This window comes from Strongylocentrotus purpuratus, unplaced genomic scaffold (assembly GCF_000002235.5).
Source record: "Strongylocentrotus purpuratus isolate Spur 01 unplaced genomic scaffold, Spur_5.0 spur5_scaffold_15, whole genome shotgun sequence".
Classification (NCBI taxonomy): domain Eukaryota; kingdom Metazoa; phylum Echinodermata; class Echinoidea; order Camarodonta; family Strongylocentrotidae; genus Strongylocentrotus; species Strongylocentrotus purpuratus.
In genome coordinates, this window is record NW_022145600.1 from 7,153,236 (window position 1) to 7,214,705 (window position 61,470).

At 37.1% G+C, this 61,470-nt stretch overlaps 2 protein-coding genes and 1 non-coding gene across 3 annotated transcripts; 1 reads left to right on the forward strand and 2 right to left on the reverse strand.

Annotated features, from left to right (window-relative positions):
* Positions 1 to 2,957: 2,957 nt before the first annotated feature.
* On the reverse strand, positions 2,958 to 45,232 carry LOC583110 (ATP-dependent RNA helicase A). Its single transcript, XM_030986441.1, has 31 exons — positions 45,133 to 45,232; positions 40,261 to 40,390; positions 39,528 to 39,674; positions 38,823 to 38,985; positions 38,452 to 38,528; positions 37,201 to 37,340; positions 30,847 to 30,893; positions 30,068 to 30,204; positions 28,181 to 28,282; positions 27,212 to 27,364; positions 26,201 to 26,275; positions 23,288 to 23,479; positions 22,355 to 22,496; positions 21,089 to 21,171; positions 20,506 to 20,662; positions 19,410 to 19,516; positions 17,784 to 17,882; positions 16,055 to 16,169; positions 15,300 to 15,394; positions 13,743 to 13,816; positions 13,226 to 13,378; positions 12,052 to 12,212; positions 11,317 to 11,428; positions 10,109 to 10,270; positions 9,716 to 9,800; positions 8,976 to 9,018; positions 7,932 to 8,155; positions 5,792 to 5,907; positions 4,544 to 4,750; positions 3,375 to 3,935; positions 2,958 to 2,961 (listed from the first exon to the last, which is right to left on the reverse strand). Exons 2-31 carry the CDS (start codon positions 40,369 to 40,371, stop codon positions 2,958 to 2,960), a joined length of 4,044 nt encoding a protein of 1,347 aa, XP_030842301.1. The 5' UTR covers positions 40,372 to 40,390; positions 45,133 to 45,232.
* On the reverse strand, positions 28,847 to 28,918 carry TRNAH-GUG. Its single transcript has one exon. It is a non-coding gene; the product is annotated as a tRNA-His (tRNA).
* Positions 45,233 to 46,791: 1,559 nt separating the features above from the next.
* Positions 46,792 to 57,154, forward strand: LOC762695 (polycomb group RING finger protein 6). Its single transcript, XM_030985468.1, has 10 exons — positions 46,792 to 46,923; positions 50,588 to 50,687; positions 51,638 to 51,734; positions 52,273 to 52,328; positions 52,768 to 52,827; positions 53,330 to 53,405; positions 54,294 to 54,321; positions 54,898 to 54,996; positions 56,092 to 56,172; positions 56,627 to 57,154. The coding sequence occupies exons 1-10, from the start codon at positions 46,888 to 46,890 to the stop codon at positions 56,687 to 56,689; spliced, it is 696 nt and encodes a 231-aa protein (XP_030841328.1). The 5' UTR covers positions 46,792 to 46,887; the 3' UTR covers positions 56,690 to 57,154.
* The last annotated feature ends 4,316 nt before the right edge of the window (positions 57,155 to 61,470 follow it).

The following is a 61,470-nucleotide window of genomic DNA, read 5'->3' on the forward strand; positions in this document are numbered from 1 at the left end:
TTTCTTCGTCTCGCCCCTTCTCTCCATCTCCGACCCTCTCTGTCTGTCTCCCTCTCTCTTCCTTCCTTCCCTCCCTCCCTCCATTCCTCCTTCTCTCTGTCTCTATCCCCCTTTCTTTATTACCCCGTCATCATCCCAAACGTTTCATATGTACCAAATTTCTCGAAGGTAGCAACACGCCCTTTTAACATTTTCTCATGAGGGTTACCATCATCTCAAAAGCAGAACTTGTCACCTTTCCAAAACACATACGCCGTCTATTTTTGCTCCCTTGTCTTACTAATTATATTTCTTATTGAAAATAAAGATATGATTCATCGGGGGTTGACTGGGCATTTGACCCAATTAAACGCGTTGTTTGTCGTCGACGCGGCGACATGCCACACATTAAAGTCGGCGCTTGAAGAGCGAAGTCAACAAAACTGCGATAGTGAATGATCAACACGAGCAGTCATCATAATTCTGTCAAAAAATGATTGGGGCTGAGAAATAGGGTTCGCGAGGAGTTGGACATTATTGATTTTGAGTCGAGGTTGGGGGGAGGGGGTAGGGGTTGGGGGCAGGGGAAGAGAGAGAGATAGAGCGTCGGAAAGAGAGCGAGAGATGGAATGAAAGAGAAAAATGAAGACAGTATCATAGCTACCAACGACAGGCAAGGGGCAGGTGCCCCCCCCCCCCCCCAAAAAAAAAAAATAAAAAAAAATCGATACTCAAACAAACTTTTTAAAACGAGGAGGAAAGAAAGTGAGAGGGACAAATATAAAAATTCTGTGATAGGACTCGGGCTATGATCCACGATGTCCATCCTATGCCATTGTATTTTGGACAGCCCGACTAAACTTTGAGAAAATCTCTGGCCACATCAGATCAGCAATGAACTTTGATTCAACAAGACTATTTTTATATCACACAGGCTTTCTGGATAAAAGTCCTTGAAATACCCCCTAAGCTGGTTCCAGGTTTGTATCTGAATTTAAATTCATTAGGTTATCTTTACAAAAATATATCTACCAACTTTAAACGGACATCTATATATAACACCCACCTACATGGTACATTAACCGGATATCATAAAAACTGGTATATTAACCCTAATCCTAACGCTAAATTCAAAACAATATAACTAATTAAACTAACGATTAAACCTTTTGTTTCTTGGAAGGCCTTAAAGTTTCCTCTGCCAAGAAAAGTATGTAGAGGGCAGTACTTCTTTTGTGCAATGGTTAACAGGAAACAAAATTGTCCTGCTAATGACCATGTCTACTTAATGCCTCGTTTTTTCACTCAACATGTCCGTCTAATGACGCCTTAAGTAAAATAAAAGTGTATATGTTTATATATCTATAAATCTAATGAGCATTCCAGCAAATTACAAACATTTTTGTGTTACGTGATGTGATGGTTTGTCACAATTTTACTACATTATGAATGGTATAATACTGTGCTGTACTCAATGAAAAAGGGTTAGAAAAAACATATTTGCGTGTATATTAAGGTTTTAATTCACACAATAAACATCATACTTGAAGCAATAACATGAACATGAACGTACATGTACAGCAGACATTTCACTGGAACAATAACACTGTACAGGGGAATCATGCCACTGGTTGCTCTCACCATTATGATCTTTAGAGAGCATTTTTTCCTTCAATAATGAACTACCAACAAATGTACATTCTGTAGATTTGTGACCATGATTTGTACGTCCCTTGAGAGACCAATGCCAGTAAATGGTGAGAGAAAACCGTGGCATGAACAGCCTGCCATAGTCCAACTTAAAGTTGATCTTAGTCATTGTGAAACACTCTCCAGGTTAAAAAAAATTAAAAGAAATGCCGGTTAAACATCTGCAACATTACTAGGTGTATCCAAATGATAGGTTCTATTTTAGGTAGGTTGCTAGTGCAGTTAAATCTCAGTAATTGAATAATTGAACTCCCAGAAAGAGTACAAAAACACAATTGAACATTGAAACTTCCATATTTTAACAAATTTACATAAAAGCGGGTTATTCAAACATCGACAGTAACATTTAAAACTGCACCTGAAGTTTTGACTAAAAAGAGTACAATATGCTCTCTTGCCGTGATTATTTCTTACTGATAATTTTACCCTACTTTTAATGATGTATCTCAGTAAAAAGAACGGAACATGGAACCGACAGTGAGATGGGAGCATGGATGGGGGAAAATCTGAGCAGATTACCAGAAAAACACAGAGTAATTTTACATCCTAGTTTATACTGACAGTACATGTACGTCTTATCTGCAGCCTACATTATACACATAATAGAATTCTTGACATTACAATTTAAGCCAGTTTCTTTTAAAGGCTGTCTGTACTAGTTTGGCTAGGAGGGATTAGATCACCCAGGGTGGTCACTGTGAGGTGGCTATCTCATCAACTCTACTCTCAATTAACATAAGAAAAAGAGGATCATGGGCTATGGGGGACCAATGGTCACCGATTAGGCAGTGTTTTATATATAGAAGGAGCAAGTAGCTACAAGTAGTACAGTGGGGCTTTAAAACAAAACATCCATTTATTAACAATAACAGCTAATGTCATATAACAAAGAAAATGAGGTGGTTTCTACCAAATTAATAATGTAGCTTGAATTGATGAAAGTCCTTGCAAAGCACAGAATGGTTTAAAATATAATAAATATATACGACCTGTTGAACTTCATATAAGACATTACATTGACACAACACTTGACTTGGAAAATGATTGCTAAATTAATTTATATTGCATTCTATTTATCATCAACGGTAAATCAAGACATGATTTACCTTGTATGATCAGCAGCAGTCTCTACTATGGTTTTAAAAAGGTGCAGTTTATCATCTTCTTAACTTCTTGAACTATGACAAATTTAATTGAAATTTAATTCAAGCTAAATGATGCTACAATCAGATGGAATGAAAACCCACAGATTAACAAGTGTAACCCCTCTAACTGAAAGAGGTCTCATGAATGAAATAAATACAAAATTATTAAATACAAATCAGTGTTTGAATTTAAAATCAGTATCATAAATGAGTATTTCATCACATATTGCCCCGCAAGGTGCTTTACGATTAATCACAGAAAGAAAAGCAATGAGAAAGTGAAATGACTTAGTTACCTGTACCATGTAAGGCTATATGAGGTCTGTATAATTGTCTCTACTTACAGGTACTTTCACATTATTATCATCTTACTCCTGCTTTTTATGTTGGTCTATATCTTTTGATGGAAGCTTCACAGCTTAGGAGGCACTACCCCACCCTCCTTGACCAGCCCCATACCCTCCTCCTCCACCACCATCTGAGCCAGCTCCCCCTCCTGCTCCTCCTCCCTGTCCCCCTCCACCACCACCACGCCCAAACCCTCCTCCTCCTCCTCCACCACCGCTTCCAAACCCACCGCCATTCCCTCCCGAGTCACCTCCCTGGCCCCCTTGACCAAATCCCTTGTTACCACCACCACCACTACCAAAGTCATTACCCCCATCTCTGTCTCTAAAACCCCCACCACCTCCAAAGCCACCTCTTCCTCCTCCAAAGCCTCTTCCTCCTCCAAAGCCTCCTCCTCCTCCTCCTCTTCCGAACCCTCCTCCCCCTCCTCCAAATCCTCCTCCCCCTCCTCCATATCCTCGTCCTCCCCGGAAGCCACCACCTCGTCCCTCCCGGTTCCACCCTCGTCTCCCGCCCCCTCCTCCGCCCTGGTACCCTTGTCCTCCGCCGAATCCTCTTCCTCCTCTGAAGCCCCCACCACCGCCGCCGCCATAGCCACCACGACCACCACCACCACCACCGCCGCCACCACCACCGTAGCCACCACGACCACCACCACCACCGTAGCCTCCGCCGCCACCACCACCTCTGAATCCTCCTTGTCCTCCGGGGGGTTGCGAAAAGGAGAAGCGTCCTCTCTTGGCTCCAGTAGATCTATGAAGATAGAGTTTTAAAGAGGTTTACAGCAAATATGGTTTCGAATCCATTTAAAATATTGATATTACATTTCATTTTTTTCATTTCATTTATTCCACTTCTCATAAAAAAAAAAAAATTTACATAAAATATCTGATTAACACAACATAACAAAACAAGAAAATAGCATCACAATATTAAATGAATTTAAAAAGAATTTTAAGCACCTAGAACTAATACTTGAGACTGTGGTGGAGCCAACAGAGGCCATTGACCTGTCATGATCCAACCATTCTTTTGTACAGTAATCGGAGTGGTCAGATTTTTGTTGATATAGTTTAATAGAATACTAACTGGTCTGCAGTATACCTAAGGATTTGTGAGGAATCTTATTTTTATAGATATCTCTTGATTCCTATAAACCCTGCCTTACATGTTTTCTCTACTTGATTGTATACGCATACCAGTAGGTGATTTTATCCTACTCTAATAATAACAAGTGCTAAGAGAAGAACACAGATTTTCTAAACAACACAGTATTTATACATCTTTCCATTTCCAAAAGATCATAATCATTTTGAGACAGTACAGTGCCCAGAGGAATCCAATGTAAAATTAATTCTTACGCCATGTTGTCGCCAGAGTCGAAGTTGCCGAAGATGCCAGCGCTGGGTTTGGATAGCGCTCGGATGATGTTGATGAGCATCTCATCCTGTGGGGAGGGCGTGGTCACGGAGTCTGGGTTGGACGTCATGTTGAAGATGAGAGACTCGACGGCAGGGTGAAGGGCCACTACCTTGGCTGCGGCCTCATGGGACATTCTCAGTTGGACCCTAGGTTAAAGAAGAAAGAACAATGCTTGATTTTATAATTTATAGCACCATAGTCTTAATCCACATTCACCACTCTCCACCCAGGTGTTAAATGAGTACCCAGTAGGATTTGAAATGTGGTTAGATTAGCAAGTGTGTGCTTGTAAAAATGAGGCCTGGCTGGAATGCTCCCGATGGAGAGGAGAATGTGCATACATTGTGTGTGTCCGCGCTCTCATCTTCCTGCTAAGGGACCAATGGTGGGGTGAAAGGTCAGCATCTTGTCTCCTGTCATACTCGATTGGTTCCTTTGGACCCTCACTCACAAATAAATGACATCCGAAGACACTCTCTTTTATAATTCAAAATCATGAGTCTAGGTTTACACTTTTATCTTTTATCATACAAATTACAAGTAGCATTCTTTCAAATTACACTGATTTCTGCCCACATAGTTTTTTTTTCCACAAGGAAAACACTATTGCTGCTAATTTGATGAAGAAAACATGATCAAGTCATCTAACTGGTAGGTTGAGAGATTTTAACTTAAAAGATTTTCTGTCCTGATACATTATTCTCCATAATGAAAGTGTACGGACACAAGAAAATATTAAAGTTGCCAACTTAAAACTAGATAGAACTTCAACTGCGCGCAGTCGAAAATTATCTAATCAGTTCATTGGCTCAGCAAGATACATACATATCCTGCGTTTGATGGTAATCTGTCCATCGATTCTAATGTGATCACCAGCTATTTATGCATACATGAGCCCTGTGACCTTTGACCTCGTGACAAATCTGATCAATTCATTGGCTCTGCAAGATACATACATGACCTAAGTTTGGCAGAAATCTATCAATTGGTTCTTGGGATAACGCGATCACAAGCTACTTTTTTAATATTTCACTAATGAAGGAAAAAGTGTTATCTAAAGATCATAATTGAGAGACCAATGGTGAGAGCGACCAGTTGCCTGAATGGCCTGCAAGAGTTAAGTCCTTAACTTAGAGTCAATCTTAGTCTTTGTGAAACACTCCCCAGGGATGCTTTACATCACTTACCAGTCATCCAACTTAATGATTCCTCCACAGGACTCCACCTTACGAGCTCCTAAGAGCAGGAGATGGAGAGGGGACACCATGGTCATCCCCTTGGCCGATACGGCTCGGGTTCGGATCTGGAGAAAGGAAGACAGACAAGAATCTAACTATGAGGGGGAGGTGTCGTGGTCGAGTGGATACGTCTCCGGACTATCGATCACAAGGTCCATGGTTCGAGTCTCGCCGCGACACTAGTGTCCTTTGGCAAGACATTGATCTACATTTGCCACACTCCACCCAGGTGAAGTAAATGGGGACCTGGTAGGAATTTATTCCTTGAAACGCAGAGCATGTGACGGCTGCTCTGCTAAAGCCAGGGTAATTATGCTGCATTATTGTAGAGCGCTTAGAGACTTCTGATAAAGTAAGTGTTAGGCGCTATTATAAGGAAATATAATGATTATTATTAACCGTATCAGACATCTGAGCAGGGCAATTTTTTAATGTTATTGCCCTCAAGGTTTTGATGGATAAGTCAACAAAATTACAAGAAGTTAGTCCGCTCAGAAAAGACAATGGGATTTTGTGTGTGATTTGGCGGGCAATATAGGTTATACAGTAAACCAATGAACAAATATTTTAGCCCGCTCAGAACATTCAATGGGATTTGTGTGTAATTTGGCGGGCAATATAGGTTATACAGTAAACCAATGGACAAATATTTTAGCCCGCTCAGAAAAGTCAATGGCAAAATGCGTGTTAAACTAGTGAGCAATAATGTAGATCCAGTTGTAATTTACATCGCGCATCAGCTACTGTAATTTACATCGCGCATCGCGTATAAGAAAATGCGCACTTTGCGCGAACTCCATTGTGACGTAACAATCACACCCTAGGCAAACTGTTTGCAGTGTATCGAAAATCTGTCAAACACTGGATGAACAGTGCTGATTTGACAATGTTTTTGCAACTTCTAATGCTAGGAAACCCTGTGTAGCCTACATAATTTAAGAGTATAAGATAGTAAGAGTTTCTTGTTTGCTCGATCTAGATGTCTGATGTGGTTAATAATAGTAATATTGACTGCCTAATTCAGGGCAATACGACTTGTCATATATCACCCTCACCTACGGTTCGGGCGATATATGTCGTATTGCCCAGAAGGCAGTCAATATTACTTAATTATCATGAGCGGAGTGATAGATTGTTGAGCTTTTATATCCTGAAGCGTTTTTATATTCCAAAGTAACGTCCCTTAAAGGCACTGTTTAACAATGTTAAATCTGAGATGCATGACCCTACGTGTTATCAGTGTCTGTGATATGGTGTAATATTGAAGCCCTAAAAAAATAATGGGCTTCAAAATAAACATGCAGTGCCTCAAAAAAGTAAAAATCTTTGAGTGACCGGTTTTACCATACTCATTTTTCCCAGTAGACTGTAGTGTTATAAAAACAGTTAGGAAAATAAAAAAATTAAATTTCGATTTTCAATCATAAATATCTTGATAATCAGACAGGCGATTGGCTAGTAAAAGTCATGGGATTCCTGACTGACCTAAAGGTTTATAATTGTGATTGCAGCACGAGCTAAATCCAGGATTTTGTTTCATAATCTGAGCCGGCAATGTTACCAAGTCACTTTAATCTTGGAATTACCTCCCTTTATGACGGCAATGTTACCATATCATGATTGCATCATCAAATGCAAGAATAGGAACATACATACACCATAGAGGACTTCACAACAAGCTTGAGCTAAAGACCAGACATCAGTTAATTATTTTGTGTCCATTTCCATAGTAACATATGTTCTTTTTTCATTTATATGTCATAAACATCTATCAAAAGGGCAGAGTATTATTGTCAAACAATATCACCATGATATTTCCACGACTATGATTTTCTCACAACCACAAGGCAACATATTTTGTACACATAAAATTAAGATTATCTATTCTCTCTTTTTTTTAGAGAGAGAGAGTGAGGGAGAGGGAGGGAGGGAGGAAGGTAAGAAAGAAAGAGAGAGACAGAGACAGAGAAAGAGAGACAGAGACAGAGAAAGAGAGACAGAGAGACAGAGAAAGAGAGAAAGAGAGAGAGAGAGAGAGAGAGAGAGAGAAAAAAAAAAAGAAAACAGAGAAACATCAACAAGGACCCACCTTCTCTCCAAAGACAAAGTATGGAGAAGGGAACTGCTGATCAAACTTGGAGTAGTTGACCGATGACTTGTGGATGAGGGCTGCTTTGTTCTCAGTGGTCAGCAGCTTTCTCTTCTCCTTGTGGAAGCAGACGTTTGGCCAGAGTCCTGTGGTCAGCAAGGATACCACAATGTCCAGCTTGGGGTCAGGTGCGTGGAAGTTAAAGATCTGAGGGGCTAGGCACTCTGTAATGCATGGAAATTAAAAAAATGCACATTAGATAAACAAACTATCATAGAACTTTGTATTGAGATTCTTGAATCATCCTTTCGTCTGCAAACTGGCACCTTGACAACTTTTTTTAAAGGAATTACTTGCAGCTGATTTGCCTACTCTACTTGGACTTAAAGGTAATACAAAGTTTTGGGAAATTTTGAAAATTGGCTAGATAGTGATTCTTTACAATTTTGATATATTTGGATGCCCCTATGGATGGACAATAAGCAATTAAAAAATTAGCTCCTAAAACACTTCTGCTTTGAGAAAAATTGAATATAAAAATTTACCGGTGCTCCCGGTAAATTTGGATAAATTTCAAATAGCGCCTACGGCCATACAATGGTGGCTGCGACCCTGAAAATCTCAGAATATGTAGTTGTGATATATAACTTCCAAACGGAAATAGCGAATTGGTCGATTTTAGTCAAGAAACATTGTTTTATAGTTAAATTAATACATTGACCTTGAGAGGGAGCTATACAACATACAAGCTTATTATTTACAATTTCATAACTTTAGACTCGATTTCAACCGCGACAACGATCACTGAATATTGTAGGATCGCATATGCTTCCAATATGTTCATTTGAACCAAATTCATGACCCCATACCAAAACTTTGTATTACCTTTAAGAACATACAATGTAATCATCATGTATTTACTTCCTTTGATCAGGTGTTCGTATAATAAACTTTCACAAATTTAATTTTACTCCATATTTTCACATTTCCTATTTCACTTTAATATTTCAGTAATGTAAAAAATGTCTACATAATGATACGTACCTTCTGGGAAACCTTCCATCACAAGGATGTCTTTTAGTTGATTCTGTTTGATATAGAAGAAAAAACATATAACAATTAGAAGGCCAGAGTAACATGATTCATACACTGTTAAATAGTTTTTAAAAGATATCATCATCATCATCACCATCATCATCATCATCGCCATCATCATCATCATCGCCATCATCATCATCATCATCACCACCACTGGCACCACCGTCAACACCAACACCACCACCATCATCATCATCATCAACATCACCACCATCATCACCATCACCACCACCACCACCACCACCATCATCACCATCACCACCACCACCACCACCACCACCATCATCATCACCATCATCACCATCACCACCACCATCGCCACCATCATATCATCACCAAAATCACCATCACCATCACCCTCACCATCACCACCATCACCATCATCACCATCACCATCACCATCACCAGGAACCCCCACCCCTTAACCACCCCCCCCCCCCCCCCCCCCCCCTGAGTAAAAAAACAGAAGAGGATTCGGGGGAAAAAATGGCATCTTAGAGTAAGAAAATTGGGGGAAAAAGGGAAAATAGGGAAAAATAGGGAAAAATAGAGAAAATAAGGGATAAAATCAGGGGAAAAAAAATAGGGAAGGAAAAAAAAAATAAAATAAAAATAATTGGAAAACCAATTTAAATCGGGCAATTATCAGGTCTGTCATCATCAAGCACCCTAGTGAAGGGACTTACCCTTGCTTCATAGATCATCCTGAGAGTCATCATCTGTAGTCCCTTGTGATCACAATAGTTCATGGCAGTATCCTCTCCGGATTGCCTGCAACCATGACAATAGGATAATGCTTGCATCAATAGCTACCAAGTTATTTCACATAATTGATAGAAAAGACAGTTCTTGCGGTATATGTACAAACGTGTTGAAGAGAAATATAAATTCCTGGATAAGGTTGAAGCATTTAAAGTTCTAATAAAGCCTGATTTTCATCATCTCTAGAAGGATTAACTTTTCTACAAAGTCTGATAAATGAAATGGTCAAAAAGGTTACTATTTGGTTGATGCCAGCACAGGTATTGAAAACTATTGGCAACGGTAAAGAACAATCTCTACCGAGGAAAGTAACTTACAACTGCTCCTCCCACTCCTGGAATGCAGCGAGTGTTGCTATGTGGTCGCTATGTCTCATGCGGCAGTAGTTACGATGGACGTTGCTGACCTTCCCGGCGAACGTGATGAAGATCTCCGGGAAGCACATGCTGCTGGCTATGATTGCCAGAGCGTCACCCACACTGTAGGGCAATAACAATATGTTCTTGTTGAATGCACTTTCTATTTGAAAAAATGTATTACAGTCAAATCTGCTTTAGTGACCACCTGTCTACAAAGAACACATTTTTGTTTCCCTAGAAAATGGTTTCTCATTGAAACATGTACCGAAGGAACCTGTCTAAAAAGACCATTTTTTTGTAATTCCCTTAGGCAGTCGCTATAGACAGGTTTGACTGTACTTACAATGTCAAAGTTCATGCAAAGTTTCCTCCTTCTCTTTTTTTTCTTTATCTTCGCTTTTTGTTGTTGCTATCTTGATTTCAGTTAAATATATGTTGCGAAGTTTTTGTTATTTTGTATATTTTGTTAGGATCATTTCTAATGAGCCATTTATGTGCTCTTCATGGTCCTCCAACTTCTGATATCTCTTTATATATGTTTGTATTGAAGATTGTATAATTTTGACTTTATCTTGACATGGAAATAAATAAATGAAATGAAAATAATTTGATGACAGCACTGGGTCAATAAAGTACCATTGTGTATTATATTCAAGTCCACACAGCTTGGTATGCATATAATTATTTAATTGATCTCAAAGTTCTTCATTCTGAGATGTAGAGGAATATTGATAACACTTTCCTTTGGCATAAGGCATGTATTCAAAGTTGTTACTTTTTTATATTTAATTTAAAGTATATTTACAGCTTTTTTTAATGATAACATGATTTACAATGCCTAGGTAAACATGTTGAAAATATAGATCTTATCAGCATAAAACAACACGGAAATCAAACAAAATATTTTGCAACAAACAAGCAATGCAACATTTCCAAAAGTTTGCTTAATGACCATGCAAAAATCTTAGCAATTGGACTATTAATGATTGGGATGAAGAGTAACTGCTCCCCTGTCCCTGTCCCTCCCTCTTCTGGAAAATGTATTTTTGACAAAAACTAACCTGAATAGAAATAAGGGAATTTTTTCTTCTTCGATATACTGCATTATAATGTATACTCAAAGCCCCTTCAGCTTGAATTAAATGAGAAGGTCAAAGTTTACTCACAAGAGTACACATCCAAGGATGATCATCTTGCCTAGACGAGGCTCAATCGGCATCTTGGCCAGGATACGTCCTACTGGTGTGAGCTCCTCTTGGTGGTCCAGGGCATGCATCTCTGTGGAAATCAATTCAAACATACAATCTTTAACATGTCCGGTGAATTCAGGGTGGGTGGCTATGATATGTGAGATAATACGCACATTGAAGGGAAATGAATACCAGCACATACCTGCCAACATTTGAAAATAAGAATTAGGAATTTCTAGCACGGTATGCCTTCAAAAATAAGAAATCTGTACCCTTAACAGGCGGTCGCACATGCAGCGGCAGTGTAACTGGCAATACGCGCGAATCTGAACAAAATGCAAGTTCGCTGCTTGATCATGCAGTCATTCAAGGCACGCAATACATGAACTCTCAAATCACGGCACATGATAAAACAAGCCTAATTTAGCATTAGCAACAAAAACAAAACAAAACAAAAAAAAAAACACAAAAAGAAAATCTGAAAATTCTGAATTTTTAGGTCCTAAAAATCGGTATGCAAGCATGATAGGATCGAAAAAGTGAATATATCACATCCAAGAGCCTATGATGGCAAATTTGCACAGGCAATGGTATCAGCTTTAAGAGACATAATCTACAACAACACTGACATATATTTAAAGTTCCCGTCACAAACCCTCCCTCTCCCTAATCTCTAAAAGGACATGTCCCCTGCACAACTGGCATACGTACCCTTCAGAGCTGCTACGGCCTCTACCACCGAGTCTAGCGGGGGTGGTTCAATGGCTTTACCCAAGAACTCTGCAATGGTTCCAAGTCTGAGGAGTTTGATGGTGAGGGCCAGTTCATGCAGAGGGGTACGGAAGATCTCAGGAACGGTGTGTTGCTCCAACCTAGTGGAAATAATACAAATTTTTTTTTATTTCTTTATTTTTTATATTTTTTAAAGACTGCACTACTTGTAACTACTTGCGCCCTCTATATAACAAACAATGCCTAAGCGGTACCTGTAGGTCCCCCATGATCCCCGTTTTCTTATGTTAATTGAGAGCTGATTTGATGAGATTTGATGAGATAACAACCTGTCAGTGACCATGCTTGGAGGTCTAATCCCTCCTGGTCAAACTAGTGCAGACAGGTTTTAAATGATCTTTTTAGTTTGAGGTGATGGACCTGACATGCAGAGGCTTTCTGTTTCCAACATTACAGAAAATTAACAAGCGTAGGGGCCTGCCTTGGTTAATTTGAATAAAACATGACTTCCTTGTCAATCAAAAATCAATGTACAATCCCTAGGATGAAGGATTGGTAAAATATTTTGGCCATTCACAACTCTTTACAATTTGTTTATTTCTATTTTGTCTACCTTTCATTTTGATGGTCCTTTTCTGATTATAAACACAACGATATAGTTTCTCATATGTATATTACATATTTTTACAATGTGTGACCAAAACAAATTTCCATTTGAATATAGATGAATAAAAGAATTGAATTGAATTATATTGAAGACTTGGCCTAGATCTGCCAATTTGCCCATCCTAAGTGGCAGCACTTAGAAAACATGGATGGAAATATAAATAAAAACATAAATGTAAAATAGCCAATTTATCATATTTTTACCATGATAGGAAATCTTACAAGGCAATACCAAAACAAAAGCCCATGGCCCAATATCATTAAACTGCGTAAGCTGCAATTGTGGGTGGTATTATATTCATGTGCCCCTGTGCTAAGAAAACATGCTATTTCTGACAATTGATTGTTGTAGGTCTTATTTCAATACTAAAATTAAAATAATAGTTAAATACCAAAATACTGAATTCAACAGATTCAGTCTGCAATATCCAAGATCCCTAATAACCGAAGTTTCCGAAAATGATTGAAAACTTTCCGAGCTCCTTACTTGTCAAATCTTGGTCGACTGATGAGATGGAAGCAGAAGCCGGGCCTGACCCTGCCAGCTCGACCTCTACGCTGCTCAAGGTTGGTCTTGGATGCCCACACGATGGCGTAGTTTGTCATGTTGTTGTGAGAGGTGAATAACTTCATCTTAGCTCTTCACAGGAGAAGAAGAAGAAAGAGAGAATGGTTTCACGTTAATCAAGGAGCACTGTATATCATCTAGACTTGGTATTTGCTGTGTTTTGTTTCCTTTTATTCTTATCAACTTGTTTTCTGTTCTTGAATTTCTTTTAATTCTTTATGTTTCATATTTAATGTGTTGATTTCAAATGGCTTCCATTTGAAATGTGTTGATTTCATAATATAGATATAACCAGGATAGTTTGAACCACATAGAAATTCTTCACAATCTTCAACAGTAACATGCATTTATATCATATCATCATTTATAAATTTTTCTTGATGCTTCCAAGTTTCATTTGTCCGATAATCTTCGAAGAATCTACCAACACACTTACTTGCAGATGTCCACCACGTACACTACATCGTTGATGGTGATGCTGGTTTCAGCAATGTTGGTTGAGAGGATGATCTGAGAAGCAAATCATAAAAGGGAAAAAATAGATCAATACTGGTAACATACACAGTATTATACATACTGTACATGTACATGTACATCCTTATTGCAGGTGAATATCACAGAGTGTTATCAAGTTTGTACACTCTCAATCAAGAAACAGGGGAAACAAAATATCTGGGCCCCGTTTCATAAAACTTGTTGTCAATAACAAGCTTCAAACTTCTATTACAAATTTGCTCTCAGCCAATCAAATGCGACAATTTCAGTAGCTTATAACAGTCATTGCAACTTGTTATTGATAACTAGTTTTATGCAACAGGGCCCTGAACTCACTATGGCCAACTGACAGTGCTTACATAACAAAGGTATCTACAGATTTTATTTCATGAACAGATAAAGGTAACTTGAGACAAATTTGAGTAATCCACAAAAATGAAAAATGAAAGTTAAGTAATCATTAAAGTTTATGCTGAGAGAGAGAGATCTGAATGTATTATGAGGATTCTTTTTTCTTACAAAATGAAAAGAGATAACCCCACAGCTCATCCATCTTTATGAGCAGTTATTCTAAAATGCAGTTTGGGACTTTTTTCCATTAAAGAAATATGTGTTTTTTTATTTGTGATGCACCAAAACATAACCTTACCACATATTTGGGACAAGCACAACCATCGGAGTGTTTCACAAAGACTAAGATTGACTTTAAGTTGGACTTGAACTATGGCAGGTCATTCATGCCACTGGTTGCTCTCACTATTGGTCTCTCAAGGGATGTCACAAATCTACAGAATTTACCTTTTGATAGTTCATTGTTGAAGAAAAAAAAGTTACTTTCACTGAAAACTAAAGTTATATTTAAGACTTTGACATATATTATGGTATGCGATTTATGCCCTTTATAAAGTCATAAACCAGATGTGAAAATCACAATAAGAGGGAAAAAAACTTAGGCTTTAGAAATTATGATCTTTAGATAGTATTTTTTCCTTCAATAATGAGCTATCAAAAAATGTATATTCTGTAGATTTGTGACCCTGATTTGTACGTCCCTTGAGAGAACAATGCCAGGAATGGTGAGAGCAACCAGTGGCAAGTCCAACTTATAAAAGGGACTGGGTATCTTTGTCTCAGATTCTAAACAAAATCCTGGATTTAGCTCATGCTGCAATCATAATTATAAAACATTTAGGTCAGTCAGGAATCCCATGAGGTTTACAAGCCGATCGTCCGTCTGATTATCAAGATATTTATGATTGGAATTCAAAATTTCAAAAACGTTTTTTATAACAACACAGTCTAATGGGGAAAATGAGTATGGTAAAGATTTTAAAACTTTTTTGAGGCACTTCATTTTTCCACCATATCACAGATGCTGATAACACGTAGGGCCATGCATCTGAGATTTGGCATTGTTAAACAATGCCTTAAGTCGATCTTAGTCTTTGTGAAACGTTCGCCTGAGCTTCGCCAAACACTAGCTATCATATATCATCACCTTGGTGACTCCTTCTGGCATGGTATCAAACACCCTATGCTGTTCCTCCTTGGGGATCTGGGAATGGAGTGGAAGGATGCAGAAATCACGCCCACCTGAAAACAGTAAGAGAAAGATAAGATGTCTGGTATCTATCAATCTATGTGTATGTCCCAAAGCTAAGAAGCTTTCAGAGCAACAGAGGGACAGAGCTTGAGATATATTGTCATGTGATATTAAAGGTAATGCAAGTTTGGGAAATTTTGAAAATTGGATGGATAGTATTTCTTTAAATTTTTGATATATTTGGATGCCCCTGTGAATGTATTATAAGCACGAGAAAATTTAGCCACTAAAACAATTCTGCTTTCGAGCAAATTGAATAATCAAAATTTACCAGTGCTCCCAGTAAATTTCAAATATTTCAAATAACGACTAAGGCCATTCCATGGTAGCTGCGGACCATGACAATCTCAGATTTTAACCGCGACAACGATCATTGAATATTGTAAAATTGCATATGCTTCTAATATGTATGTTCATTTAAACCAAATTCATGGTCCCATACCAAAGCTTTGTATTACCTTTAAAAACAATGAAAGATAAATTCAAACATAATTTTGGAGAGAAAAAAACTTGAAACAAAAATCAATAATCAATGGAATGCGTAAGAAGTATGCGTTTTCTTTAATATACATTTTCTTGTTTTTAAAAAAAAATAAAACATATAAGGGTCTGATTTACTTTTTCTGCAAACATGGAGTATCGCGACTCACCAAATTTGGGATGTTCTTGTAGATGTCTCATGAGAGCAAAGATCCAGTTCCACCCAGGGAGGAAGAAGAGAATAGCTCCAGGTACACCCAATGTACCGATGTAGGTGAGCAGGCTCTGAGAAACATAGAGAGAAAATTCAAATTCAAACCTTATTGATTTCAATCCAATAATAATAATTCCGCTTTTATATAGCGCTTAGAACATCTATGATGTCTCTAAGCGCTTTACAGATATACTATTACCCCGGTCATTGGATTCAATACTTGCCCGCACACACTGTGTGCACAATCTCCACTCACTTGAAGATCAAAACTGTTTGATAGGATAGGATAGGATCATTCTCAATTTGTTATACATTGGATAACAAATTTCAAAGTTATAGTGTAACATAGATAATTAAGTGTAAGAGTAAAGATAACAATAACCAGGAGTGACACAAATTAACATACTACTGCATGTCATGCCTGAAATATAATACAGGGATGAGAATAAATTATATTACTTGTAATACTTTAAACAATTTTTCCCCTTTTCTTTTCAAATAAAAAGTAATAAAAACTAGATGGAATTCGACTGCGTGCAGTCGAAAATGATGCCTCCGTCATAGAGCAATTTTACAAACCAAAACAGAAGAAATTTTTCGAATTCAAGTTCAATTGTAATCCATTGACAGGTTCTCAGAATATCGTGATTACAAGCAATTTCTCATATACATATATGACCCTTTGATCTTTGACCTCATGACCCTAAAATCTACTCAGTTCATTGGCTCTGCAAGATGTCCTGAGTTAAATAGTAATCCATCTGTCAGTTCTAATGAGAATGCGTTCACAAGCTATTTTTGCATACATAATGAGCCCATGATCTTTGACCTTTGACCTTATGAACCAAGAATCTACTCAGTTCATTGGCTCTGCAAGTAACATACATGACCTAATTTTGGCAGGAATCCATCAATCGGTTCTTGAGATAACGCGATCACAAGCTGTTTTTGCATACATAATGTGTGCTGTGGCCTTTGACCTTTGACCTCATGACCACTAAATCTAATCAGTTCATCGGCTCTGCAAGATACATACATGACCAAAGTTTGGCAGGAATCCATCGATCGGTTCTTCAGATAACGCGATCACAAGAACGGGACGTACGTACGTACGGACGGACGGACGGACAACCCGAAAACATAATGCCTCCGGCTACTTCGTAACGGAGGCATAAAAATATATAAACATATATATACAACATGATAGTAAGACAATAGACCTAGAGTTTTATATATAGGATTTCTGTTGGAAGGGGGGGGGGGTATTCTATATAGGGTATTTAATGTTTATATTTGATTTTTACCCCTTTTGTTTTCATTTTCATATGGTATGTTCAGGTGCCTGCTGTTTTACAAGCCTTATGCTTTTTTCAAAGGTAGCCTTCCATCTATCATTTTGCCAACTTGTGTATCTATCACTATATCTCATGATCCTAAAATCTAATCAGTTCATTGGCTCTGCAAGATACATACATGTCCTGAGTTTGATAGTAATCTATCCGTCACTCCGAACGGCAAACCTTAAAACATAATGCCTCTGACATAAAAACCTGTAAGGAGTACAAGTTTATCCAAGATACAACTGTGTACATGTATGAAAGATATGAAGAAGTACAATTTGGAGTACACACATGCTCAAGCGCAAAAATATTCATCTCGGCAAAATACTGAAAATCACATTTTACCTCAATGAGGTCAAAGTTCATCTCCTTCTCGCTCATCTGCATGAGAGCTCGTCTCGTCTGCTCCGAATACTCATGGCTGATATTCTTGTTCATGTTCTCCTGTTGTAAAAAAAGAGAGAAGTTAGGATACAGATGACCTAATCTACGCCAATGTCTGACTCAGAGATGCCAACCTCTTGACACCAAAAAACAGACTCCTAAGTATCCTTAAAAAAAAAATCAGATTTTCACGAAAATTCGACACTACAACTGGCCCGTCAGCCCCGGGCCAGTAAAATTTCTCTTTCATTAAAATTTAATGAGATAATTTTATAAATTTTAAAGCAAACTTTTGGGGTTGCGGGGGTTTATTTTTTTATATTTAAAAAAAAAAAATTTTTAACAAAAAAGATGAAAAATCGTATTTTAAGATTTTAAGATCATATTTCACTCTTATTATCGTACTAAATACGATTTAATCATACTGGTTGGCATCTCTGCTGGCTGCATGAATATGACAATTGAATTGAACACTGGTAGATATATCCGCTGATTGAAGCACCAAATGATGAGGATGTATTACCTAAACTTAAATCATGTTGATGTAAAAGGGAATCGATCGTACAGAAAATAACTGGGTTTACACATAGAAACCCATTGTAATGATGAAATAAATTTCCTGTTCTCATACAGCACATATTTAACAATGCTATGCACTTCTAAAGTCATTTGAATTGTTATGCTGGCTGTAGCCTAGCTGCCCCTTTAAAGGCACTGAACCACTCATAGAGTTTCTTCCAACCGTACTCATTTACCTCACCAGGCTCGTGTGTGGCAAACATACATTAACATGTTGACTACTTGATTCTCACAGTCCCATAGGCTTAATACTGGAACCACCTGGTTTCCGTATGGAATGGGTTAATGTCTTGTCAAAGATCACTGTGCTGTGGTAGGGATTCAAACCCTGTACATTGTTCTCCACATTCCAGTTAGATATCCACTATCCAACAAAACCTCTACATACCACAATCTCCACTTATAACAAACATACTAATCATTCAGAATTACACAAAACAAGAGAAAAAAACAACTAAATATGGCTGCAATCCATTTCACTTGTATGGGGGAGAGAATTCCATCTATAATAATAATACATGAGATTTACACAGCGCCATTATCCATTTTAATTAAATTCTCAAGGCGCTTCAAAATATTAGGGAATACATTACATCATGACAAAGAATCGTGTACATTTACATAACAAAGAAAATGCAAAAATGAAAGAATGAATGAATGTCTGTCTTCAAAACGCGAAATTGAATAAATGGGATTAAGGTTGCTCTTAAAAGACGTTGAATAGTCAGAGTTCTTCAGCTCCTGTGGAAGTGAATTCCACGGGGCTGGTCCGGCATGAGCAAAAGCTCGTTCCCCCCAAGATTTCTTTGAAAGCGGTATGTGTAGAAGACCAGAGTTGGAGGATCGGAAGGTACGTGTGGGGTGAGGTGAGGTGAACTAAAGACTGGTTGTATTCAGGAGCTGTTTCTGTTCATGATTTGATGAACTAAAAAAAACTAATAGAAGGATTTTGAAAATAATACATTCTTTTACAGGCAACCAATGGAGATTTTGTAAGATCTAACTCACCTCCCCTTCTCCATCATCATCATCATCACGGTCATTACTCCTCTTCCTTCTAGTGTCAAGTTTGGGCACAAACCCTAACATCTGAACTACATCCTCGAGATAGTACTCTGTAGGGAAGAATAGACAACAGTGAAATGCAATTAGCTAGTGTTTGTAACAATAAAAAAACATACTGATAATTCTGAATTAAACAAAACAAGAAAAACAGTATAAATATTGTCCTAGTATCTGAACTACATCCTCTAGTTGGTACTCTGCAGGGGAGAATAGACAACAGTGAAATGCAGTTAGCTAGTGTTGCTTTCTTCGCCATCTCTAACAATAACAAAACATACTGATCATTCTGAATTAAACAAACAAGAAAAACAGTATAAATATTGTCCTAGTATCTGAACTACATCCTCTAGTTGGTACTCTGTAGGGAAGAATAGACAACAGTGAAATGCAGTTAGCTCGTGTTGCTTTCTCTGCCTCTCTGTACGGTCAATCGTTTCCAACACATGCAATTTTGCACAAGACAATAGGTGCCAATTCACAGGAGGATTGCTGTGTGTTACACAATAAATTAGCAAAATAACCCATTTCCAGTCTTGATTAGCTCCATCACAACCCTTTTTAATGCAGGTACACGTGTACAGTGGCTTAATATTGCACTGGAAACGGTTGATAATCTTCAAGCTTTTGGTTTATCTATCCGATGATAAATGCAACGTGGTACACAGGAAGAGAGAGAGAGAGAGAGAGAGAGAGAGAGAGAGGCAAAGACGGACAGAGAGTGAGGGGAAGAGGGGGTAGAACAGAAAAACTTGCAAAGAAATAAACAGTGAAAGAGAAACAGATGACAGACACACACTAAGATAGATAGATAGAGATAGATAAAGAGAGAGATAGTAGGATAGAGAGAGAGATAGAGAGATAAAGAAAGTGAGAGAAAGATAAAGAGAGAGAGAGATAGAGTGAGAGAGAGAGATAGAGAGAGAGAGAGTGAGAGAGAGAGAGAGAGAGAGAGAGAGTGGGAGAGAGAGAGAGACAGAGAGGCAGAGAGAAAGGAGCAGAAGATGATGGGAAGAGGAGAGAAGAAAGAAAGAGTGCTCACCTTGCACTGCATGTGCTCTTCCATAGACCTCAATGACAGGGCAGTCCAGGAAGTAGTGGCTGAACATGGTGGTGTCGATGGTAGCAGACATGAGTATGATCCTCATCCCGGGGTTAGCCTTCAACATGTCCCTTAGTACGACCAGCAGGAAATCAGTCTGATGGAGAGAAAAAAGGTGAGGAAGGAGTTTTATTTTAATACATTTCATTCATACATTTCATTCATGCATTTCATTCACATCATTTAATTTCCACTCATGTCTTCAAAAGCTAATCGAGTGAGGCCCTATGGCTCAGTGGTACAGCAGTGGTCTCGTAACTGGGAGATCCTGGGCTCGAAACTAATTTGATGCTCAAGCGCCTTTTGGTAAGGCATTAATCCTCATTACCACGTCCTTCGAAGAGGACTCAGAGCTGTTGGTCCCCAGGCTGCTTACTTACAAGCATATACATGCTTTCTTAGCAGCCAGGTGAAAAATCTTATAATAGTTGATTTCATACTTCTACAGACATATGTATTTGTTGTTGTTGTTCTTGTAAATAAAACCACCTAACCTGGATAGCTTAAGGTTGTGAATACTTACATTTAAATCTCTCTCATGGATCTCGTCCACAATGACATGAGATATACCACGTAGACCCGCTTCAAGCTTCCTCAACAACGTACCTGGTGAAAAGAGTTGAAAAAGAACAGTTAGACAAATTTAAAAAATTGCGATGTCCAAAGATATAGTTCTCAAAATTGATTTACAGTCTTCACAAGTTTCTTTGGGTCACTGAACAGTATCAAGTCAAATTTGTCACAGTGACCACATCAGGGGGGTATTTCACAAAGATCCTAAGTCTAACTTAACTCTAAGTTGGAGTTAAATATTATGGAGAGCCATTTGTAGCCTTAAAATAAAATATATTCAGCAGCAAAAATTGAAGTATTTTAGACTTTTCATAAATTCCACATCAAGAACATGAAATCTCCTTGAAAATAGAAAATATGAATGATTTGAATAAACAATTTATGCCTTTTAAAATAACTTTCACATACTATTTTCAAAGATGCTAATGGTTTTCCATAATTGTCAAGTCCAACTTAGGATCTTTGTGAAACACCCCCCTGTTTTAATAGAGGTGGTCTCCCGTCTTTGGTAGCAACCTATATCGCCCCTCCCTATATCTAGGAACACATGCGTGCTTTAAACCTTGTCTGAAAAGGCCACTTGTCTATAGTGGTCACATGTTTTCTGTTTCCCTTGGTTTTGATAATATAGTACTGTAATTTCTCCTTAGATTTTGTAAAATAACTAGACGCTGACAAATTTTATATGTCACTTGCATCCTCTCGCTAATACTGGTATTATTTCTATTATTATTATTGTTTAATTGGTCATTCATTAAACAAAAGCACACATACCAAACAAAGGCAAAAGAAAAGTACATAAGAATATCAAAAGAAAATGTTAAAGGAGAACATGTAAAAGGAGTAAGAGGAGCAAGTGGGTCTGCAGGGTGTACAAAAAATGTAAAGCAACACTGCTGCCTGGAGGCCTGGAGGCCTGGAGGCCTGGAGGCATGTGACCTGCACTTGCTGCTCCCAGTACATAAATAAATCTATATACATGGAATATTGCAAGTAATAGAAGCTTGAGTAAGATAATTGGGAAAAAATAGGAAAAATCTAGGGGGGGGGGGAATAAATAAATAAAAAATCAGGAAAGCAATTTAAATCAGGTAATTATCAGGCCTGAATAAGTGATACTTTATATCAAATGAGTAAAAAATATATAAAAGTGGTTAAAAGTCATAGACGGGTTTACAGGGTAGAGAGAGAAAGAGAGAAGACAGACATCACTTACCTACAGTCATGAAGAGCATGGCCCCTAGAGGGCGCGGTCTGACGGTGTCGAAGCGCACAGAGTATCCAGTACTGACACCCAGGGGCTCGGTGCGCTCGTATGCCACACGCTCAGCAATGGAGATGGCGCTGATACGGCGAGGCTGGAGGAAAGAGAGGTGTAAATGCCAGAGGGATAGGTAATTAACCAGGTGATCATTTCTATTTAATACAAGTTTACTAAAAGTTTTAATAATAGTAATATTCCTTTTTAATATAAGCACATATTAAGTATGACACAATTTCTCTTTGCGATTTCAAAGGACTTTGGATATTATTACCCAGGCTTTAGCTCCAGGCAACCGTAGTGCTCAGTGCATTCAATAAATACATCCTACCAGGTACCCACTAACTACACCGGAGTTTAGTGTGATATGAACCCTGCTCTACGTGATTCACAATCTGGAGACTTATCCACTAGACCACAATTCTTCAACGCCTCTTGGTTTGGTATTTGTATGATTCTGCGATAATCTAATAATTCGTACTTGGTATTGTATTTTTGAAATTATCCACACAAGATGTTGGCACCAAAAGGTTATGCACTGACAAGAACCCCAACTTCTTCAATCCAACTTCAACCCTCTTCTCAAAACTAGAACTAGCCTAAACTTTAAGGCCTATCTGCACTAGTTTGGCCAGGAGGGATTAGACCTCCCTGCATGGTCACTTAACAGTTGGTTATCTCATCAAATCAGCTCTCAATTATCATAAGAAAAAGGGGACCATGGGGGACCAACGGTCACCCCTTAGGCATTGTTTGCTATATAGAGGACGCAAGTAGCTATAAGTAGTGCAGTGGGTCTTTAAACCTATCTTACAGTGTAGCTTTACTGGAATAAAACCTTGACCAAAGGTCTGATCATCCCTCCACCAACTTAACCACAATGCTTACCTGAGTGACAGCAATATTGCACTCAGCTCCTTTCCCTCCTCGGATGTAGCTGTCGAGGATGAACTGTGGCACCTGGGTGGTCTTCCCGCATCCCGTGGCCCCCCGTATCACCACAACAGGGTTCTGGTCTATGGCGTCCAGGATCTGCTTTTCGGTTTGGAAGATGGGCAGGGACTGGCGCTCTTCTTGGATCTAGGATGAAGAATGAGGGATAAGATGTTATCTTTGATCTATAAGACTATGTGACAAGTATTTAAAGGTATAGGGGAGTGTTTCACAAAGACTAAGATTGACTTTAAGTTGGACTTAACTATGGCAGGCCGTTCATGCCACTAGTTCCTCTAACCATTCCTGGCATTGCTTTCTCAAGGGACGTACAAATCATGGTCACAAATCTACAGAATTAACATTTTTTGACAGTTCATTATTGAAGGAACAAATATTATCTAAAGATCATAATTGAGAGTCTAATGGTGAGAGCAACCAGTGGCATGAATGGCCTGCCATAGTTAAGTCCAACTTAAAGTTGATCTTAGTCTTTGTGAAACACTCCCCAGGTCTTGTGGATGAGAAGTGTAGAATTAAAAGTTATGGATTTGAGCACCTGCATAATAATTGTGTTTTCAAATGAAGCATTTAATGTACATTGTTTCTCTCTATTCAGGTGTAAAAATGGGTACTTGTGATAATGCATAGATGTTTGACATATAATTCGTCGCTGTTTTCACGAAGTGAAGGTAGTGAAAAAAAATTGCATTCACTTTGGTTACGATTTTCCTCACTACCGTCACTTCGTGAAAACAAGGACGAATTATGTCATATCAACATTATTATCAATACTGAAATATTTATGTAGGATGTTAAAACATAACTTTGCACTTCATTTTTCTTTTAATTGTTTGTATTAATTTACAAAAATGCATCCTACCTGGTCTAGGTTAGATTTTTGAAATCAAGATTTTCACATCACATCATATCATATTCATAATGTAATTTTCAAGAAGAGACTATCATGATTCATTTATTTAAAATAGCAAGTTGAAATTTCTTAATTTGGTTCCATTCTTCTTCCCTACAAATGATACACTGTAAAACACAAGAGTGTAATTTATAGAAAAGTATATATACAATGATAGATCCCTATAAAACTTTGCATGCCCTCTATTCATCCCATGTTATGGCACGAGAGGAATAGACGGCATGCAAAGTATTTTCAGAAACTCTTTAGCTTATCACTAAAAGAGAAGGTTGAATTCTGGGAAAAGGTTTGTGAGCTTTTCCATTCCTTTGATTTTAGTGTGGAAGAGTATCATAGAACTAGATGGAATTCGACTGCGCGCAGTCGAAAATGATGCCTCCGTTATAGAGCAATTTTACAAACCAAAACACAAAAAAAAAATTGAATTCACGTTCAATGGTAATCCATTGACAGGTTCTCAGAATATTGTGATTACAAGCAATTTCTCATATACATATATGACCCTTTGATCTTTGACCTCATGACCATAAAATCTACTCAGTTCATTGGCTCTGCAAGATGTTCTGAGTTAAATAGTAATCCATCTGTCAGTTCTAATGAGAATGCGTTCACAAGCTATTTTTGCATACATAATGGGCCCATGACCTTTGACCTTTGACCTTATGAACCAAGAATCTACTCAGTTCATTGGCTCTGCAAGTAACAAACATGACCTAATTTTGGCATGAATCCATCAATCGGTTCTTGAGATAACGCGATCACAAGCTGTTTTTGCATTCATAATGTGCGCTGTGGCCTTTGACCTTTGACCTACGTGCTCCAAAATCTAATCAGATTGTCTTCCTATGGTGATACACACTATCATTAAGTTTGAAGTTTTTACATCTCCAGTGGTTCTTGAGATATCATGATAACAATCTCAATGTATGGAATTTCATAAGTTGACCTCTGTGACCCTTGACCTTTGACCTACGTGCTCCAAAATCTAATCAGATTGTTTTCCTATAGTGATACACACTATCACTAAGTTTGAAGTTTAAATCTCCAGTGGTTCTTGAGATATCATGATAACAATCTCAATGTATGGAATTTCATAAGTTGACCTCTGTGACCCTTGACCTTTGACATACGTGCTCCAAAATCTAATCAGATTGTTTTCCTATAGTGATACACACTATCACTAAGTTTGAAGTTTAAATCTCCAGTGGTTCTTGAGATATCATGACAACAATCTCAATGTATGGAATTTCATAAGTTGACCTCTGTGACCCTTGACCTTTGACATACGTGCTCCAAAATCTAATCAGATCGTCTTCCTATGGTGATACATACTATCCTTAAGTTTGAAGTTTAAATCTCAAATGGTTCTTGAGATATCGCGCTAACAAACTCAATACAAGGAATTTCATAAGTTGACCTCTGTGACCTGTGACCTTTGACCTACGTACTCCAAAATCTAATCAGATCGTCTTCCTATGGTGATAAATACTATTCCCGAGTCTTAAGTTTAAATCTTAAATGGTTCTTGAGATATTGTGATAACGGTCAAACGGGACGGACGTACGGACGGACGGACGGACGTACGGACGGACAACCCGAAAACATGATGCCTCCGGCACCACCTTCGGTGGCGGAGGCATAAAAATTGTCTCCTGATAAGGATATCTCTTCAAATGCCCTCATATTCAAAGTATGACGAGTAACAGCTAAAGGTTGCGGACCGCACTTTAAAGCCATATGTATGTGTAGTCCCATATGCACATTTCTGTGTGTGACTTTTAGCAAGACTGAGCCAATTTCTTATTCTTTTGAACCTCACAGTATACACTCAATCTTATCAGCTAAATGATCAACCTTTTCCAATTGCTTCCACACAGTTTCTTTGAAAATTGCATGACCAGAACTCAGAAAAATGAATGAAAGTGGAATATTACCTTTCTATACTCTGGCATCTGTTGTGGGCCATGACATTCTCGTTCCAACTCAGCACTTATCTGCTCCAGTGTCATCTACGGTAGGAATGAAAATAATAAGAAAATGAAGCTTTAAAGTTCCTAGAGTATAATTAACACATTACGTAATCCTTTCAGGTATATAAGAATATGTCTCAATGATAATGCCCTAAATAATAATGTCCCATGATCTAATGTTTTGTTACCAAATCTTCAATTTTGTGAGTGCTAACAAAGGTATTGCTTGTTTATATTTACACATCCCTAAACATAAAATATCATCATTATCACTATAATCTTCATTAATCATGGTCCTGTGGATACGTCACCAAACTGTGGATCTTGTGGTTCATGGTTCAAGTCCCGCCGTGGTACTCGTGTCTTTTGGCATTTATCTACATTTGCCACTCTCCACCCAGGAAAAGTAAATGGGTATCGAGTAGCAATTTGTTTGTGAATGCTCAGATACGACGCGTCACATTCTGTATTTTACAATAGAGAGCTCAGTGAAAATGAATTGACCTTTGTTGCGCACAATTTCCTTTCATTTATACGTAAAAAACTGTGAAGGTCTTCCACGTCACATCTCAACAAGCTCAACAATTGCAAAAAAAGCAGAAGCACCATAGAGAAACTTGTAGCTAAAGCATATCCCGAAAAACAGTACTCGAAGCTTGAATGGGACGGTCTTGAGGCGACACTCCCTTCATACATCAAATCAAGCAAAACAATTGAACTATTCCACAAGAATCTAAAGACCTACCTTATGCAGGAAACTTATGATGAACTCTTATGAACATATTTGTTGTTATTTCGATTTTTTACTGAATTTGAAATTTGCATTTGTCAATTGATTTGTTGATTTATTATTAGTTTGTTAACTTTAATTTGTTTTATTATTTGTATTTCAAATATTACTGGTGAATCTTTTTGTGCGCCTTGAGTGCCATTATAGGCAGATATACAAATCTTAAATTATTATTATATACTCACATGAGCTATAGGTCCTTCATCGATGTTGCAGTTGAGCCACGGGTTCCAGTTGTTCATTGGTGGGGACCAGGAGACTCCAGAACATCCTCGAGGACCTTCCGGGTTGTCAAAGACTTGGTTGGCGCTGTCCCCGCTGATTAACACAACCTCCTCCTGGCAATGACATTGATTGGAATAATCATCATTTCATTTCGTTCACGATGATTAAACAGTGGTAGGCATTTTGCGTGCGTACACTATGATATATAAGATCAGAACAATAATTTGAATCAGTTCAATTTGCTGTTGTCCAATTCCATAGAACTACATAGATAAAAACATGCAATTTTAAACTAAACAAATACAAGTTTATTAAAGGCTGGCTGTACTAGTTCAGCCAGGTCACTGACAGGTGGCTATCTCATTAACTCACCTCTCAATTAAGATAAGAAAAAGAGGATCATGGGGGACCAAGTAGTACAGTGTGGCTTTAAGATGAAATAATTGTATATACAGATGTAGATGTAGATATAGATATTAAAGGAAGCAAAGAGAGTTTTCGAGACATCTGCTTGTGGAATTTACAGGTAGATTCTGATTGGAAAGGATGATGAAAAAAAAAATGAACAATGACATATTAGTGCATGTTACTTTGATCATTATACACAAGATATTGTGACATAAATTGTATACATATAGAAAAAGAGAAAGAGAGAGAGGTAGGGGGATGAGGGAGAGAGAGAGACAGACAAACAGACAATCAGATATGAAGATACACGGTGGGGGGGGGGGGGGGATGAAGAGAAAATAAGTGCTCGACCAACAATATTTCTAGCAATTATATCATGGATTACATTTATTAATACTTAAGACTTCTAAAAAAATTCTTTCTAAACTGCTTAGAGGCATTATGCAATTTGCAGTATAGAAATATCTGATTATTTATTATCATTAATAAGCTTGATAATAAACTTCATTAGTACTACTTACAAGATTTTGTGCGGGTGGGACTGTGTTGAGATTAAGCTCAAACAGCACGTTAGCAAGCCTCTCTTCGATGTCTTGGTTCAGAGTGACATTATAAGGTTCCAGCTGGAAAAGATTTGCAGTAAACAAGAATAAATGGTTATAACAAATTACATTCAAAAAATAATTTCATGCATAAACATACTGCCACTGTGCCAAAGCGATATATTGTCTGCCCCAAACCAGAAGCGTGTAAAATGGTACAAATTAACAGACTTGTAGCGCTCAGCAAAAATAAATGTAGGTGACACTTAAAGTCCATGATTTAGTGGTACTAACACACATTTTTTTGTGACCAAAACAGTGCAAAAATTAGCAATGTGTACATCTATCTCGCTGTTATTTAATCAGCCTTTTAATCTTGACATATAATTTTGTTTTTTTGTTGGTATTATCTTTAAATTCCAAATTCCATGTACATAATTTGTTGAGAATGGTGCCCTTTTGGTAGATTTCATTGTATCGTGTGCTTATTGCTGATTGTATATTAGGCCATTCCACATAGACTGATTGGCAGTATATTCTTTAAAAAAAAAATCAATATTAACCCCAGAAATGGAGTATATACACTAATAATAGCAAATTACACCCTCACTACATATGAAAAAGAGATGAAAAAAAAAAGGAGATTGCAGTGACCAGGATTCGAACCTGGGTCTTTACATTCACAATGTAATGTCTTAACCTCTAGACAATCACGGCTTCACAACAAGTTACCCTCACTTTAACGCTTATATCAGTTATGTGTTCACTATTGCGCAATACTGCCCTTCATATCCAAGAGCTGAAAGAGGCATGTTGAAACACCACTTTGTGGGGAATTCCACAAACCCCTGGTCTGTGCTATTTATAGAATCCCTCTGCTCAGCAAGGTCATTGCCATGCACAGTATACGATTAACCATATGGAGAACTGTGAACAAGTTACATATATCGCAAACATATGCCAAGTTGCACTAAGACCTCACACTTTTTGCTTTGCTGTTTACTCAATCCCTTTCCTGAAGGAATATATAATAATTTTAGAGATATTATGTAACTATCATGATAGCCTCCTCTTGTGGATAAATTGTGCAAACATGTAAATGGTTCATCAAGTGTTAGGAATATCACTGGAAAGTAACTAGTTTGGTGAGTTAAAAGAGAAATATGAATGATTTTGGTACTTTGCAGGAAAGACAATTAAACCTGCTGTGATCAAATACATTTTCTATATTTTAAAGTACTTGATTTACTGGAGAAATGCCATGAGAACTGTCCAAAAATGTTGCTGCTGTGGAATCAACAATGTGTGGTCATAATTTCACAGTACTTGGTATCAAATGTTTTATAACTATTACAAATACGCCAAAAGATATCAAACCAGAAATTTCAGTAACCAGTATGTTCCTTTTCTTAATCATAATATCTCAAGGACCACTGTGAAATGCACTGGGCCTCAGCTTTGGAATTCCCTTTCTTTTGAACTTAAATCTTGCCCATCACTTTTAATAGAAAACATATTATTACCTCCTACTGTCATGACTATTGATCAACTTATTCATTTTTATTATGTTTGACTTTACTTTGTTAAGTTATATTCTGTGCTTGTAGTAAATATTGTCCACTTTATATATTTGTTAGGGTTCTGCCTCGATAGGCCAATGCCGTTCCCTTCCACATTTTTGTTTTACTGTAACGGATTGTTTATATAAACAAATGCTATTGTTCTTATTATTTATGTTTTTAATGGAATGTAGAAATAAACTAGAACTTGAAATGACAAAACATCTTGAGCTTGCCCTCAGACACAGTAAAAAGTGGTACTAGGTAGTGAAGGAGTTATAACTAAGAATGAGAAAAAGTGATGTACCGAATCTGCTTTCTTGGCCTTGCGTTCTCCGGTGAATGCTTCAATCTCCTTCATATGATAGAGCTGCCTGGTCAGGGAGAGAGCGCAGGACACAGACGCCACCTTCTTGTTTGAGCCTTGCTCTCGAGCATGGATAGCTGGCAGAAAGGCAATATATAAACATGTTAATAAAATCCATGCAAAGGTAATGGCACATAGTGCATTTACATTCAATTGTCAAAACTTTCTAAATACATTTAATCAATTAGAATTGAAGAAAATTTGATTGTAAGTGTTTAGTTGACTACCAAAAAGCCTTTAATAGAGGTGCTGTGGTCTAGTGGATACATCAACAGACATTAATTTCTTTGTTTGTGGTTTAAGTCCCGCTGCGGCACTCATGTCCTCTGGCAAGACATTGATTTAATACATGGTTGTAGTAAATTGGTACCTGGGAGCAATTTAGTCCCTGAGTGCTTTGAGCACCCTAGGGTAGCTGGGCTAAATCTGGGGTAATAATACTACTTTGTAGGTACCTTGAGCATCTGCTGGGATGGATATATGCGCAATTCATCATTATTTGGTATTGTATTATTAATTAAATGTGATGGAGGCTTATACACTCATGCAAAAAAAGATGCATTTGCACTTTACTACAGAAAATGGAACAGGTTTACTACAAAACATTTTGTAACATCTTACTCAAATACAAATAGTCTTTTTTCTATAAATAGCAGAAATACTGACTCAATAAATTAGTGAGCTTTCAAACAAATGATACATTATAATTTGGTACTTACTCTGGCGTTTTGATGCAAGATAGATGGACATTTCTGCATAAAAAGACCTACAACAATAATAATCATGAATACAAGGTATTAGATACGGCTCTTCAAAGTTTTATTTCGCAGATCAAACTGGAAGAAAACTTTAAAGTCAGTCTCTTCGTAGAACATCAACAATCACAGATATGCATATGCCAAAAGAACTGACAAGTTTATTTTGACTGTGGTGAGCACATTTGATATTAGGCAAATGTAAACGAGATGAAAGATAACTTGCCACTTGGTACATAGAATATCCACAAGACCAATACACTCATTTTAATCAAATCTAATAGAAAATGAGCATCGTAAGACTCGACATTAATATATGCTATAAACAGCAAATTATCTTATTATTCAGGCCTTAATCTAATCAAATAATTACATCAAATAATTACTTCAAATTATTTCAAATTTTCTTCTACTTTTTTCAAACATATGACAATGGTGGTTGCAGGGTAGAAATACTGAGATTATATTATACTGAAAACATTATTATTGGCCTAGGAAACTCAAATTCTGAAAATTTACAAAAGGTAACCACACCATAAGAATCGCTGGGCTTCATTTGGTAAATCTAAAAGATTGATTGGAACAAAGAAAATTTCTGGTTCTTCAATAAAATCTATTTTGTATTCCTTTTTGAAGTTTGTTTACCATGAAGAAAACAAATCATTAAAGGCTCTGAAGTGTAAGTACACGTAGAGAACTGGCATTTATTGGTTTCTCTATTTGAACATAGGGAAACTCACGTTTGATTAAAATAGTAATTAGAAGTATAAACATTTGTTAAGTCACTAAGGGAAATATTAAGAAAATTAATAACAAGAAGAAAACATATTTGCCCATTCATATGTTGTTGGCACATTAACTAATACCTTCTTTAGGGTAAACATACCCTTGCCTAAAATATAATAAATAGCAAAATTTAGTCAGTTTCTTTTTTTAATATTCATGTTTCAAGACAGCATCACCAATCTGTAACTCTTCATGTAAGGCTCTTTTTCCATTATGAATACAGTTTTCCTGCACCCATCTTTGCTACATGTACATGTATGTTTCTTGTTGAATACTGTATTTGAAAGGGGACCGGTCACCTAAAAAAATAACAATTTTTGTGCATCTAGCATTTACAAAAATCAACCTCAAGGTACTTTACTCCGCATTCCGCGGGTGAACAATTAAAAGGAGAATATAGAAAATAAAGAATAACATAAAAATTGAGTGCCTGTCCATATGGCTGCATCAAACAGTCTTCTTCTTTTTTTTACTGTAAGTTTTTAATACCATTAAACAGTATTTAAACTTGCAATCTCCCTTTACAGAACTAAAATTTGAAGCTGATATTTTATAACATACTGGCATGGAACTCAAAACATTCAGAAACAAAATGTTTTTAAGTGATCAGTCCCCTTCAAGTATCATTGAAACACTACACACTACAAGTGGTACTAACCATTTTCCTCAAAGACTGCTTATAATTGCTTTAAATCACGTTCCTCTATGGTCCGGTCAGACACCATCTCAGGCCCCTCCACCTCAATCCAATCATTAAGCCACCAGAAGAAAAGTGACCAGCCCATTCTTGATGTGTTCCTTTAAGCCACTATGAAGGGTTCAGTGAGTAACCAGACTAGATGAGTTACAAGTAATATCCAGTGGCATTCTGGGTAATGCGGCATATCACCTCAGTTTCTGTCCTTATCATGGATGGGGTTTCCCCTTTAGCTTGATGAAGCTAGTGTCGCTATAATCACAGGCTTTATATGACAGCACAAATCTTCAATCCCCTTGTACAATAAAAATCAACCTATTGTAATATTAAGTTAAATTCATTTTTTACAAGTACATTGAAGTCCCTAAATTTGGATGTAACTGTTCCTCCAGAGAGGCCCCTAACAACCCTTCATCCCATTTCACTTGAGAAAAAAAAAAGGAAAAATGATTAATTTTGGTTTAACTTGAATCTCATTCTTGTCAGTAGTGATATAAAGTACATTTCTCACTTTAAAAAAAAAAGTGTATTTATTTTCATATTATTCCATTTTGGGGGTCATAATCCCTCCCTCTAATATCCAAAAACAACTGAAAAGCAAATCCTTTATCATAGACCATCTAATGCACCAAGCTGTCAAAATCCTATGACTACAGTGACCCACTCTGCCCTGGTAAAAGGTGATACGCCACATTAAGCCACTGCTTTTTCACAAAATGTGTGGTTCCTCGCTGACCCCTCCAGGCGGTTGAAAGAACAGCCATCACAAAAACATTCATGAGCCCTGTGGCATACAACTTGCATTCAACTGCAGTTTCCTGCAATCATCTACCTATTCTTGCAATCAAATAATCTAAAGTTTCTTGCAATCAAATAATCTAAAGTTTCTTGCAATCACTTCTTAGAGTTCTTGAAGTCAAGTTATCCGCAGTTTTTGTTTCGCAATCAAATAATCTGCAGTCTGCAATTCTTGCAATCAAATAATCTGCAGCTTCTTGCAGTTTAGTCATCTGCAGTTTTTTTGGCAATCAAATAATCTGCAGATTAAGGTAATCACCTCAAAGTCTCCTACAAACTGACAATGACCATGCAGAAAATGGGATAACAGCATACACTGTGTACTGACAACTAGAACCAGTATATAAATTTTGAGTGGTTGTTCAGACTGCGATTTGATGGCAGTAAATTGTAGTCAACTTTAAAGTTTCTGTCATCAAATCTCAGGTCTCACTTTTTATAACCCTATGAGGATTACGCTTGTAGCACGATGCCAGAAAATCCTACTTGAGATTGGCAGTTAAGATACATGAAATTAATCAAAACTTTTGTTTAATTTACTGCAGTTCCATTATTGTTTCTTATAACCAATAAGGACCAAGCTTCTGGAATGACATCATTCAAGCTCAATGATTATTGTGGAATGTCAAGAAACTTGGACTGTAAGTAATTTTGGTTTGCATTCAAATATAACAAATCTTCACATCAAATCATCCCATTAGATCAAGTTTTTGTAAGAAGAACAGAGCTAAAAGCCTATCCTTAAATTTAAAGTTGATTGCAAGTCACATGCTTCAGGGCTCCTCGCTTATCTGTGGATCCTGGCTAACTCTGACTTGTGGACAACACAACCCTGACCGTACATTAGGGAGTCAAGTAAAGCTAGGAGGGTTTATTTATTTGCATACTTATACTTGGGTAATTCCTTGGTTTCCGCTAACTATGTATATGAATCCTAGACCTATGGAACAGGTGGCGAATCAATCATTTGACACCTGACATGCGCAGAGAGTAAAAAATTACCTTTATTTTTATGGATTTATGAACTCTTCATATTCTTTTTAATTATTTCAAAATCTCCTGGCTGAGCTCGACCATATTTTCTTTAGAGGGTGTCTTGTCCACGAATCTTAGTTATCCAGGAACCATGCATAGAAAACCGCTAATCTTGCATGAAGATCAAGTGATTACAGATCATGTGATCCAGATTCTAGCACCTGATTACGTGATGAGTATCACATGACTTATCTTCATTTCTTTACCAAATGATAGAAGAGGGAAAATTGCATTCTTAGATATGAAAGATGTAATATATCATCGGATATGAAGTCCCAAGGGTCTTTAGTAACATCAGAAAACACAAAACTTTGAACCAATAGGCATCCCACAAAACATCAATTTTAGTGATGTTTCTGATTAGATATAGGAAAATGAAATATAATTCATACATGAACTCTAAGTCCAATATTTTCCCCACATATTCATTACAAGCCATACATTTTGATATGCTATGTAATAATTATTTTTGTATATCCTCCATGTTTATTATCTGCCATACTCTTTTCTAATCTTTAGCATCTTTCCCAGAATGCAATAATCCCTTTTGTAGCCAAGAAGATCATTTATGATCATAAACCATGTCATCCAGACGTTTTATCTCATAACATGGTAGAAATCACAGATAGCTGGTTTTCCTTTTTCCTCTTCTTATAAATACCATAGACGACATTCACAAGTCACATTAAAGCACAAGAAATGTCATGTGATCAAAGACCATGTGATCCAGGCTCTATCACCTGACCATATGGTCAATATCACATGACATATCTTTTATTCATACACTGGCTGACGCTTTTCTTCTGGTTTTGTGGCTCTCAAACATTAACTTCCAATGCAAGATTCTTTAACAAGCAAAGTGGCATACTTCTAAAACAGGTCACGATTGCTTAGGAGCTACACATAAGAAATGTCATGTGATCACAAACAATATCATCAAGGTTCTGTCACCTGATCATATTGTAAGTATCACATGACATATCTTTATTCTACATTGGCTGTCACTTTTCCTCTGGTTTGGTAGCATTACTATATTCCCACCCCCTAGCATACCACATTCTTTCTTTATCATGCTATCAATAAAATTGTATTATCAATTTTTCAAACATTTATACTTTTGGTTCTCTGCTGTCTGAATTATCAAAAATTAATTGATGGACAACCTAAGATTTAAGAGCTGTTCAGCATCACTATTCAAAATAATCATGGCTACATACAACTTTGACAAGATGTGTCATGTGATACCAAGTCATGTGATCAAGGCTATAGTACCTGATCACCTGACAAGCATCACATGACACATCTTAACATCAAATTAATTTATGCTATTTATCCATGGAATCTTCTTTCGTCCTGCAAATGAAAACATCATGTTAATAGAAAATGGAAGGAAAAAAAGGCGAAAAGAAGAAGAAAACTCAAGACAAAATATTCAATTACAAACAACTCTAAGGAACTGTTGATTTTGTGCACTTTTTAAAGTTCACATTAATTAAAATGTGGTTGATCACTTGATGTAGATTTATCAAAATATCCAGTTTTGGAAATGCATGTAAACAAATATCAATAACAACTTTGTCAACTATAGGTGCCAAAAAGTTAACTTGCTTATTTTTGAGAAGGTGTACCTCTGCTGTGTATGGTCTATTTTTTCCAAAGCAAGCTGATAATGCTGATGTTAAATAATTCATGTTAGATTATTTGAAAATAAATGAACACTTAACCCTATTTAGCCCGGGCTATTTTGAAACTGCATAGCCCAGGGGGGGGCTTCTCAGGCCCCCCCCCCCCTGTGATCTCGGCCGTGAAACGCCCGATCGCCGCGAAAATTTGCATACATGTCAAGTGAAGTGTATAGAATACTATGGTAATTTCAATTTTTTTGAAAAATTCACTCATTTGCATATTTATGGTAATTTATGCAAATAAGGTCATTAAATTCACATTTTTGCCCATAAATCAGACATTATTCATATTTAAGCATGCTTTCTCACTACATATATTTGTTAGACCATTTGGAATAATAATACAACACAAAAATTTGAAAAACCAGGGTTATTCCTTATGTTATCTATTGTTTTGATAATTTCTTATGTATTTCTTTGTTTTTTTAACTTATGTATTTTATTGTTTTTGTTGTTTTATTTCATTTCCAACTATAATTCAACTATTTTGACCCCAAAATAAACACCTAAAATCTAAACAAGACCAAATAACCAATGTTTTACCTCTTTATTTGAAAAATGAGATTTCCATATGTTTTGTACACAAATCACAAAAATGAGCGATTTTCGGGCTGACATGCGAAGACAAAAGGACACGTGACTTTGTAATGGTAGGTCCGATTTTCGAAAAATTTCTTTCAAAAGTTGCGCAAGACTCAAAAGAAAAAAGTCACAAAATTTCAGTGCAAGATTTTCTTGCGTTAAAAAATTATCGCGAAAAATGAGGGGGGGGGCTTCTCAAGCCCCCCCCCCCCGGGCTAAATAGGGTTAAACTGCAGATGGGGACAGCTAACTATAGTAATCTGAAGTACACTATATGTGATAAAGCTTTTCATCTCATCCCACTACACCAAGATAATGTGAAACCTGCATAATTTGAGCATCAGCAGTCAGGGATGCTAGAAAGTATTCTAACCATGTGAGGTTCATTCATCTTAATGCAAAATTATGCTCAGGTATGTACCGATCTCTTGCACTAAGAAGCCATGTTCCAGACTACAGCTCCATGTGTACTTCAAAGCAATTTTAGGACGTCCATGTACAGTCAAACTTGTCAATAGCGACCGCCCAAGGGAATCACAAAAAGTGGTCTTTGTTGACACGTGGTCTTTGTAGACAGGTTCCTTTAGTACATGTTTCAATGAGAAACCATTTTAAAGGAGAACAAATAATGTGGCCTTTGTAGACAGGTGGTCAGTAAAGCAGGTTTGACTGTAATTACTTCTACAAAGAGGTCACTCCTAAAAGATATAATCTCACGGGGAACAAATCCATTACCTGTTGTGATCCTGCCCGACGGGTGTATACTTATAATCAGCCTGTATCCGATTGGTCTGGACGTACTGGTGGAGGCGGGACTTGGCATTGCTGATGGTCCAGTTGCCATGGATAGCGGCGTTCATGTCGGCTCCTTCGGCCTAGACGACGGCAGAGGAATAGGGAGATCATGTGAGTGGTCAATGGGGTAGTCTTAAAAGGAACAGGAGGAAAAGAGAATAAAATCCTCTTTTTTCTTTTTTTCTTTTGTTGTTGCTTGTTATTGAAATAGGCATACCCTAAAGGGATTTGAAAGGGAAACTGTTTCAGCCTCGGGAGTAAGCAACTATCGGTATTCTCTGGAGTATCTGCTCTGAACCGCTTATTATCGTATTGATAGATCCGCTTGGTCAAATGAACCTAATTTTCCTTTTTATTAAATATTAAATAAAAAATACTGAGTTTGGTGGTGGTGGTTATTTTACCTGACTGCTAAGAAAGCATAAATGCTTGTAAGTAAGCAACATCTCACATTGGAATATCTCACATTGGAAGAAAATTATCTATCCAGTAATTAGCATAAAAACAACCCCCAAAATTATCTCAGGTCTTTTGGGACTCTAATTTGGGTCTTCATTATCAATAGCATTTCAGTCAACACAGCGGAAACCTCTTTCTGGGATTACTTCATGAAAAATCTAGAACTTACCCCCCCCCCCCCATTCCATAACTACACTACCATGAAGTCCCTAGGATACCTACCTCCAGGCAATAACACCTGCCCCCCCCCCCCCCCCCCTAGGGCAATGAATCCCTTATCATTAAAGGGATCCGGTAACTTTGTCTCAGATTCTGAAACAAAATTCTGGATTTAGTTCATGATGCAATGATAATTATAAACCTTTAGGTCAGTCAGGAACCCCATGACTTTTACAAGCCGATCGCCTGTCTGATTATCAAGATATTTATGATTGGAATTACAAATTTTGAAAACCGTTCGCCTGACGGTTTTCATAACACTACAGTCTATTGGGGAAAACGAGTATGGTATAACCGGTCACTCAAAGATTTTTACTTTTTTGAGGCACTTCTTGATCATTTTGAAGCGCGATTTTTTTAGGGCTTCAACGTTACACCATATCACAGACACTGATAACATGTAGGACCGTGTATCTCAGATTTAACATTGTTAAACGATCCCTTTAAACTGTTGTGGCTTCCATCAAATGTTCAATGTAAAACAAAAAGGAATGAAACCAACAAGTAAATTACCTCTTCCAGTTTCCGCTTGTCCCCCTGCCTGTCAAAGAAACTCCTCTGATATGAAGGCATACTCCCATCATAGCTGTCTGCAAGTTACAAACAGAGATAGTGACACTGTCAACTGAATGAATGCACAAACTTAAGATAGCAAGTTCTGATGAAGGTGAAAAATAATTTGTAAGTGTTGTCAACAATATTGTTTCTGACAAAACAGTTAACCAGTTACATAACAAGCAACCAAGGGACTTACAGTTTTTCTTGTGCTCTTTGTTCCCATGTGGAAGATTACAAAAAGTAAGTATAAAATGTGAATAGGTTAGTAAACCAGTCTAATGTATTTGAAAGATATTAGGTCATTTGTATTGCATATTAGATCTTACCTCTACCACCGTGTTCCCCTCCGCCGCCATGTTCCCCTCCACCTCCTCCCATGTCCCCTGGGCCTGGACCTGGACCAGGGCCTATCCCTAGAGCCTGATGAGGGGCCGACATCCCTGGTGGCAGCGATGAAGGCCCTTCATTGGAGCTTGATGCAACGGGGGCCTAGAAAGAGATAAAGAGAGAAAAGATAGGTGATGGCAAGATGTATTGGTGTACTTTTTTTTAAATTCTTTATTGATGTTTTTGATGTTACAGTTTTCTACGATGTACAAAGGAAACAAAAAACAAACATCCACTTGATCATTTTCTTGGTTTATACCCTAAAATGTTTAATGATCACTAGCCAGAGTTCACTATTGCTCAAGCCCCTAAAGAGAAGGAAAAAAAAAACATGCTACATGGATGAAAAGTGAGGGTACATTTTATTCAATGATAAGTCATTCATCAAAGTGAATGGTCACAATCTTCACAATACAATATGGATTTTTTTTGTTTAAACATCTAGGCAGAGTATTGACAATGGTATTAAGGTTCCACCCAAACTTTCGTTTTCAGAGAGGGGAAGGGGGGGGGGGGGGGTGGGCCTAGATAGAAAATTTGAGATGTTAATTTGGATGTTCTGGAGTAATTCAGGAAATTGAAAGTGTCAAGCCCAACTCAATGATGAAATTAGATGTAATAGCCAGTACTTCATGTATACTCACAGTCACATCCATGGCTGGGATGTCTTTCTGGTTCAATTCTCCACTGCGGACCAGAAACATCAGAAAGTCTTTGGCAGCATTCAACTGGGAGTCCTTCTTGCTGGTGGAGTTACCAACACCCACATAAGAATAGGTAGGAACACGAACCTGATTCAAGCAGAACAAAAACTCTATAAATACTGATGTTCAAAATAGCAACCATTGCATAACAATAAATGCCTTGACATGTACTTCTCAAATCCTACAAAGCCGGAATAAAAATCAAAAGCCTAAATTCAGAAATAACGTCTTTCTGTAAATATCATTCACACACATGCTTCTCAGCACGACTCCATCAGACTGCCAGATGGCAGGGAAAGTTTTTTGGTCCCCCCCCACCCCAACAACCAGGTATTAATGCTAGATAGCCTAGATTTGAATAAAAAATAAATTACATGCTCCTCAGCAACCCCCCCCCCCCCCCCCCCCCCCGGAAAAAAAAACATTGCACAAATCTATTCCATCATCAATACCCAAAACAAACAAAAATCTTATTTTTTAATCAGAATTTTCTCAAACTTTCACCGACTTGCATGTTCCTCTTATTTGTTTACTTTTTTATTAAAAATCAACTTTATATGAGGGTGGACTTCCCCTTTAAATCAACTCTCCCTTCCTTCTGAAACATGCAATCAATTAGCTAACTACCATCAATCATCAAATACTACCACAATAGTGTACTACAGGTACTTACTTCACAAAGAAATCTTTGACGGTGCTTTGGACCGGAGTTGCGGATATCGTAATCGGGGGTCAACTTCTTCTTCCCCAAGAGGCTGTACAAAAATGATTTCAGCTCACTCATGGTGCCATGTATGCTTCACCTACAAAAAAAAAAAAAAAATCCAAGTAGAGAACAAAAATTTGTTTTTACAATATCCTACTCATTTATCCAACCCCAATTCCACGTCCATACTGTACTTCCACCAGAAAAAAAAAGAAGAAAAAGCTAACTACACAGTTACTAAGACATTGTTGCACAAGTGGCACAGCAATGCCCCCTCCTCTACTTCTTGTGTACTAACTTGATAGTATGATCAAGTTTATTTCTTTTACCTCTCTTAAATATGAATAGAAAACATGGTCAAATTTCTTTACTTGAACCCTTAAAAGTATTTATATCAATCACCCATACCAGTGGATATAAATGATAGGAAATGAAAGGGTTTATTATTCATTATGAGAGTTTTGCATAGAGTGAACAGAAGATCGAGTTTAATCCTTTGAATTCTTTCTTGGATATTTGGGGCCCTGAAAAGGGCCGTTGGTGTAAAATTGGGCTAGATTCTAGAAGCCCTCAAATTCTTCATCCACAATCTCTTCTTTGAAGATCGATCTCAGCACTACCATGGTCTCCTCCTCAAGGTGTTCTGGTACATGTAGGTCAACATCGTGGTTAGACATCGAGATCCTGTGTCGACTCCTGAAACCTACAGTCCAGGAAGAGCTGGCTGTAAAGCCCTGGATGCCCGCACTGTCTGCTATCTCCTTCGCCTTGCGTCGAAGAGCACGGTTCGAGACACTGCATCCTTGCTGTAGTTCCTCTGCGATCCAGACGATAAGCCGCTCTTCCAACTCTGGCCACTTTGCAGCTCCTCCCCTCAGTGCTTTCTTGTGCGCTGGAACTTCCTCTAGTTTTGCCCTTTGTGCCTTCCACTTCCGAACTTGGGACTCGTCTACTTTAAATTGCCTGCCTGCTGCCCGATTGCCCATTATTTCGGCTCTCTCACATACCGACAGCTTAAATGAGGCAGTGAAAGATCTGCGGGTCTGACGAGGCATCTTGCTGATATCGCCAGTCAAATGATGATCACTGAGAGTGAGAAAGTTTGATAGATGACTGTGACCGTACAGGATCTATGATGAGAATTTTCCATAATCCTATGCTGCATTATAGATGTTGACTGACTTGCAAACTCTGTGATATTTGCAAAACTTTTGGGTTGTGATTTTAATGACTCTTGATGGTTTTTCTATTTTTAGCCCAAGAGTAGTAAGGAGCCTATTCACTAATGAACTGATGATCATTAGACATTAGTGGGCTAGTGGTAGATAGATTAGAAAAACAATGCTGAGACTGAAAAAAAAAAGTATTCAAATGTATTGCTTATAAGGCATGAATAAGAGAAAGAATAGAACTCCTCCCAAAAGGCCAAACAAAGTGGTGGCGACTTGCAAAACAGTAAGGGCGCTGGTCTGAGAATAAGGATCGTCCGCATAAACAAGGATTGTCTCCATCAACGTGGACAGACGCGTCCTAAAAAATAAGGATCGACCACATTTTTTATGGACAATTATTATTTCTGATCTGCGCGTTTGCCATGCGAAAAAATAGATTCCGCCGCGATGATGGTCCATGATATATTTCATATTCACTTGCAGAGACTTGCACGTTATGAACAATAAATCCTCAGGAAGACGGACAACTAATAAAAGTAGACATTGAATTAGGCTTTTTTTTATTACTGAAAACTGTTTTTTTTGCACTGCCAACGCGCAGATCGGGAACCTGAAACTTGCAGAGCCAGAGCCAGAGCTAGGCAAATTCATGCAAAAAAATATATTCAAAAAATTGACTTGAAAACACATCACACAATTAGTCTGAACCGAGTCAGGAGCAAATTTGAAGAAATTATATTTTTAAATGTTGTAAAACCAAAGATATAAGAAGAAAACTGACCAAGTATCTGTACTAAAAATCGTACATGTAAAATTGGTCGTACACATTCGACAGCTGAATATGACGCGCATGGTTGCATTACGTGCGTTCTCGAATACAAAATCGTACCTCACACACACACTCTCGCCATACCGCGAATGGTCCGTCGTGGGGAGCTAGCCGGCAGAGAGTTTGCAGCGATACCAACGCAGCTTCGGAGCTCCGCAGAGCGCCATTTTAGCGGGACTCTGAAGGGTTCGCGTGGGAAGGCAGCGGCGTAGCTTTTTGTCCAAACAACGCTAGATCGGCTGCTGGCAAAATGAAAATAACTACGATCGAGAACATCGTCGGTTTCTTAACTTTTCAGTGAGATAATTATGAATTCTAATTGAGACTACAAAATAAATTAAATCGACAAAGAAACCTCGGTAGAACTCTTATAACTATACAAAAGCTTGTTTATTTCTTCATTTGACATTTTGTTTTCGACCATTTTTTCGTGCGCGAGTCAATGTAAACTATGTATTACCAAACTTTCAACACGCAAGGAACGGGGAACACTCGCGGACCTCGTAACAAATTCGTTGCAAAAAAAAAATTTCAAGGGTGATTTTGAAGCAGTGAAGAACATTGGCGCTGCAATGCGCAGAAATATACTTGAAAGAAACTTAAAAAATAATACCTGAATTTTCAGAAAATCGTATTTGTATTAGATCTATGAGTGTACCTAGATGTGACTTGTTTATAAATCAGATTTTATGAAGATTTGTCGGGAAAAAATGTCAATTTTTTCCGTTTGGTGGTCATTTCTAGGCTAATATTTTAAAAGTTGCATCAGTAACGGGCCCGATGTTTCTCTTATCGTACTCGCATGTTATTTCTACATAGATTAAACATAGGATGGTTAACAGGGCGCGACGAACCCGCTTGCCCGACGTCCCGGGGCAACCAAATTGAGCCGTCGGGCAAGTAAATCAAATTATCACTTGCCCGATTCGGGCAAGTGATACTTTTACAGTAATTTCCTAGTGTCCAAGAACTCTACCATTCACCCGTCAACTTCTTACCCGTCGTCAAAATCCAGAAGCAAAAAAGCGATCGTTCCGATTTCGAAAAAACTTCACAGACAGCTAGCCAGCTCAGCTAGCTCAGCGCGCATGCAACAGTGACACTTCAAGCCATGAATGCCGCTCCGCCTCCACGCACGGCCGGCCGTGAGCTAGCTAGAGACAGCTAGCGCGATCGTACCAGCTGCGAGCTTATTCGCGCTCTCTCTCTCTAGCTCTGCAGGCCGCACCGACAGGCCTTTGCTATTCTCTGATTGCCGATTGGTTGAATCACGCCAAATATGACGTCATTATTCTAGGGAAATGAACACGTGCGAATCGGAATGGAATAAACAACAGGGATTTTCTAGTAAGTACAAAAAGTCAAATGTTTGATATTTATTCATAATGACTGTTAATGATTGTGAACATATTATTTAAAACTCGCTGCTCATATAAATCAGATGAATGTTTTTGTCTCGTTTTCAATTTATTACTGCGGTCTCAAGATCCGACCGAGCGAGTCATTTTGATAATAGTATCGAGACCCCCAGAATATAAGCCGTTGTTGTTTTGTTTTCATGGTTTTAGCGACGTTGTTTAGTCTAGTTTTCGCATACTTATCCGAGATTTATCGTAAAATATCTTCAATATTATTATTTAGTAAGAATTTACAAATTTTGGCATGATATTTATAGCAGTGAATGATGAAATAAAAATGTCCGTACTTTATTTAAAATAGTTGATTACCAATTATTTACATGACGTTTCTTGATGGAAGAGTTGACCCAAATTATTAACAGCTGAAAATTAGCCTACGTTTCCAAATGACAGCGGCTTGCACAGACACACATGTGATGTTGCACCATGGTACATGTGGCTACCATTAATGACATGTTTGTATCATATTTTTTACAACAGGGTCATTATGCTTTTTTACATGACTGAATATTAAAAACTTAAACCTGCTTGAACCATTCTGCCTTGCCGAGATTCATGTGAATCTGATTATTTATGGAGAATCAATAAAATGCGTTTTTTAAACCTTCAACCATCCTTTGTTGACCATTTTCTTTGACATATTAGGTTATTATTCAGTACAGTTACACTGTACATGTATGTGCATTAATTTGCTATCTAAAACACTAACTTATCATTACGAGATAATAATGCTTTAACCTCGAGTCCTTTTTCGCTTTAAAGTTTTGGGCAAGTGGAAATATTGTTTGGGCAAGTAAATTGAAAACCCACTTGCCCGACAGGGCAAGTGGTGAAAAAAATTCTTGTAGCACCCTGTTAAGGGTAAGACCAGATAACATTATAAAAAAGATATATCCTTCCACCCTCCCATATCCAAGTTTTGGGCTGATTATTGCCGAACCACCGCAGCAAGGCCATTCAGATTTTCGTACGCGCGCAATGCGCCCTCTAGTGGCCCATGAATGTGCCTACCAGAGCGCTGAAGAAAAAAAAGTGTCCATCAAAATGCAGACGTAGTTGTCCGCTTTTACGTGGATATCCTCTTTTTTACGCGGACGATCCTCATTCTCGGACCAGCCCCCCCCCCCCCTAGGCCCTCCTGAAGGAAGCAATTTATTTTTACTAACAAAAAAAATCCGAGGCTTAAAATAGAATGGTCAGCCGTGCCTCGAGCTCAAGCGGGGTCCCGCCGCGGGTACAGCACCCAGGTCAGCAGGGAAGAATTAATAACATAATCACCATGTCCATGATCACGCAAGCAAGCACAAACCAGGCCAGGTGACGACTCATCACAGTTACAGTAAATAGATTTAGACCCTCTTCCATCCAAATTCAATAATAATGGCATAGTCTAGATCTATAGTAAAGCATAAACACTTACCGACAGTTTAGAAGAGGTGTTTTGTTCGTTGGAATGTTTACGTTACATGAACAAAATCACGAAACTTTCTACTAGTACTAGCTCAGTGTCAATGCAAATTGCGTGTTTACACTCGCTCGTCGAAAGATGGCGCTATATTTTATGTTTCTCCCCTTTTTTTTTGTAGAAGAAGAAGAAGAAGAAGAAGAAGAAGAAGAAGAAGAAGAAGAAGAAGAAGAAGAAGAAGAAGAAGAAGAAGAAGAAGAAGAAGAAGAAGAAGAAGAAGAAGAAGAAGAAGAAGAAGAAGAAGAAGAAGAAGAAGAAGAAGAAGAAGAAGAAGAAGAAGAAGAAGAAGAAGAGAAGAAGAAGAAGAAGAAGAAGAAGAAGAAGAAGAAGAAGAAGAAGAAGAAGAAGAAGAAGAAGAAGAAGAAGAAGAAGAAGAAGAAGAAGAAGAAGAAGAAGAAGAAGAAGAAGGAGGAGGAGGAGGAGGAGGAGGAGGAGGAGGAGGAGAAGAAGAAGAAGAAGAAGAAGAAGAAGAAGAAGAAGAAGAAGAAGAAGAAGAAGAAGAAGAAGAAGAAGAAGAAGAAGAAGAAGAAGAAGAAGAAGAAGAAGAAGAAGAAGAAGAAGAAGAAGAAGAAGAAGAAGAAGAAGAAGAAGAAGAAGAAAAGGTAATAAGTGCCCGGCTTGTTAATTCCTAAGAGGTGCCCGTTCCACATCAGTGCCGTTTACCACCTATGATAATTGCCTACATTCAAATCTGAGAGGTGCCCTTTTATTTTAACAAGTGCATTTTTCTTTCCCTCTTTAACTTCGTATATTTGATAACTGTTCCCTTTATTTTGACACATGCCCAATTTTCCTTTCAAATAAGTTCCATTTTCCTTCTGATAATTGATCCCCTTTTATTTGTAATAAATGCCCCTTTTTCCATTCTCGTAACTGAGTGCCTTTTCTCTGATGAGTGGCCTTTATCAGGTGTGAAAAGTGCCCCATTTTCAACTCAAATAAGTTCCGCTTTTATAATAAGTGCCCTTTTCCCCATGGATAAATAATGTCTCTTTTTCCTCTCTCCATAAAATTTACTCCCTACTTAATATGCGACTAAGAGCAACTTAATTACAGCCAAAGCTCGCTCGCATTTAAAGTTGATATCATTATCATTGTGTTTTTTATAACTTGATGTCTTTTTATTCGTTCATGATTAGATTTTGCTTAAAGTCCCACCATGATTTTATTTTTCCTCTAGCTTTGTTAGATGCAGTTTTTCTCACTACGACCTCACATATCGCTAGCTTGCAAATCAATATTAAGACAATTACACCCGACTGCAAAGTATAATGCTTAAGCAGTATCTGCGGCAGGCGCGTACGCAGGGGGGGGGGGGATTGTGGGTTAACCTCCCCTTCATTTTTTGAATGGGTGTATTATGGAGCAAAAACCTCCCCCCCCCCCTTTGGGTAATTTTTTTTTCATCAAGCTATGGGTGTCCCAAAAATTTTGCAACGATTCAGCCAGCAGCTGAATTAGCGGGGGGGGGGGGGGGGAGTGGACATACTTTTTTTAAAATTCCAAAACATATATATATATATATATAAAAAAAAGCCTCCCCCCCCCCCCCGCACCTAGGCGATAGCACACCCACATGTCTTTTTTAATTTTGCGCCCTCTATCAAGCTATGATGAACATGTATGCAGCTAGGGCATGTTGAATTGAACTAGAAATATATCTAGGCCTACCGCTTTTTCATTATTTTCCTCCTGTCTGGGTACTTCAAAATGTCTCGCCGAATTCTGAGAGGCCAACAAGTGCCGGTAAGAAAGCGTGGAGTTGGAAGATGACATAATCTGTGAGAAATTAACTTCATAATGTGACTCTCGTTTTTCATTTTCGTGTTGTTTATCTAGACCTAGAAGGTCTACCCACTTTATTTTTATGCAAGGGGACCCGGTCAAGCTAAAGTTGTTTTTTTTTTTTTTGGGGGGGGGGGGGGGAGGGAGGGCAGACAAATAAGTAAAGAACAGAAGTGAAATTTATATCGCCTTACATATTTTGAAATGGAAAAATACCTTTCTGTAGATCTAGATGATCTAGAGACAGAGTAAAGGAGCCCGTAATCGGCCAGTTCCCGTTTTTGGCCGATTGGTTGGATGCAAGGTAAAATCACTCTAAAATACATCGCACAATAGCATAACACATATCCCACTCATACCATACCATGCCAGTGTCACTGAAGAACCACATTTGCAATGAAAAATATATCCTAAAATATCACATTTTAGCGATGTAATCGGCGGTCCCGCTACCCGAATCTGAAAAATCGAGTATCTTACGCGTGTATGTAAGAAATATGGGTACCATAAAATCAGCTTTATTTCAAGTATTTTTCAGATTTAGAGCCCGATTTTGTGTTAGTCGCAAGCTCAAAAGTATCTCATCGCATGTATTAAATCAATGCAGCCGGACCCTGCCACGCACACACGATATGTCTGTCTAATTCAGATTCAAACTTCCGATCACCGATGTGCCTGTCTTCGGCCAGGCGAGCACCAGGGAGCTCCGGCGTGGGATACCTGCTCCGCCCGCTTGTGCTATACATCAGCGCGGAAACGCACGGCGCGCGCGAGCGCTTCCTATTGACTTTGTACATGCGGCCGTAAACTGAAACGCTCGGCCGATAACTGGCTCCAAAACAGTGAAAATTGAAATGAATATTGTCATGGCAATTCGTGATTTTTTTCTGGGATTCTTTTTTTGTTTAAATAATAATAATATTTGCTTTATGATTTGAACACAAAATGATAATAAATAGGAAGTAAAGGGTCCTAAAAAAAGGATTTTGTCTTAAGTGGCCGAAAACGGGCTCCTTTACTCTATTTGACATTTGAGAATGGAAATAAAAAGAATCAAAATCAACAGACAACAATTTGTTTGTTGATTCAGAGGTGCTACTGTAGTTTCGTATCCATTTGTTTAGCAGTTTCATATCCATTCTTAGCAAAGGAATTTTAGCCCAATTTTTTCCTAATTTTAATCATAATCATATATTGCATTTACCACCTGAATTTGGATCACATCCGACATCGGGAAGCCTCCGTTTAGGGCTTCGATGTCGACGTCGTCGCTCAGTACCATCTCCGCGCTATAGCTTTGCAACTCAAACTGAAGCTACCAGTCTAAAATTATGCAAGCTTCTCGTATAATTTATGGTATCGTGCATGTGCGTAATACCATAAACATACGCGAAGTTTGCATAATTTTAGACTGATAGCTTCAGTTTGCGTTGCAAAGCTATAGCGCGGAGACGGTACTGAGCGACGACGTCGACATCGAAGCCCTAAACGGAGGCTTCCCGATGTCGGATGTGATCCAAATTCAGGTGGTAAATGCAATATATGATTATGATTAAAATTAGTAAAAAATTGGGCTAAAATTCCTTTGCTAAGAATCGATATTAAACTGGTAAAAAAACTGCTTAAAAAAAGGGATACGAAACTACACTAGCGCCGATTCAGAAAGATTTCCTTTTGCGACAGCCACCTAGGCTATTCACTATGTCATCTAAGTTCTAACCTTAACCCTATTTTATCATGTTTTATAGGGCTGCGACGAGTAGTCGAATACTCTCACTGTTGACAACTACACTAGTACGATTCCTCGTACTCGAATATTCGGCCGCAAAAAAACAAAAGAAAACAAAAAATAAATAAATAAAAAATTCCCGGTCACCTGGCACTGTCCAGGCCAACGCTTACCCGTGCCAGGGAGAGCGCCGGCCGCCGGCATGGTACCGTCGGTAAAAATGTTTCCCAGCTCAATCGCTGTCAAACTCACCACTCATAAACTGGGACCAAATGTCCAGATTTCTGTTTGGACTCGGAGGAAAATGGATTATTCTGCCTTCTTTGATTTTTAAAACAGCATTGTTTACTGTTATTATTATTAAATCGGCGCCTTCAACTGCAACTCAAAGTAAAATTGCGTGAGTTTTCGGAGACGGACCTGGGATACTGCTCCTGTAGTACGGTGGTTGCAAAAATTTTTTTAAAAATGGCGTCCGAGTACTCGAGTAGTTGTCAACAGGGCAAGTACTTGAGTATTCGACTACTCGTCACAGCCTTAGTATACGCAGACAAAATGCTTCCTCAAAAAAAAGGATCTTCCACATTTTTAAAGTTTTTTTTTCTCCTGCCCTCTGCGCTGGTGATGCAAAAAAAGAAATTCTGCGTGATAAAACACCCCCAGTTCACTGCTTCCCAAGAATTTATTGCTCATAACGTGAAAGTCTCTGTACAAAATCAATGTAAAATGCATCAAGAAAATTACAGCGGAATCCATATTTCGCATCTCCAGCGTGCAGGTTGGAAATCAGAATCATCAGCGAAAATAAGGATGATCCTTATTTTTGTGGACGCTTCTGTCTGTGTTTACAAAGACGATCCTAGTTTGTACGGACGATCCTTATTCTTGGACCGCCGCCCCTACTGCACACTCGTACCCATACATGTTGGACCATTACTTAAAGGGCAAGTCCACTCCAAAAAAAATTATTTTCAATAAAAGCAGAAAAATCAGACAAACCAATCAAAAAAGTTTGAGCAAAATCTGATAACTAATAAGAAAGTTATGAATTTTTGATGACATGAAAAACTTTGAAAATCACAAGACAAATTGGCAACTCACTCATGAGTATGTGACGTCATTGCCTCACTATCCACAAATTGTTATCTTTATATTGATAACATAAATTTCCTATTTTCCCCCTCAGAATCTTATTTCTTCACACCAGCATCCAAGTTAGGTTGATAGTAATATGTTTTTGTGTGGATACACTAATATAGAGTAATTTTTTCAGTTAACTCATTAAAAATGCTAATTTTGATAAACTATTTATATAAAAGTCAATTATTATGAATATAATATACTCAGAAAATGTATCGATTGTTCAAAGTTCATAAAATATTTCGTAAAATGTCATGCATGCAATATCATACAAATCACATAACTTGGGCTACTGGTAAGCCTAAGGCATGGAGAAATCAAGTTTTGGGGGACAAAAAGGGAAATTAATGGGATTAAAATATATAAAGAAATTGAGGACATGACATCACAAACTGATAACCAAATTGTCAATTTGTGTAGTGATTCTCATTGTTCCATGCTTTTACATACTTTTTCAAAATTCATAACTCCTCTTATTAGTTATCCAATTTAAGTAAACATTTCTGTGTAGGACATTTTTCTAAGACACCCTCTACTATCTGTACTGATTCTCAAATTTGCCAAACACCACTGTATAGAAGTGTTTGAAAAAAGAGTGTTTAATATTCATAATTTTAATTTTGTAAATATAGCTATCTCCTAAAAATGACATGGAAAAACAAACAGCAAACATGTGGAGTAAAAAGAACCCCCCTCCCCCTCCGTAAAAAAGAGGTTCACATAAAAATACAAAGTTGTATATTTCTATTCAAACAGATCTACATTCGGCTGACAGAAGTGAATCAGTACATTACATGTCACCTGTGTGGAGGCTACCTGATTGATGCTACAACTTTAACAGAGTGCCTTCATACATGTAAGTATCAAAAGGGTTGCTCAGTGATTCTCCCTCTTCCAACCTTTATTCTAGTTCGAGACATTTCTGTAGACCTGCAGCCCATGAGACCGACAGCCCATGACACTGATGACACACAAGACAGGAATCACATGAGGCTAGCGGTCTATGAGACCGGCATTCACTATGAACATGACTGACAAAGAAAGCAGACAAAATATACAGTTTCTCAGGTAGACAAAGGAACATACCTTCAATGCTATTATGTAAAAAGTGAATATGCATGTGACACCTGTTCTACACATTTTTACATAATAGCAGTGAAGGGATGTTCCTTTGTCTACCTGAGGAACTGTATATTTTGTCCGCTTTCTTTGTCAGTCATGTTCATAGTGATTAGCTCTTTCTTTTAGGCCGTTGGGCCTCAAAGGCTGTCAGTCAGTCAGTCAGTCAGTCAGTCATGAGTCGTTGGTATCATGGACTGTCAGCCACCTAGTGTAGACTCCTAGTTATCCCAAGAACGATGTCATTCTATCATCCCATTTCAGAGATGACAGCTATTGGAAAGGTAGGAACTAGGTTGCAGGGCTTACACGTAGGGTCAAGGGAATGTGTATTGAATCTCCTACAAATATATATTTATATATTACAGATATATTAAAGTTTGAAGTTGTAGTCTATTTATTCCACATTTTACATTAAAAAACAGTTTAATTTTTTAAATTTCTATACAGGGATATTAGAGTAGATTTCACACAAGAAAAATGAAAAAATTAAAGATTTCAAATCAAGTATAATGTACTGAGTAACACTATATGTTATAGCATTATGATATTTTCAGTATAATCTTTTAATTTGCATTGTAAATAAAATTTATTCTACATTTAAAAAAGTGATTTAAAATTCCTTTAAAAATTGTATCATTAGTGTCATTATTTTGTGTGTGTACATTCTCTTTTTTCCCATTTCAGTTTGTAAGAGTTGCCTTATTATGTATATCAAGAAAAATGAACTTTGTCCAACTTGTGATGTCCTTATTCATCCCTCAAATCCAGTCCTAAGCCTCAAGTAAGTGGATATATCCTTTTCTTATTATCTTTATGTCTCACTTTACTTTTTTTCTGTTAGTTTGCAGTATTTTTAAAGTCTTGGGGTGTGCATAAGGGTACATATTTTTAACCTGTAATTTTTAAGATTATAAACTGATTTATTTTCATTATTTAATAAGTTTTGATGTAACTGTTAATACGCGTAATGTTATAAAGACATGTTTTCTTCAGGCCTATATAACACTGAGCTAGGTATTATTATATTACCTTTTAAACTTGTATTTTACATCATTTATATACTTACATTTTGATACTGTTTTAGGGCTCTTGCATACTTACGATTTTTCTCAAGGCTTGATGGATTAACCTATTAATGGGTGTACAAGTCTCGCACAAAGCAAACCGTAGTCCTATCAAGAAATACCCCCTAGTCTCCCAGAGAGTCTTCGGATGAGGGAAATGTAAAATAATGACTTTACCATTACGCTACTACTACGCGTCTGCACTACTATGGATCTGTAACGTTGACCATTTCATTGTCTATTTCTGCACCATAGGCTGGATCGAACGATACAGGAAATTGTCTACAAACTACTGCCGTATATCGAGGAAGGTAAAAATTGTCTTGAAATTTGTTTAAATGTCTTTCAAAACAAAATTGTTTAAACTACATGTACAGGTATATATGTATCTCTTAGTTAGGTATGCCTGCAAGTTATGATTTTGTGCTATTAGATGAAAGAATAATGCTTTAAAATTGACGGTCATTAATATGTAAGCCATGTTTCAAACATGTAGCTATGATATCTAAAGGTCATAAGGTACTCAAGTTACAAGCGAATTCATTAATTAGTAAAATGATGTAACCAATATTGAACTGCACAGCAATGGAACCTTTCTTACAAGTTATGCATTTCAGTTGTGAAAGTACATCATGGAAGTTACATCACTGGTTGTTGCTTTGTTTTTGCATGTGCCATCAATTGTGAAAGAAGTTTTTTTTATCATTTTGAATACAATTGAAGCCATCTTTTTTGTTTACCATTTTGCAGATGAGAAAGCTAGGGAGGTGAGATTCTGGAAAGAGAGAAATCTTGAGCAACCACAGAAAGGTAAACATTGTCCTATAAACATAGTCCCCCTGTTAATCCTTCAGTAGCTTACTGAAACCTAATATATTTTTCTCTCTTTGTACTTAATGAAAAACGATAAAGAGCAAATAATATCAACCTATTAAATATGAAACCTGCTCGATGTATTACTTAAGCTATAAATTGTGTGAGTTATACCAATATGATAGTTTGTCCTGAGACTGAAGATGCATAGTAGTGGGCTCTCATTGGGAGTTTGACACTATTCAGGAGGTGTTTACAACAGGCCTTATGTAATGCTCTGCATTTCCCATCCATTCCCCCATATGGTAAAGTCCCTCACCCGAAGACTCTTCAAGAGACCAGGGCTATATCCTGCTGGGATTACTGGTTTGCTGTGTGTGAGACCTGCACACCCATTTATGGTATTTCCTGGATGTCTGGTATCAGCAAATTATGACCTTCTGCACTTGGAAACTGACCAACATCTATATTTAATATTATGATGATTTTTGTTTTACAGAACTGCCATCCCCAGAGCCTGTGGTAGCGCCAAGAAATACTGAGCTTCACGTTGCGGTTCTCCTGGAGTATGCAGGGTAAGCCTGTGACTTGACCATAGTTACTTCATTTGTTATTTCATTATCATCATCATCATCATCCCTCGGTCCCCTCTACAGGGTGTGGGGGGGGGGGGGGGTCAGGTATCGTCATTACAGCTCTCCGTGTTGTCCTGTCTAGCCATTCAATTTCCAATTTCCAGTTGTTCCTAATTACAATCCATCCACCTCTTCCTGGGTCTTTCTTTCTTTCGCCTTCCATCCTCCTTTCTCTCTGCTGCTTCATATTTTGTCACAAGATTCAAGATTCAAGATAATTTATTGTCATGTAAAAAATAAAAAAAATTTGCCTTCGGACATTTAAAGGTGCTATACATGTACAAACAAATATAAATATATAAATACAGACAAAATAATTACATTTCAACATAGCATTTAACAATCATCACAATTTTAAGAAAGGTTGCATTAAAAGAATAAGATAAAACTGAGGAAAAGGCAGTGCAGTTTAAAAAAGTGCAATTGAACAAAAAAGTAGGTACCGAGTCTTCTGCTCATGAACTTTTTTTGGGTAGATATTTGCCTTATGATTTCCTATTGTATTGTTTAATCTGCTATTTTGGTATAAAATTTTAAACTTGTGTACATATAAGATGCTTTTTTTAATGTATTGTGTATTGTGCTTCAGTAACATTATGTTAATTACGTTTTTGAAATTGAGCTTCCCTTCTGTTTAATGTAGAAGCTTTCTTTAGCTATTAACTGTTCATGTTGAGCTTGTGAGATGGGCATTTTTGGATTCACAATATCGCATTGCAATACAATGAAAGATATAATGATGTCAGTCATGTAAAAAGAAATTATGATGCTTTTGGAAGGTCGTGAATTGGTAGTGACACAGTTGTTGTTATTTATTCCTGTTTACAGGTCATCGGAAGGCTGTCCAACTTTCAAGGTATGTCTACTTCGGACTTTGGAGAAGAAGAAAAAAGAATAATATCCAATCTTGAAATGATCAAGAGCATCTAATCAAGCAGTTAAATTTCATAAACAAAAAGTTGACAGAAAGAATCATTCTAAAATTAAGTTTAATCCGAAAGTTAAATTTGACTGCAGGATGTGAAATTTTTAAGAAGTTATTTTGATGTGCATACAGATAACATTCACTCCCCTATCCTTTTGCATGATATTTTCCCTTCACTCTCTTTCTCTTTCAAGCTTTGCCTTATATACCCTTTAAAGCGTATCTGCCATAGTTTACAGGAGGGATTAGACTGCCCTGCAAGGTCACTAGACAGGTGGTTATCTCATCAACTCAGCTCTCAGTTAACATAAGAAAAAGAGGATCATGGGGGACCAATGGTTACCGATTAGGCATGGTTTGTTATATAGAGGGCACAAGTAGCTACAAGTAGTGTAGTGGGCCTTTAACCTATTATTTTCCTGTCCTGTTCCTCACTTAGTATTTCTTTCCCTCTCCTTTCAGGTTTGATTTCTTATTTGTCAACCCTCTCTCTTTTTTTCTCCGCAGCCTCTGCCAAAGAAGTATATTCTTGTACCAAACCGTGTCACTGTGAGTCAGATACAGAGGTTCATCACCCACAAGTTGAACATTCAAAGTCCTCTTGAGGTAAGAGGTGTAACTTGGTATACAAGGTGTCCTTGTTTTACATGATAGAACATTTAGAAGATTACTATATTAGGTTTTATATATCTAAATCTTTGGATGTATTATGGTACATTATATTATTTACTCTATGCATTATAATATGCCATGTATTACAAGAAGAAAAAAGAGTGTTTCTGCTGTATATAATTCCCTTCTGTTTTGCTATATGCACTGCATTGTACATTGATTTATATGATATATATGTTTACAAACAGAATATTGATTTGTTTCATTACATTGTAAATTGATTTATATGTTTATAAACAGAATATTGATGTACATCTATGAAGTTTAATAAATACAATACAATACATGTTCCCATATGACAGCAGATTTTTTTTTCTTCAGATTTTAGGGGGGTGGGGGTTGTGTTTGTTTTCCTTGTTAAGGTCATAAAGCATGTATAGTCCCTGGGATTCATGGTAGTGTATTTCTGGAAAATTAAGGTTTGAAAACAAAAAGTTTTCTGAACACAGTATCCTTGCTCTCATGCAGAAATCAGGCTTGAAAAGATGAAATAAGCTATGAAATGTCACCAAAAATGACACAAATTTTCACTTCCTAAACTACCGTACCGTAGGGCGAAGTCTCTTTGACGATGGAGGGATAGAATTATATTATCAAAGGGATCGTTTAACAATGTTAAATCTGAGATGCATGGCCCTCTATGTGTTATCAGTGTCTGTGATATGGTGTAATATTGAAGCCCTAAAAAATTGCACTTCAAAATGGTCATGAAGTGCCTCCAAAAAGTAAAATTCTTTGAGTGACTGGTCTTACCATACTCGTTTTCTGTAATAGACTGTAGTGTTATGAAAACCGTTAGAAAAATGCAAAATTTGATTTCAATTTCCAATCATAAATATCTTGACAATCAGACAGGCGACCGGCTTGTAAAAGTCATGGGGCTCCTGACTGACCTAAAGGTTTATAATTATTATTGCAGCATGAGCTAAATCCAGGATTTAGTTTCAGAATCTGAGACAAAGTTACCCAATCCCTTTAAGTGCAAGCTCTCATCACAAACCACTGATATATTCTGTCTTGATATGATAGGTGGACGTTCTCTGTGAGGAAGACATCTTAGAACCAGACGTTACTTTGAAACAGATTTGGGCTCAGAGCACAGAAGAGCAGGTAAATAAATAACTCTTTATTATTCAAATGTGGGTAATAAATTCTGCACAGTTTGTGCGAAGTACTCATTTGCATAACTAGTGGTAATCCAACATTGGAAGTACGTAAATTTGTCATAAAAATATGCAAGAGAGAGACCATTTGGCGACAATTGCTCCTCTGTCAGTTTGGTATGCGAGTCAAATTCGTAGTTTCAACTCTGGACCCCGCACTATATACTTCACTCTAGCCCTAACCTTAAATATAACCTAAACCCCATTGCAATCTTGGCTACTTTACATAATCTTTGAAAAAATAAAGCCTAAAGCAAATATTGCTGTTGAAAATAGATCACCCGGGGAATAAATAAATGTTGGGTAGACCCCCACATGCATAGCTTCAATTTACCACATTTACATGACAAATTGACCACTATTTATCAAGTATGCTCATATTTTGTTTGATTTTGTTCCAGATGGAAGACGGAATGCTGTGCCTGTATTATAGCATATCAAACACCCAGGAAGAACCCAGCTGATACAGATTCACCATCACCTTCAATTCGTTTAACTCGCTGCTCACCTGCCCAGAGCTAGTGAAGATAGTCAGGTGACCTTGAAGGAAATGTCACATGATCATGATATTACTGTTCAAGGCATGTGGCTTGGCAGTATAGTACAGTACTTGCAAACGTGCCTGAGATGATCTTACCGAAAGCTATGTTTATTTAAAGGTGTAGGGTCAGCACAAAGAAACTCACTTCAAAACTGCTACTGTCATATTTGATCTAAGGGAGTCTTAATTAACTGTCATGAAATTTGCAGTACACATCAAGCAACATACCAAAAATATCTGTGTAAAGTGTTTTTTATTAAAAGTTTGCTAACTTCATGCTGTAGCTAGCTGTTATTCATTTTGCATACTTCTAATTGCGTCATTATTTTGTATTACAAAAGGTCCAAATTATTTTTTAAAATTCTGGTGGGATTTCATCAAGACCTAAACAAGGTTCAAGTTTATTTATCTGACCAGGGGGGTGTTTCACAAATATTCTAAGTCAAACTTAACTCCAAGTTGGACTTCAATATTATGGAGAGCCATTTGTAGCCTTATAATGAAATATATTCATAAGCAAAAATTAAAGTATTTTAGACTTTTCATACATTCCACATCAAGAACACGAAATCTCCCATGATTATAGAAAATATGAATAATTTGAATCAACATTTTATGCCTTTAAAAATAACTTTTACAAAATATTTTCAAGGATACTAATGTCTTTCCATAATTATAAAGTCCAACTTAGGATCTTAAAGGGAAATCCAACCCAAACAGACATCTACTAGTACTCTAAAAGAAAGCAGAAAAATCAGAGAAGCCAAACGATGAAAGTTTCAATTAAATCTGACTAAATGTAAAAAAGTTATGAATTTTAGAAAGTTGTCATCACTATACCTATGGTCACTTTAATTTGGACGAGGCGGTTATGTCAATGTGATGTAGTGCCAGCCTACTTTCCCATCTATTCCAACATATAATGAATGATATTTTTGTACGCGGCCGAAATGGGAGAGTTATCCACGTCCCAGTCACAATCCAGTGACCAAACTACCAATTTGAAATTTGCATAGAATAGTGATCTCATATTTCAAACATTCATAACTTCCTTGCTATTGTTCCGATTCATTTATTTATGTTTGTTATTTTTCTGCTTTCATACAAATCAACTTATTACAAGGGTTGGATTGCCCTTTAACTCTAAAAAGTTCAGAATGCAATTCTTCATTTTCTGTCTATATGTTTATATTGTGTTCGTAACTCGTTTTCAAACTTTATACATGTTTTTGTTCTGTTCCTTATTTTGATCAATGAATTCTGAAGAAAATAAAAATAAAAACTGTATATTTTATATCTATTTTTTATAATAAAATGTCCATATTATGGAACAGTAATGATGCACTTTGATCTGTTTTGTGTCCTATCTTACTTTTACATGCAAAGTACACAATTTAATTGCAAGATCTCACTTCAGATGACAAAGCCGTTTTTAGGTTAAGCAGTTTCTTTGAATAGGTGTCATTGATACATGTAGCTCACTATATAATATTATATCAGTATTTCAGTGTATTTTCGACTGGAGTAAACACCCAAGGTCTGTATTCTACTTATTCACTTAAACCAGAGATGGAAGGGGGGGGGGGGTGGAGGATGGAGAGACTTGGTGTTAAATATGAGAGGAAAAGAATTGAAGTGAGAGCGAGCGAGAGAGAGTGCAAAAGAAAGGGGAAGAAAGGGAGGGAGAGAGAGACGGTGTGATAAAATAGGAGGAAAAGAATTGAAGTATTTAAAGAGCAAGAGAGAGGGAGGGGGAGGGGGAGAGAGGGAGGGAGAAAGATAGTGGGAAATACATGGAGCGAGTGGAAATGGATGAAAAGAACAAAATATTGTTTCTCACCCCTGACAATCAAGGTTTATGTAACACCCACAAAAAACAACAACACACTAACAAATACCAGAAAAATATGCATTTATTGCACAAAACAAATACATCATCAAAATCACAGTTGAAAGACAAAACATTTTAAGGCATGTGTGTAAATAAACAATGTTTCAGTGAAACTATTAAAACATACATTATTAACTACAATATGGCCACTATAAAATAACAAACATGAACTGCAAACAAGAGATTAAAAAATAACTTCCTAAAACTATAAGAACAATTTATCTTATAACGTAATAATATATTATGATTTACAATGACAAGATAAAACAGAATTCAAATTTTCATGTATCACCTAGGTTGTGAAATTACATATCTTGAATAACATTGACTGCAAATGGTCAGAAACATTCTTAGAATACAAAATTGGAAGCTCCTTTGGACTAATTAAGTTTATCAGAATTATATAATCCTAATTTACATATGAACTGTTTTACCATAAAACACATGGGTAAGGAACAAGAATCATAACAGAAATAGTTCATATCAATTTGATCACTGGATATTTTAAAGAATGTTTACTTCAGAAATGCAATTTTATTTTGGTAATTACAAAATTATATAAAATATTTACGGTATCAAAATGATTGGAACATACTCCATGCATATTTGTGTTTGTATTAAAAAAAAAAGAAGGTATATCTTCATTCTACACATGTATACACAATATCACTTAAAGATTTCAATTCAATTCAATTCAATTTTGGTTTCATTGTAAAAAAAAGAAAGTCTGGAGACTAATATTGATATTTTTCCTGTAAAATAGAAGAAAACATGAAATAAGGTTATAAATTTGCATTTACATATATAGCAGCGTTTAAAATTTGGTTTCAACAACATATATTGTAAATATACATGAGAAATATCTCTAAGATCCCTGAAAGTTATAAATAGAATAAGAAATGATTTTAAATTCACACGTCCAATTAATATAAATTTGCACAAGTGGAAACAGCAGGAACAGCATCAGAGAAAGTCTGGAAATACCCATAATTTTTTTTTTTAAAGTAAGGAATTTTCAAAAGTTGCGATCCCTATTGTTACAGATATCTCCAATTGGCAATGCAGTATGTCATACAGAATGAACTCTCTGATGAACATGACTACACCCCACTCTCCTTCATTTCTTAAGTGCCAGTCAGACTTTATCAGTAATGAGAATATCAATAAATTGTTCCCTCATCATTCCCCTCATGTATGTCAAAAGACACTGTCTGAAAAATAATATCATACATGTAAGTCAGACCTCAATAATTTATGCCAACGAATCTCCTTCTTAGATTCTTCCATCTTTGTGGATCATTGGACAAGCGATTTGTGTAGGACAGACCATAACGATCTGTAAGCAAATAATTTCACTCTTCAGATGTGACATCAGTTCGTCATGAGGAATGTGTCCATCATACATGTATTAGATTGACAGAAATACACCATTTTGATGTTATGATCATGTTTATCATTATCCTTATCATCGCTTCATATATATATTTTAGCTACAGTTAAAGGTAAAGACCAGTATTGGTAACGCCCCAATTTCAAAAAATGAAATGGAAGCTCTCATTACCAATCATGTGAAAGAATATGTTTTGACTAATACATGATGATAAAAAATTTGCCGGGAAACCGCCTACTAATTCATATATTTGGTCAATTTATTTCTCTCATGGTCGTGTGAGAGAGATAGGGTAGTCCCATATACATCTTTCTGTGTATAGTGCTTGTAACTTTACGAAGAATGGGCCAAATTTCTTATCATTTTGATGATTCCAGAACCTTGCAGATGCTAGATGCTAGATGATCAACCTTTTCTGATCGATTCCACAACGTTTCTTTCACAATGCAATCGCATGACCATTACTGGTCTTTACCTTTAACAACTAAATTATTCATATCCCTTGTAAATTTGATGTTTTTTTTTTTTTTTCATATCTCAAGATTCAAGAATGAAAGGTGGACTGGTTGAATTGGGGCCTTTGTTGAATGCTTTTAGACATAAGCTTTAAATATGTCACATTCTCAAGAAACATAAATTGGGACATATCAATTTTGACATACCGTACCTAAAAATGACAAAAATTAGTAAGGGTATGAATAATCTATTTATTAACTGTACATTACATTCAGATTATAAATCATCATGGTCTGACCCAGCCCTCATTATGGAGTAGAGAATTGTTGTCATTATTTTACATACGTGTACATGTATATTAAGTGGAGGGTAACATTCCCTCACACAAACATATCTTTGTTGATTTTTGTTGCGTTTTACTCGGGCCAAATTTTTATCAAAGGAAACGTCACCCCTACTAATAACTTAACTTATTATGAGCGATTTATAATATTCTTGCCTATTAACCTAAAAGATTCCTGACCAAAGTGTATGAGAGAGGCTTAAAGCAAGAATAATGTACAGTTTCTTAGCACGACATGATCATCGCCATTTTCTTGATAACGTGACATACTATGTGAAGTTGTTTATCAAGTAAATGTATTCAAATTAATGGATGCTTCCTTCCCAAGTGTGTGCGGTGGGTGAAGCATTTCATTCACCTGCTATATTGATAATAATAATATTCTGCTTTTATATAGCGCTTAATACAATGCCTCAGACTCTAAGCCATTTACAAATATGCTATTATCCTTTATAGTACAATTGCCAGAACCGAAATTGCATAAATAAGTTAGTGCTCTTTTGGGGTGAAGGTTTCTCATAAGTGATATAGATTTGCTATATTTTAATATTTTTTAATGAATTAGTTACAATTGTTCCCGCGTTAAATATTTGGCATGCATGATATGATGATACACATTTTTGG

Coding starts and splice junctions, on each gene's coding strand:
- LOC762695 (XM_030985468.1), top strand. CDS start 46,888: ATGTCTCGCCGAATTCTGAGAGGCCAACAAGTGCCG. Junction 50,688..51,637: donor AACAGAGTGCCTTCATACAT/GTAAGTATCAAA, acceptor TTCCCATTTCAG/TTTGTAAGAGTTGCCTTATT. Junction 56,173..56,626: donor CTCAGAGCACAGAAGAGCAG/GTAAATAAATAA, acceptor ATTTTGTTCCAG/ATGGAAGACGGAATGCTGTG.
- LOC583110 (XM_030986441.1), bottom strand. CDS start 40,371: ATGAGTGAGCTGAAATCATTTTTGTACAGCCTCTTGGGGAAGAAGAAG. Junction 20,663..21,088: donor TCCATGAGAGAGATTTAAAT/GTAAGTATTCAC, acceptor TCTCTCCATCAG/ACTGATTTCCTGCTGGTCGT. Junction 11,429..12,051: donor GGCCGTAGCAGCTCTGAAGG/GTACGTATGCCA, acceptor TGATTTCCACAG/AGATGCATGCCCTGGACCAC.